At 45.4% G+C, this 72,089-nt stretch overlaps 1 protein-coding gene and 3 pseudogenes across 1 annotated transcript; 3 read left to right on the forward strand and 1 right to left on the reverse strand.

Moving 5' to 3' along the window:
- The first annotated feature begins 6,737 nt into the window (after positions 1 to 6,737).
- LOC123170854 (BTB/POZ and MATH domain-containing protein 2-like) lies at positions 6,738 to 8,095 on the forward strand. Its single transcript, XM_044588586.1, has one exon. It carries the CDS (start codon positions 6,738 to 6,740, stop codon positions 7,893 to 7,895), a length of 1,158 nt encoding a protein of 385 aa, XP_044444521.1. The 3' UTR covers positions 7,896 to 8,095.
- Positions 8,096 to 10,257: 2,162 nt separating this feature from the next.
- On the forward strand, positions 10,258 to 30,667 carry LOC123169523 (BTB/POZ and MATH domain-containing protein 2-like; annotated as a pseudogene).
- A 663-nt stretch (positions 30,668 to 31,330) lies between these two features.
- Positions 31,331 to 32,813, forward strand: LOC123170855 (BTB/POZ and MATH domain-containing protein 1-like; annotated as a pseudogene).
- A 36,871-nt stretch (positions 32,814 to 69,684) lies between these two features.
- The window catches only part of LOC123164501 (subtilisin-like protease 4), a 17,289-nt pseudogene continuing 14,884 nt past the window's right edge, over positions 69,685 to 72,089 (reverse strand).

Below are 72,089 nucleotides of genomic sequence, written 5' to 3' on the forward strand. Positions count from 1 at the left end.
GATATTTCACAATGAGAGTGATAGCTAGTTAGACATATCAGGGAACGCGAGATATCTCTAGGGAGAGAGAGTGTGTGTGAGCGACATGCAAGAGAATGGTGGAGAGATATGAGACCCTTGGAGACAGAGTGTGTGCTTGTGTGTGAGAAAGAGATATTTAAGAGGAAGAGTTGTAGCTTCTCATACCTAAGGAGCGCAAGACATACGGGGGAATAGTAGAGATAAATGAGACCCTAGGATACGAAGTTTGTGTTTGTGTGAGAGAATGAGATTTCACGGGGAGGTTCATAGTTAGAGACACATAGGAGGGATCGAGATATACTTAGAGAGAGAGAGAGTGAAGGTCGAGGGAGAGAGTACCGTTAGTGTGTTACAAAGATAAAAGATCATTGTCGACATACAAGTAGCACGAGACATACCCGAGAGATGATGAAGGCGTATAGGTCTAGAGAGATATATAAGCATGAGTGATAGCTATCTGAGACGAATATCTGGATTAAAGGGGATTCAAATATTTAAACTGGAGATCACGACATCGATAATATCATAACTAAAATTGGTCTATCAAACATGCATATTCATTTGAATTTGGGGACACGTGTAATGTTATATAGTTTATCAATATTGGTGATCCATATATTCTTTAATTAGAGATAATGCATGGTTTATATGCAAATAATGTCTAAACGGCATTACACTATATGTAGCGTGTGTAAACACATTATACATGTTTGAGAAGTAAAAAAACCCACATGAAACACACATTAATTGGAGACAGTTAGCGAGGAATGCATACATTGGATTTCAACATAAAGTGGTTTCAAATATTTGAAAATCCAAATTAAGATGGATCTAGCCTTATGAATCTGAGATCATGCCATTTGTAAACCATATTTATGTATAAAGGGTGTTGTGTTTTTTAAAGTATATATAAAAAATGAAGTATATAGATTTGTATTCGAGTACAAAATCGATCCTGCCCGAAAAAAATACAAACTGGATTCGAATTGAGTTGGCACGACAAACATGCACTCTTTCTCTGCAAAAATTTGAACAAAGCGGGGAAAGTCGCAGAAACCGCCCAAAACCAAAATCTGCGAGATGGAAATTACTGCCTATCCCTGACACGCAAAGCCTATCGGCTAGATTTCTATAGGTTTCGATAGGGGCAGGCTTGTAATTTCACTCAAACGTGACATAACCACCTCCGCCTCTCACCTCCCCGGATTCATACACGGTGGGCGCCAAAACACAGTTTCTCCTCGGCCAAAATCGCCTCTGACCTCCCTCCCCGATTCATACACGGTGGGCGCCAAAACAAACTCTCGTCCGCCGAAATCGCCGTCGTCAAATATTCGGTGTATGCGAGATTACCGTCCTATCCCCAACCGACTAATATTGCTGTGATGTAGGAAATTTTAAAACGGGGGCTAAGTTTGTAAATTTCCTCACATTTGAGACAAGCGCGCCCTGAAGACATGGTTCCCCCCTTCCTCTCTCCCTCCATTTCCCCATTCGTACTCCGTGGGCGCCAAAACACCCTCTCCACCGCAGTCTCCTCCGTCTGCCACCCCATCCACCGCCGTCCTCCTCCACCATGCCGGAGCTGATACCCCGACGCCGTCATCCATTACAAGAGATCGACCTCTCTCATCCACGGCTTCGGACCAGGATCCTTGATTCGCGTCCTCTCGCTTCATCCGCGCTGTTGTCCTCCATGCCGAGGCCGCTCGTACGACCGTCTCGTCCATCGCGTCAGGATATTTCCCTTGCCGCCACCGTCTGCCCTCCTAGATCTGCTTCCACGCCATCGACAGCCATCGCTACCGCAGCACCCTCAACGCCTCAACAGATTCTTACAAGGCGCCACACCAGAGGCGGTACTCTTTCTTATTTGCTCAAGTTATTTATCTCAGCAAGAATATAGATAGCCACTGCTTTACTGTGATTTCTTGTCCATCACTTAGAATTTTACTTGTTAATTGAAACCAAACATTGGTTGAGAAGTTGCTTTTTCCGGTTTGCACCTTCAGATCCGCCGTGGCACGTGCGCCACTATACTCGCAATGCTTATGGTTTTCCCCTTTTATATTACACATTAGCTTAAATGACAGTCGACTAGATTTCAAATTGGGGTCAGTCAATTTTTGGGAGTTCGCCCGAGGGAAGGAAGGGGCACGCCGGAGGCCTGCCCCATTATCTATCTTAGGGTTTCGGGTGGGGACAGTGGTTGTGGGGGGCTGTCATCGGGCTATGGTGGGGACTCGCCGGAGGCCAAACTCGACGCGGGTGGGGGTGGGGTTAGCTAGAGGGATGGCCGGGGCGGCGGAAGATCGGAGGTGGTGGGCAGTTCAGGGGAGGGCGGGGGCGGTGGTTCGGCCGGTGACCCGTGTGGTGGTCTTTAGGGGAAGAATAAGAGGCGAGGAAGAAGAAGGGTTTGGAGACGTAGGATCTTCATCCAACCGCATTAAATCGTCGACTGACCCAAATGACGAAAGTCAGGCGGCTTGCATGTAGACATTCCCATATATTCAGAACCATTATCGTAGGTGCTTCGAGACGTACGTGCAAGGAGTGCTCCTCAACCCATCAAGCTAAACAACATGCCACACATAATTCCAAACTTAGTTGCTCAAATACGAATCTAATATGATGCTGACATGCACTAAAACAAAGAATGTTTAATTCGTCAGTTAATGTTTCTACTTTACTTTCGAAAAGCACATGCGCAACATATCGAGGGACAGCAGGGAGTTGCGTTCTTTATGCGGTCTGGTTCATCATGTGTGGGGAACCAACATTTTATTATCCAATATCTGCTTGCTCTTCTTTAGCATGCTCCTCTTCTGTTCTTCCTTTGTAAGTACTCTCTCCGTACCTAAATATAAGTCTTTGTAGAGATTCCTCCATGGACTACATATGGAGCTAAACGAGTGAATCTACAGTCTAAAATGTATCTATATACATCCGTATGTGATCCATAGTGAAATCTCTGCAAAGATTTGTATTTAGGAATAGAGGGAGGATAATAGTTGTACAGTATGTTCTTTGTAGTGAAGAGGAGCAAGGACATTTGCAGTGTACATGTCCATTCGGTCGCTTGTCATGGACGCTTTCAGCTCTTCGTGTTGGTCGTCATGTCGATTGTCATGGACGCTTTCAACTCTTCATATTCGATCGTATGTGTCGCCTTTGCGAGTTAGACTGATAGTAATAGTACTGCGCCTTCAGTGTAGAGAGCTGGTATTCGAAGCCTTTCTAGCCATACCGGCAATACTAGCACATATATTACAGCAAGTTCCACTTTCCTGATTTTACTCCTGATGCTTAGGGTTTTCCCATTATATCTACACTACGATCTGCGTATGTGCTTTGTGTCCTACTAGCAGTTGTCCACCCTTTAAAGCAAAATAACACACCAATCATACGTCCTAAGGTTCTGCAAATACGAATGTGATATGATACTTACATTAGCTAATAGACACACATTTAATTGGTTAGCCAATGCTCCCACTTGAGTTTCCAAATGCATGTGGCCACATATAGAGAGACATCATAGAATTGCATTTCTTTGGGCGCTCTCATTCATCATGGATGGGCAACCAACATTGTATAGAAAGAAGGGGAATCTCAATAATATGCTTCCCCTTCTATTCTTTAACATGTTCCTCTTCTGTTCTTCTTTAGTAAGTACAGTATGTTCCTTGTCAGGAAGGGGAGCAGGGACATCTGCAGTCGACAGCTCTATTGGGCCGGTTCTGCCACATGATTTCGCACTTCGAGTTGGTCTGTCATAATATCCCGGAAAAGGTGGGAGTCGCGCGGTCTTTGATAGACTAGACTGATAGTAACAGCTGGGCGCCTTGAGATGAATAGAGCTGGCCTGTAGGTGATCGATAGGCTGCATATTAGTAGCGACAAAACCCTGTATTTTCTAGCCAATTCCGCTCTCCCGATTTATTTATGGTGGTTATGGTGTACCCTTATTATCTATACTATGATCTGCCTAGTGGCTCTGCGCTCTCGTTATCATGGTTTGGCAATAAACTATCTATACGATATATTATGAACCTATCATCTGCGAACTATCCTTACATCTGGAGCTCCCAACAGGGAGCCTATTTTTTGTGTAGTTGTGCCATATTATATAAATCTACTCGCCATATTATAGCACACCTGGGCTCTCTCATGAGAATCCAATGATAGAACACAAGGGTTTACAGGGAGCCCCTATTATATTACAATATCCTCTGCATTACAAAGATAATCTCACTACTATTTATGTTTTCATTCTTTTCAGATATTGTACGTAATCACAATGAATATAAGAATGCGCACGTCAGAAGAATATTGCAAAACAATTCAATGGGTAACAAACTTGGCATCAAGGTATTGAGGTCCATTGTGAATGCAATGAAACCCACATGCTCCCGACCTATAGATTCTTATTCAGAATATGATCCTAATGACTATTCTGAGCTCAAGGAGTTAAAGGCAGATGGCCTATCCTGTTCACCCAATAAGGTGCCTATTCTAATTTGGCAAGGTTTTATTGGTTGCACATACCTTGCATAAGGTGTCTTGCATTTCTTTTGGTTCGTTGCACCGCCATCTTCTTAGTTTACTCATGATATATGTGAAGATGCCATGCCTATCCATTATGAACACCTATTTCATTTCTCGCCATACCATGTTTTTTCCATTCAAATGATGTTCTTGTGTTTCAGACATCCAAAAGGAAGAGGGTGATTGCAGAACCTGAAGGAATACAAGCAAAGTCCTTCAAAAAGGTGGTGCTACCGGAGAAATCACATAGCACCCGACGTATATTGGTGATAGAACCAGCGCCGCAAAACCTAGGATATAGCAACTATGTCGATCGCTTCTTTGCTCTTGTGAGTATCTATTATCCTATCGATGTCCTTACATTCATACCTGGTGGGTTATGTGACATCATTGTGCCTTATAGCTTGCTTATCAACTGTTCGCTCCAAATTATCAGATCTATATTAATGCTTAAATTAATGTAGAATAAACCCAATGCTTATGAAGGAATTTAGTTCTGCATTGTTATGATCTTAAAATTGCGAGACAATAGTAGTATAAGCTTTTCCCTAGTAGAGTAGGCCCTGTTTGTTTGGGCTGCGGCTGAATGAAAAGCGGCCGGAGCTGGTAGAAACTGAGAAGCGGGCTGAAGCTGGTAGAAGCTGAGAAGCCAAAAAAGCCTGTTTGGTAACTTTTTTAGGATGGCTGCTCAGGCTATAGCTGGTGGTGAAAGTCTGTAATGCCCTTGGATGCTGAAGATGTTATTTAAACACTAATTTGACATGATTTATCCGATTGTGTTGTATGTTATCTCAAATAATATATTTGTTATCTAATTTATCCTGAAAACATTTTAAAATCTAATTGAGTATAATATATAACGTTCCTAATTATAATAAATTTGACTTTCATGAAAATTTATCCACTCTTCCAAGAGAGTTGGAGGCGAGCATGTCGTCCGTGAGGCCCTCGAGGACGGCCAGGTCATGCATGCCCTTGCCCTCCCTCCGCGTATGTGAACCAGTCGACCGCACCATGGTGCGCGCGCAAAGGTCTACAGAGGCGCCGGGCTAGCCCACGCGAGTGTGGGCGTCGATGACGAGGTTGAAGGAGACGGCGTTGGTGCGGGGCATTTCATCGAGCAGGCTGCGTGCAGTGCCGCCGAGGGGGCAGTAGGCGGCAAGGAGCGTGTTGCGGAGGGAGGGGGAGGCGAAGGCGTCACGAGCACTGGTCCATGCCAATGGGAAGGCACGTAGTCAAGGACGGGGAGCAGAGGAGAAGTGAGGACTCGCGGAGGTAAGCTCTTGCCGGCGGGGTTGCCGGGGATGCTGACGGCGGCGTCGCGAGATATGGTCAGTGACGGTGGGGAGGCGTGGAGTTGGGGGCGAGGGGGGAGAAATCAGGAAGGTGAGCTCCGGCCGGCGAGGTAGCCGGAGATGCCGTCGGTGACATGAGGGGGAGCCGCAGCTCCCAGTCTCCTGTGTGCGTTGGGGCAGCAGGGGGGATGAGGCTCAAAAGCCCCAAAAGCAAAAGCTCAAGCCCAAACAAACAGGGCCTAAGGGTGCTTGCCCCTATGGTCTCATTTCATTAGATTTGGTGACCCGTGAAAATATAGTTGGAAGGATTATTCAGGGCGGTTTCGGCATAGGTTCCATGGCACCCCCTCTGAAAATACCATACAATGTAAAACCATGGCACCCGCAATTTTAAGATCCTAGATCCGCCAACCATCAAATTGTCTGAATTTCATTAGAATGCTAGTAGAAATAATACTACTATTGTCCCCCCCCCCCCCCAGCCCAAATAGAAACCTAGGTTTTCAAGTTGAGAAATAAAACTACTGAAGAGATATGACGGTGTTTTCCCTGGTTATACTCTTATATTGTACTATAACAGTTTCAGGCGGGCTTAAGTGGTTCCCAATAGGTTTCGTCTTCATGTCATAGTTGGAATTGGAATCAGGAGCAGCAACGGGTTGTGTCCCAGGTACAAACTACCAATCTGGCCCGTCACCGTCTTATAATGCAGGAGGGGGTCCTGTGTCGATCTCGCTTCCAAGTACTCCAGTCGTAACGACGCTACCGCCCGTTGTTCCTCGAGGAGCCGTACGTAGCGATCGAGAATCTTATCTCCACGTACTATCGGCCGCCCCGACATCCACAGTTCCAGACCCCCTCCGATCGAAAATCATAATGCTGCGCTGTTGCTTCGGCGGGCAGCCAACAAGAGCAGCTCGTACTGCGTCAGGAAACTGCAATCTTTCTGGTGGTGCTATCGTAATTGACGACGAGGATTGGTCATACTCATACACACTCAAGATAGCCGGATACTCAAGAACCAAGGAGCTGCTCGAGACCGGCAAGTACGCAAGATCTACGCCTTTCACTGTTGGAGGCCATGTTTGGGCCGTACGTTATTACCCAAACGGTTACAAGGATGCTGCTGATTTCGCATCTATTTTCCTAGTTCTTGTTGATTCTACGGGCGCCAAGCATGTGAAGGCGAAATGCACGTTCAGTGTGCTCGACGAGGCCGGGTTGCCAGTGCCTTCTTTCACCCGTACCTACACCTCCGCATGTACCTTCACAGGAAAAGATTCCAGCTGGGGCTACCCCGAATTTATCAACAAGGCCGATCTGGAGGGATCGCCGCACCTCATAGACGATTGTTTCGCCATCAGATGCGATGTCACCGTCTTGAAGGAGAACTGTAGCGAGGAAATTAAAAAGTGTAGTAAACAGTTTGTGGTGGTTCCTCGGAGCAGCCTGCGCCGGCAACTTAGCGGCCTCCTAAACAGCATGGATGGTGCGGACGTCACCTTCCACTTCGGCAGGGACAAGTTCCCGGCCCATAGGTCCGTGCTCGCTGCTCGCTCCTCGGTCTTCAAGGCCGAGCTCTTGGGCTCCATGAAGGAGAATGCCGGCGATCCGCTTGTAGAGATCAAGGATATGGAGAGCGACGTGTTCAAGTCATTGCTGCATTTCATATACACGGACGACTCGCCGTCTGAGATGGCATGTGAAGACGCGGTGATGGCTGGCCATTTACTCGTTGCGGCTGACAGGTACGATGTCAAGAGGTTGAAACTGATATGCGAGGACAAGTTGTGCAAACACATTGACTCCAACACCGTGGCGACTAGCTTAGCTTTAGCTGAACAACATAGTTGCCCTGGACTAAAGGAAGCTTGCTTTGGGTTCCTTGCCTCTTCTTCCAATTTTGAGGCTATGGTGGCAAGTGATGGTTATGAGCATCTGAAGAGCAGTTGCCCGTCCGTTCTCAAGGAGCTGATTGCTAGATTCCTGCCCGCTGAGCTAAAAGCGGCCAAGGATATCATCATGAAATTTTAAGTACCACAGCGTGTGAATATGTAATCTAAATTTGGCAATTCAGTTTTTACTAGTCCTCGATAAATGGCCGAATCTTCTCATGTAGATAGCATGGAAAATTAATTGAAAAACCATGGAAAATTTTTATATGAATTTTCCATGGCAATCTGTTCATAAGTTGAGCTTTTACTTTTTTCATACATGACATTTTTTCTCATACAAATATGGCAAATTTTAATTAATTACCATGGCAATTTTTATATGAATCTGCCATGGCAATTTTCTTGTCATACTTTTGTGCTTCAACTGTTCACTCTACATATGAACATGGCAACTAAAATTCATATGTTCCATGTCGTTGTTTGTATTTTGTGCATTCTATTTTATTTTCATGGTAAATTTTGCCATGTCATATTTCTGAACATAATTTTTCCATGGCAACTTTTGAAAAAAAATTGCCATGGCAGATTTGCTATGCTTTATTAGAGATCAATTTTGCTGTAGACCTTGCCATTGTAAAAAATAATATCATGGCAAATTATGAAATAGTTTGGTCAAACTCGAATGACAATTTTATTTGAAATTTTCATTTGTTATATGTATCATGTTTTTTTAGTAAATGGATGTAATATAGTCATGTGGGCATTTTTTTCTTCTGTTAGTCCTTTTTATGCCTTCTTGGCCTTTTTAATGGTACATATGTTATAGTTGTTATATTTTTTTGTTACATTTTTTACTCCAAATATTTATAGTTTTAACAAAAAAAGGCCCATATTTGAGCACCACGTGCTCAAATATCGGCCTTTTTTTGTTATATTTTTATACTCGTGCTCAAATATGGGCATTTTTTGTTATATTTTTATAGTCGTGCTCAAATATGGGCCTTTTTTGTTATATTTTTATACTCCGAATAGGGTTCTGTCTTCATGGCATAGTTGGAATTGGAATCAGGAGCAGCAACGGACTGTGTGCCCGTCACCGACTGTCATATAGTCATGGAGGGGTTCCTAGGTCAATCTCTTTTCCAAGTACTCCGGTCATAACGACGCTACCGCCGTTGTTACTTGTTCCTCGAGGAGACGTACGAGCCGCCGCCCCGACATCCAGATTCCAGAATTCCAGACCCTCCGATCCAGCCGGCGGCGGCATTATGCTGCGCTGCTACTTCGGCGGGTCGCCAACAAGAGCAGATCATACTGCATCAGGGAACTGCAATCTTTCTGCTGCTGCTGGTGGTGCAATCGTAGTTGACACCGAGGATATGTCATACACGCTCAAGATAGCGGGATACTCGAGAACCAAGGCGCTGCTCGAGACCGGCAAGTGGGCAACATCTACTCCTTTTCGGGGAGTGAATTGCAAAGAACTACCACATTTCAAGTTTATATCCAGATTTGCTACCACATTCCTTGGGCGTTCCAAAAATCTATCAGTTTTCCTGCTAATTTTCTCAATAAACACTGATGACCAATTTGGGATGATTTAATTCAATTTCTGACAGCCCAAACCAACTGTAAACGCTGACATGGCACAAAATTGTTAACTATGTTTGTTCCTTGTTAGTTTAGACGGAGGGCCCATCCGTCAGCCATCCAATTTTCCAGCCGGCACACTAAGCCAGTAGCCCACCTACCTCTTAACCCTAACCCTTACCAGATCGCACAACCATCAGGGAGACTGCCACACGAGCGCTCAAGGGCGGCGCGCCGCCGCGAAGCCTCCTCCCGCCAGCCTCCGGCGATGCCACTGGAGAGAGCCGCCCCCGAGCCTCTACACCTCCTCGTGCTCCTTCGTAGCCTCCCTCGCGATGCCTTTAGCCGCCTTGAGATCATGCGTGCTCACGGACATGGTGCTTTGCCGTCTCGCCTCACTGCGCCGGTGGCCAGTGGCCCTCCTCCGACTATCTATCATGTTCCTTCCGGCCTCTTCTCTGCCTAGCTCCGCGTGGCCATGCTCATCCATACCCGCGCGCTCGCAGCGCTCACGGTAGCAGCCATATAGGCCGGCCGGAAAGGACGACACCATGTGCGGGGATCCTGAGCTGCTGGGCGTGCGGCGGCGAGGTCCTAGGTGGGAGGAAGTGCCTGACTGGGCGCAGCACGGCGCCATGTCTGATTTTACATTCAACGCGAACCGTCAACACAAACAGTGTCATGTAGACCCGACAGCGGGCCCAGGCTGTCAGGAATTGAATTAAATCGGTCATCAGTGTTTATTGAGAAAATTAGCAAGGAAACTAGTAGAATTTTGGGGCACCCAAGAAATGTGGTAGCAAATCCGGATATGAACTTGAAATGTGGTGGTTTTTGGCATTTCACACCCTTTTCGCGTTGGAGGCCATGTTTGGACCGTGCGTTATTGCCCAAACGATGATGCCGATTTCATGTCTATTTACCTAGTTCTTGATTCCGAGGGTGCCAATAAGGATGTCAATGTGAGATGCAAGTTCAGTGTGCTCGACAAGGCCGGGGTGCCAGTGCCTTCTCTCAGCCGTGCCTAGAAGTCCGTACAGACCTTCACGCCAAAAGATTCCACCTGGGGCTACAGCAAATTTATCAGCAAGGCGGATTTGGAGGGGTCGCCGCATGTCATAGACGATTGTTTCACCATCAGATGCGATGTCACCGTCTTGAAGGAGATCCGTTGCGAGGAAATTACAAAGCTTAAACGACGGTTTGTAGTGGTTCCTCCGAGCAACATGTGCCGGGACCTCGGCGGTCTCCTCGAGAGCATGGATGGAGCCACTAGTAGAAAACTGGGCTTTGGTACAGGGCAATATTCACATTAGTCCCGGTTCAGTCACGAACCGGGACTAATGTGAGCATTGGTCCCGGTTCAGTCACGAACCGGGACTAATGTGAGCATTGGTCCCGGTTCGTGCGGCCAGGGGCCTGCCGGGCCTCGTGGGGGCATTGGTCCCGGTTCGTCCGGCCCCTTTGGTCCCGGTTGGTGGGACAAACCGGGACCAATGGGCCTCGCTCCTGGCCCACCACCATTGGAACCCGGTGACATTCCTTAGCCCAAGGAACTCTGGCGTGTGGGTGGTCATTAGCTGCAGCGTTTGGTCTGGGAATCTACGCACAAACCCTGGCTTCTTGGACACCATGTCGAGTTCGGCATCGGTGAGCCTCACGGCGAAGCCGTTGAACACCTCGGTGTAGGAGTAGAGAAGGCGTGACTCGATAGAGTCACCTGCCAACGAGCTCGACAAGAAAGACTCGTGCCATTGGTGGTGTGTGTCTTCGCCTGCATTCGAGGGTGGTGGCTGGATGAGCACGATGTAATCACGATAAGAAGAGGATTTTGTGGCGTTTTGGTGTATGCTCGTGGTTGCTGGATTGATATAGCATAGTGCGAGTGTAGGAAAGAGAGTGGTGAGAAACAGAAGTTGTACTAAGAGATCTGTAAACGACGCCATTTCTTAAGCCGCAGACAGGTACACAAGGAAGATGATGGGAATGCTGGAATATGATCAATACCGCATAATCTTTATATGGCACAAATAATTAATGTGTCGTGCCTTACTTTTGCCATGTATTAGTCAATTCATAAATCCAGCGCATGCACAGTAGTACCAGATAAAATGGATGATCTTAAATACTCCATACACAGTAGTACCAGATAAAATGGAGGATAATTAATGATTCAAAATTAATAGCTGGAGTATATTTTATGTGTTATCATCTCATAATTGTGTAGTATCAACAGATACTTGAACAAAAATATTGAATTAATATCGAAGTGATGAAATCAAGTGAGGTTGAATAGGTTGTCTTCTTTTGCTGTCAAAAGCACAAAAATGCTAGGCCTAAGGGCTAAGGTCATGCTTATTTGGTCTTTTGCTTCTGCTTTTGCAGATTTTCCACTTTGACAAAAAAAGCCAGAAAAGCTTCTAAATAGGTGTTTTTCGCTTCGTCTTTTGGCTTATACTATCACCGTTAAGTGTAGCATCGCTGTCAAAAGTGAGTTCTATCAAAAAATTCTTGACAGAAATTAGCATCAGCTCCATTAAGAAAGGGATAGCAGGGACGTGGGTAATGTATCTACCCATTTTAATGGTGTGGGAATGTGTGGGCTGGGGGCGGGGAGGATGCACATGATAAATTTTTTATTGTTTTATTTTCTGGATGATGTCGAATACTTATATCAGCATTGGTAAAATTGGAAGATATAACTAATGATTCAAAATTAACAGCTCGGGGTTTGTCTCCGCACCTATGACGCGTTATCATCTCATTAAACCCATTAAGTCAGATGAAAAAGGTGGCCTCTCAGCTATGCCAAGTGGCAGCTACGTGTTGGCTGTTGTGGGAATTGTTTCTTTTTTAGAAAATCTTTTTTTATTTTGAGTTGGAGACTATTTTTTTCCTTTTGAGATGGATGTGATGTCCGTGTGTCATCTGTTGGTTGGTTGATGTGAGAAAGTTTTATTTATTTTGAGATGGAGATAAGGTTTCTTTCTCTTTCTCTTTGAAATGGAGAAAACACGCGTACATCTTCCTCTTACGCGGCGCGCAATGGCACGCCCCAACCGCTAGTAAAGTAGAAAATGACAATAGGAAGTCGTGAAAGCAGGTGAGGTTGAGCAGGTCATTTTTCTTTGTACTCGAAACAGAGTTCCATCTAACAATTTTCTTTGAACGAATATTAGCATGATTTGCATTTAGAAACAGGGAGAAAGTCGACAGAACGGGACATGGAAGGCCTGGCCTTGCCATTTCAAAGGACCGACCCACCGGTGCTCGTGGAATCGGACTGCTCCATGGCCCTGTCCATGATATACGCAAAGCGGGGAGGATATGACAAGACCGGACTTAGGGCATCTCCAATGTCGTCCCTAAAACAGACGCACTATTTCTTCACGGACTGATCCGGACCAGTCTGTGGACACGGATGCAGGAGCCAACTTCAGTAGTTCGTGCAAAAAAGGGAAAAATTTCCCTGCCAGACCGGCTATTTGAGCCTCCTCGCTGACTCTAGTGTCGCCTCCTCCTCACCATCTGACTCCTTCTCGACTGCCTCCATCTCTGCTGCCAAGCGCTTCAACATCTTGACATGGACGGCACGCACGATCATTGCCCATCGCCATCCAACTAGCATATCCTCATGATCAAGATCTTAGTATCCTTCGAAGTGGCCACGAGCTCAACCCTCCTCTCTTCGCTTGGTCTTCTTCCCTTCGAGATTAATCTTCTTCTCAGTCGCCGCCATGAAGATGTTAAACCTCTCGAACTTCTTTTCCTTTTTCACGTCGGAGAGCTTCACACATCCCTTTGATGACCCACGAGTATAGGGGATCTATCATAGCCTTTTCGATAAGTAAGAGTGTCGAGCCCAACGAGGAGCAGAAAGAATTGACAAGGACTCCCTCCGTTCCATAATATAAGATGTTATTACATCCAATATACTCATATATTTCATGTAATAACATCTTATATTATGAGACAGAGGGAGTAGTTTTCAGCAAGGTTTCACTATAAATATTGTAAAGATAATTAGGTAGATTGTTTGATAGCAAGATAAATAGTAACAAAAGTAATAAAGTTCAGCAATTGGCCTAATTCTTATGTATGCTAAGGACAAGCCGGTTGAGTTTCTTATAATAGCTAAAACACTCTTGAGGACACACCGGATTATCGTCAAGTTACTTTAACCATGATTCATTAAGTTACTATTCATTGATTTAATAAGTGTTGTGTGGGTGGACCGGAGTTAGGGCAATGTTCTTACTTGAACGAATACCTACTTATGATTATACCCTCCATGCAAGAATCCTCATATGCAAGTTTTGCATTGTGTCGAGGAAGTCGGTGTGTAGGAGCCAGCCAAAGATGCAGACCTTGGCAGGAAACCTGAATTCGCATATGTGATCTAGCGTTGGATCCAAGATTTGATCGTTTAGGGCTGCAAATGCCCCCTTGATGAAGAATTTTAAGCCACCAAGAAGGGCCCTTTACTGGTTTAGTCCTTCAGAGAAAGACCTTGCAACGGTAGCCTTATGCACTCAATTCACTAGTCGCAATGGAGGTTAGACGGCTACCAAGGCCAAGGGTATGGCTACTTGTAGGATCGAAAGTATGTCTAGTGGGGTGATTAGACAACTTGACCAAATAAAAATCTAGCATTTTCCCAATTTTAGTTGTGGGCAGATTTTAGCAATTAGCACAAGTCAAGCAATCAACCTACACACGCAATTCTAAGCATATAGCAGCGGAAAGTAAAACATTGCATATGAAGGTAATGGGAAGGGTTTGGAGTATGCAAACGCAATGGAGACACAGAGATTTTTGGCATGGTTCCGATGAGTGGTGCTATCGTACATCCACGTTGATGGAGACTTCAACCCATGAAGGGTAACGGCTGCGCGAGTCCATGAAGGGATCCACCCACGAAGAAGAAACCTTGTCTATCCCACCATGGCCATCGCCCATGAAGTAGTTGCCTCACTCGGGTAGATCTTCAGGAAGTAGGCGATCTCCTTGACCTTACAAACTTTCTTGGTTCAACTCCACATCACGACGGAGGCTCCCAAGCGACACCTAACCAATCTAGGAGACACTGTTGGGGAACGCAGTATTTCAAAAAATTTACCTACGATCACGCAAGATCTATCTAGGAGATGCATAGCAACGAGCGGGGAGAGTGTGTCCACGTACCCTCGTACACCGAAAGCGGAAACATTATGTTAATGCGGTTGATGTAGTCGAACGTCTTCACGATCCAACCGATCCAAGTACCGAACATACAGCACCTCCGTTTTCAGCACACGTTTAGCACGATGATGTCCCTCGATCTCTTGATCCAGTTGAGGACGAGGGAGAGTTCCATCAGCACGATGGCGTTGCGATGGTGATGATGAAGTTACCGGCGCAGGGCTTCGCCTAAGCAGTACGGCGATATGACCGAGGTGTTAACTAAGGAGGGGGGCGCCGCACACGGCTAGGACCGATTGATGTGTGTTCTAGGGGTGCCCTCCCCATGCATATAAAGGAGGGACAGAGAGGAAGGCAGCCTAGGGCGCGCCGAAGTAGGAGGAATCCTACTTGGGCCCCTAGTCCAGTTCGCCCCCCCCCCCACCATATTTGGACAAGGGGGTAAGGAAGGAGGGGGGAGGGGAAGGAAGTAGGAGTCCTACTTCATACTTTCATTTTCCTCCTCGCCTTTCCCTTTCTCCCCACGTGGCTGTCCCTATAGGGGGCGCACCAGCCCCTTGTGGGCTGGTGTGTTCCCTTACTTGGCCCATTAAGCCCATATCTTTGCCGGGGTTGCCCGGAACCCGTTCCGGTGACTCGGTATCACCCAGAACACTTCCGGTGTCCAAATACCATCGTCATATATATGAATCATTACCTCTCCACAATTTCAAGACTCCTCGTCATGTCCGTGGTCTCATCCGGGACACCGAACAAAGTTCGGTCATCCAATCACATAACTCATAATACAAATCGTTAAGCGTGCGAACCCCATGGGTTCGAGAACTATGTAGACATGACCGAGACACATCTCCAGTCAATAACCAATAGCGGAACCTGGATGCTCATATTGGCTCCTACATATTCTACAAAGGTCTTTATTGGTCAAACCGCATAACAACATACGTCATTCCCTTTGTCATTGGTATGTTACTTGCCCGAGATTCGATCGTCGGTATCATCATACCTAGTTCAATCCTGTTACCGACAAGTCTCTTTACTCGTTCTGTAATGCATCATTCCGCAACTAACTCATTAGTCACATTGCTTGCAAGGCTTATAGTGATGAGCATTACCGAGAGGGCCCAGAGATACCTCTCCGATACACGGAGTGACAAATCCTAATCTCGATCTATGCCAACTCAACAAACACCATCGGAGACACCTGTGGAGCATCTTTATAATCACCCAGTTACGTTGTGACGTTTGATAGCACACAAGGTGTTCCTCCGGTATTCGAGAGTTGCATAATCTCATAGTCAGAGGAACATGTATAAGTCATGATGAAAGCCATAGCAATAAAACTAAACGATCATTATGCTAAGCTAATGGATGGCTCTTGTCCATCACATCATTCCCTAATGATGTGATCCCATTGATCAAATGACAACACATATTTATAGCTAGGAAACTTAACCAGCTTTGATTAACGAGCTAGTCTAGTAGAGGCATACTAGGGACACTCTGTTTGTCTATGTATTCACACATGTACTAAGTTTCCGGTTAATACAATTCTAGCATGAATAATAAGCATTTATCATGATATAAGGAAATATGAATAACAACTTTATTATTGCCTCTAGGGCATATTTCTTTCAGTCTCCCACTTGCACTAGAGTCAATAATCCAGTTCACATCGTCATGTGATTTAATACCAATAGTTCACATCTTTATGTGATTAGTTCACATCGCCATGTGACTAATACCCAAAGGGTTTTACTAGAGTCAATAATCTAGTTCACATCGCTATGTGATTAACACCCAAAGAGTAGTAAGGTGTGATCATGTTTCTTGTGAGAGAAGCTTAGTCAATGGGTCTATCACATTCAGAGTCGTATGCATTTTGCAAAAAATTTATGTCTACAATGCTCTACATGGAGCTACTCTAGCTAATTGCTCCCACTTTCAATATGTATCCAGATTGAGACTCAGAGTCATCCGGATCGGTGTAAAAGCTTGCATCGACGCAACTCTTTACGACGAACTCTTTATCACCTCCATAACCGAGAAATATCTCCTTAGTCTTCTAAGGATAATTTTGACCATTGTCCAGTGATCCACTCCTGGATCAATATCGTACCCCCTTGCCAAATTCATGGCAAGGTACACAATACGTTTGGTACACAGCATGTCATACTTTATATAACCTACGGCTGACGCATAGGGAATGACTTTCATTCTCTTTCTATTTTCTGCTGTGGTCGTGTTTTGAGTCTTACTCAACATTACACCTTGCAATACACGCAAGAACTCCTTCTTCGACTGTTCCATTTTGAACTACTTCAAAATCTTGTCAAGGTATGTACTCATTGAAAAACCTTATCAAGCGTCTCGGTCTATCTCTATAGATCTTGATGCCCAATATGTAAGCATCTTCACCGAGGTCTTTCTTTGAAAAACTCCTTTCAAACACTCCTTTATGCTTTGCAGAAAATTCTACATCATTTTCGATCAACAATATGTCATTCACATATACTTATCAGAAAGGTTGTAGTGCTCCCACTCACTCTTTTGTAAATACAGGCTTCACCGCAAGTCTGTATAAAACTATATGCTTTCACTAGTGCAGAACCGGCCTTTATCACTAAATGTTTGGGTGTGTTTTGGTTTTAATTTTTATTTTTCCTTTAGTTTTGTGTTTCCAATTTAATTTAGTGATTTTTTTACATTATAATGAGTTGTTAAATCATTAGGTGAAAGTACCGCAGATTAGTTTCGACTGGATGCATGTGGATCCTAGCTAAGTGATCAAGTATATGCCATAACCATATTACTTGATCACTTAGTGAGCTAAGTAATATGGATATGGCATATACTTGATCACTTCGTGATCTAAATAATATGGATATGCCATATACTTGATCACTTAGCTAGGATCCATCGAGTTGAAACTAATATGCGGTTTTTTTCATAAATGATATAATAACTCATCATCATCATCACCATCATCATCATATTATAAGCGTTCATGACACCACAAAAGCAAATCACTCTTTGAGATTAAGTTCAGGACGAAGAACATGGACACGCATGAGAGGACAACAAGTACTAAGAGCATGATAACTAGCTAAATCACTCCTGCTGCTCTCTCTCAGGTAAAATAGCATAGAACATGTATAGCTCTCCTGATTCATCATATTGGAGCATGCAGATGAACCTGTCTCCTAATCGTGGGCTGCGCTTCTGATTGCTGCCCCCTAGTACTTCTCTGCGATCGTTAACAATTTTGCTCCAATCTTTCACTATTAAGCATTCATCGCTTTCAGAAATCCTGAATGCACTCATGTGCACTGTAGGATATCTTGGTCGTAAGCTAACAAATGACATGCAACCTTTAGTCTCGATCCACTCAGGCACAACTGTCATCGGGAGTCCCTGTTGAAGAACATCGTACAGTAATTAATATACTTAGCAATGAAAGTTTAGCTTGAAAAATAATGTATGCAAAAGATGCACTGAGGACTAATAGTAAAAATCTTACCATCTTTCCTAAATACATGTGACCGTAGTTCAATACGATCACTATTGGTCGCACGTTTTGAGTACTAAGTTTTTCAAATTCAGGAAAATGATTTCTCTTAACAGCATCAAGATCCTCAAGCCATGAAACATAATGACTTATCTCCTCGCAGTTTAGTTCAGCTCCGGGACAGTAATAGGTCCTGTCTACCAAGCGCCGGACATGTTTGCTTGAATGAAAATAAGCTGTCAATAGAAATTAGTTGTGAACTATTTTTGAATAAACAATATCAAAGACATAAATATGGTTGACAAACTCACATAATGGTAGAACTGGAGGCGTCTGCACATCGACCCAGATGTCTCTATTACCTTCAATATCATCTTCCGGATGAATATCAAAGGTGATAACCATATCAGGCTCAAATGCATAAGCCTTGCATAGTGCTTGCCAAGTTCTGCATTCAAAATAGGTGTACGTGTCTGCATTGTATAATTTGACGTTGAAAGTATAACCAGCATGCTCGGTCTTCAGGTAAACTCTCTTTACCTCCATAGTTTCCATAGCACTGAAACCTATCTTATCCAAGACAAAAATTATTGCATGGCAGGGGATGCGCTAGTAGAATAGTGAAAATTTAAAATTATAAGTTGAAGCAAATGAAGCATATATAAGTCATGCTTAATTACAAAAAAAGACTTGTCGTTGTGACTTGCTGTATCCACTTCGAAGGTCTCATCCAGCTTGATGCTGAAGCGCCTATCATCAACAAGGAAATTTCTGTCGCACAGGCCGCGCTGGTCTTCACAGAATTCGCACTTAATGAAATATTTTTCTTCGTCAGACGACATTTCCTATGTTCATATAGGTGAAACATTAAACACTTACTAGTTCTATTAATTCAACTAATTCAACTACTTCTATTAGTTCAACTAGTTCTATTAATTCAACTAAGCATTTAATAAAAATAAACGTGTTCTATTAATTTTCTTACTAAAATAAAGTAGCTAGTTCCATATAGTAATATTTTAATTAGATCATCAAATCTAAGATATCTAAATTTTCTTACTAAAAATAAACTAGTTCTATTCATTCAACTAAGAATTTACTAAAAATAAACTAGTTCTATTAATTTTCATACTAAAATATATAAAGTAGCTATATATATATATAGTAATATTTTAATTAGGTCATCAAATCTCATATACCTAAATTTTCTTACTAAAAATAAACTAGTTCTACTAATTCAAATAGTTCAACTAAGCATTTACTAAAAATAAACTAGTTATATTAATTCAACTAGTTTAAATAATCTCATATACCTAAATTTTCTTACTAAAAATAAACTTGTTTTATTAATTCTCATACTAAAAATAAACTAGTTATATTAATTCAACTAGTTCAAATCTCATATATATACCTAATTAATATCTAGCTAATTCATCTAAAATTGACATTAATATTTAACATCTTTTCCATATAATTCATCTAACATTAACATTCTAACATTCTTATCTACGTAATTTATCTAACATTAATCTAAACAACAGAAATCAAAAAATAACTAAAAACAATGTGTGTGTGTGTGTATGTGTGTGTGTACGAGCGGGGGGCGGCGGCATACGGGCGGCGACGCGAGACGGCGATGCGACGGGGACGACGCGACGACGAGCGGTAGGCCGGGGGCGACGGTGCGATCGAGACGGCGACGTGTTACGGGGTGGCGGCGACCGGCGGCGGGGGCGGCGGCGGTGACGGCGACGACGGGCGGTGAGGGCGACGGCGGTGACGGCGATGACGGGCGGTGAGGGCGATGACGGTGACGGCGACGACGCGCGGCGGGGGCGGCGAGGGCGGCGGCGATGTCGCGCGAAGTAGTTGGAGAAGAAGTGGTGGTCGATGAAACTGAATTTTTCGTAAATGCCATATATATAGGAGGGGCCTTTAGTACCGGTTGGAGCCACCAACCGGTACTAAAGGCCAAATTTCGCCAGGCCTTTAGATGAGCATTGCGGCTCTCCTTCATCGTCTCTGCACTCAGGGCTTATAAACCGCTCCTAGTGCCTCTCTCTTCGCGAAGTGGGACTAAAAAACAACTTACTAAGAAACTATAGTACCGGTTCATGGCAGGAACCTGTACTAAAGGTGCCAGTGGGGCCCCAGCCTGACCACAGCCTGACGCAGCCTCATTAGTACCGGTTCGTGACACGAACCGGTACTAAAGGTTTCTCACGAACCGGTACTGATGATCTCCGCCCGCCTAGCCGTTGGAACCGGCACTAATGGACACATTAGTGCCGGCTCAAAATCAAACCGGCACTAATGTGCTTCACATTTGACCATTTTTCTACTAGTGTTTGATCAACTCATCAAAGCGTATATTCCAAATCCGAGATGCTTGCACCAGTCCATAGATCGATCGCTGGAGCTTGCACACTTTGTTAGCACATTTAGGATTGACAAAACCTTCTTGTTGCATCATATACAACTCTTCTTTAAGAAATCCATTAAGGAATGCAGTTTTGACATCCATTTGCCAGATTTTATAAAATATGGCAATTGCTAACATGATTCGGACAGACTTAAGCATCGCTACGAGTGAGAAACTCTCATCGTAGTCAACACCTTGAACTTGTCGAAAACCTTTTGCGACAATTCGAGCTTTGTAGATAGTAACACTACTATCAGCGTCCTTCTTCCTCTTGAAGATCCATTTAATTAATCTCAATGGCTCGCCGAGCATCGGGCAAGTCAATCAAAGTCCATACTTTGTTCTCATACATGGATCCCATCTGAGATTTCATGGCCTTAAGCCATTTCGCGGAATCTGGGCTCATCATCGCCTCCTCATAGTTCGTAGGTTCGTCATGGTCTAGTAACATGTGTTCCAGAAGGGATTACCGTACCACTCTGGTGCGGACTATACTCTGGTTGACCTACGAGGTTCGGTAGTAACTTGATCTGAAGTTTCATGATCATCATCATTAGCTTCCTGACTAATTGGTGTAGGAATCACTGGAACTGACTTCTGTGATGAACTACTTTCCAATTCGGGAGAAGGTACAACTAACTCATCAAGTTCTACTTTCCTCCCACTCACTTCTTTCAAGAGAAACTCGTTCTCTACAAAGGATCCATTCAGCAACAAAGATCTTGCCTTCGGATCTGTGATAGAAGCTGTACCCAACAGTTTCTTTTTGGGTATCCTATGAAGACGCACTTCTCCGATTTGGGTTCGAGTTTATCAGGCTGAAGCTTTTTCACATAAGCATCGCAACCCCAAACTATAAGAAATGATAGCTTAGGTTTCTTGCAAAACCACAGTTCATATGGTGTCGTCTCAACGGATTTAGACGGTGCCCTATTTAACATGAATGCAGTTGTCTCTAATGCATAACCCCAAAACGATAGTGGTAAATCGGTAAGAGACACCATAGATCGCAACATATCTAATAAAGTACGGTTACGACGTTCGGACACACCATTACGCTGTGGTGTTCCAGGCGTCGTGAGTTGTGAAACTATTCCACATTGTTTTAAATGAAGGCCAAACTCGTAACTCAAATATTCGCCTCCGCGATCAGATCGTAGAAACATTATTTTCTTGTTACGATGATTCTCAACTTCACTCTGAAATTCTTTGAACTTTTCAAATGTTTCAGACTTGTGTTTCATTAAGTAGATATACCCATATCTGCTCAAATCATCTGTCAAGGTCAGAAAATAACGATACCCGCCGCGAGCCTCAACACTCATCGGACCGCATACATCGGTATGTATTATTTTCAATAAGTCCGCGGCTCGCTCCATTGTTCCGGAGAACGGAGTCTTGGTCATCTTGCCCATGAGGCATGGTTCGCAAGCATCAAGTGATTCATAATCAAGTGATTCCAAAAGCCCACCAGCATGGAGTTTCTTCATGCGCTTTACACCAATATGACCTAAACGGTAGTGCCACAAATAAGTTGCACTATCAGTATTAACCTTGCATCTTTTGGCTTCAATATTATGAATATGTGCATCACTACAATCGAGAGACAGATATAGTGTGCGTGGTAGGAAACAAGAGTGCGTGCGAGAAAGAAATGTTGATGGAGAAACTACAGATAGATAGAGAGATAGAGATGCTAGCAAGAGGGACATCGGCTCGTTTGTGTGTTGGAGATGACCGCCGAGTGGTTCAAAGGGTGAAGTTATGTGTGCGTGAGAGAAAGATAAAAAGAGGGCGCATGACTGCATGTAGAGAGAAACATATATAGTGTGCGTGATAGGAAGCAAGAGTGAGGGCGAGAAAGAAGGTTGATGGAGAAACAGATAAATAGAAAGATAAAGATGCTAGCTAGAGGGAGATCGGCTAGCTAGTGTGTGTGTTAGAGATAAGAGTCGAGTGGATCAAAAGGCTGAGTTATGTGTGTGGGTGTGAGAGAGATAGAGAGAGGGTGCATGTGAGTCACATACAAATAAATATTAGAGAGAAAAGAGATCCCAAGAGACAGAGTTTTGTGTTTGTGAGAGAGAAAGATATTTCACAATGAGAGTGATAGCTAGATAGACATATCAGGGAACGTGAGATATCTCTAGGGAGAGAGTGTGTGTGTGAGCGACATGCAAGAGAATGGTGGAGAGATATGAGACCCTGGGAGACAGAGTGTGTGCTTGTGTGTGAGAAAGAGATATTTAAGGGGAAGAGTTGTAGCTTCTCATACCTAAGGAGCGCAAGACATCTCTGTGTGAGAGGGGGTGTGCGAGTGGCACACAGGGGAATAGTAGAGATAAATGAGACCCTACGATACGAAGTTTGTGTTTGTGTGAGAGAATGAGATTTCACAGGGAGAATCATAGTTAGAGACACATAGCAGGGAGCGAGATATACTTAGAGAGAGAGAGAGTGAAGGTCGAGGGAGAGAGTACCGTTAGTGTGTTACAAAGATAAAAGATCATTGTCGACATACAAGTAGCACGAGACATACCAGAGAGACGATGAAGGCGTATAGGTCTAGAGAGATATATAAGCATGAGTGATAGCTATATGAGACGAATATCTGGATTAAAGGGGATTCAAATATTTAAACTGGAGATCACGACATCGATAATATCATAACTAAAATTGGTCTATCAAACATGCATATTCATTTGAATTTGGGGACACGTGTAATGTTATATAGTTTATCAATATTAGTGATCCATAGATTCTTTAATTAGAGATAATGCATGGTTTATATGCAAATAATGTCTAAACGGGATTACACTATATGTAGCATGTGTGAACACATTATACATGTTTGAGAACTAAAAAAACCCACATGAAACACACATTAATTGGAGACAGTTAGCGAGGAATGCATACATTGGATTTCGACATAAAGTGGTTTCAAATATTTGAAAATCCAAATTAAGATGGATCCAGCCTTATGAATTTGAGATCATGCCATTTGTAAACCATATTTATGTATAAAGGGTGTTGTGCTTTTGAAAGTATATATAAAAAATGATGTATATAGATTTGTATTCGAGTACAAAATCGATCCTGCCCGAAAAAAATACAAACTGGATTCGAATTGAGTTGGCACGACAAACGTGCTCTCTTTCTCTGCAAAAATTTGAACAAAGCGGGGAAAGTCGCAGAAACCGCCCGAAACCAAAATCTGCGAGATGGAAATTACTGCCTATCCCTGACACGTAAAGCCTATCGGCTAGATTTCTATAGGTTTCGATAGGGGCAGGCTTGTAATTTCACTCAAACGTGACATAACCACCTCCGCCTCTCACCTCCCCGGATTCATACACAGTGGGCGCCAAAACACAGTTTCTCCTCGGCCAAAATCGCCTCTGACCTCCCTCCCCGATTCATACACGGTGGGCGCCAAAACAAACTCTCGTCCGCCGAAATCTCCGTCGTCAAATATTCGGTGTATGCGAGATTACCGTCCTATCCCCAACTGACTAATATTGCTGTGATGTAGGAAATTTTAAACAGGGGCTAAGTTTGTAAATTTCCTCACATTTGAGACAAGCGCGCCCTGAAGACATGGTTCCCCCCTTCCTCTCTCCCTCCATTTCCCCATTCGTACTCCGTGGGCGCCAAAACACCCTCTCCACCGCAGTCTCCTCCGTCTGCCACCCCATCCACCGCCGTCCTCCTCCACCATGCCGGAGCTGATACCCCGACACCGTGATCCATTACAAGAGATCGACCTCTCTCATCCACGGCTTCGGACCAGGATCCTTGATTCGCGTCCTCTCGCTTCATCCGCGCTGTCGTCCTCCTTGCCGAGGCCGCTCGTATGACCGTCTTGTCCATCGCGTCAGGATATTTCCCTTGCCGCCACCGTCTGCCCTCCTAGATCTGCTTCCACGCCACCGACAGCCATCGCTACCGCAGCACCCTGAACGCCTCAACAGATTCATACAAGGCGCCACACCAGAGGCGGTACTCTTTCCTATTTGCTCAAGTTATTTATCTCAGCAAGAATATAGATAGCCACTGCTTTACTGTGATTTCTTGTCCATCACTTAGAATCTTACTTGTTAGTTGAAACCAAACATTGGTTGTGAAGTTGCTTTTTCCGGTTTGCACCTTCAGATCCTCCGTGGCACGTGCACCACTATACTCGCAATGCTTATGGTTTTCCCCTTTTATATTACACATTAGCTTAAATGACAGTCGACTGGATTTCAAATTGGGGTCAGTCCATTTTTGGGAGTTCGCCCGAGGGAAGGAAGGGGCTCGTCGGAGGCCTGCCCCATTATCTATCTTAGGGTTTCGGGTGGGGACAGTGGTTGTGGGGGGCTGTCGTCGGGCTATGGTGGGGACTCGCCGGAGGCAAAACTCGACGCGGGTGGGGGTGGGGTTAGCTAGAGGGATGGCCGTGGCGGCGAAAGATCGGAGGTGGTGGGCGATTCAGGGGAGGGCGGGGGCGGTGGTTCGGCCGGTGACCCGTGTGGTGGTCTTTAGGGGAAGAATAAGAGGCGAGGAAGAAGAAGGGTTTGGAGACGTAGGATCTTCATCCAACCGCATTAAATCGTCGACTGACCCAAACGACGAAAGTCAGGCGGCTTGCATGTAGACATTCCCATATATTCAGTACCATTATCGTAGGTGCTTCGAGACGTACGTGCAAGGAGTGCTCCTCAACCCATCAAGCTAAACAACATGCCACACATAATTCCAAACTTAGTTGCTCAAATACGAATCTGATATGATGCTGACATGCAGTAAAACAAAGAATGTTTAATTCGTCAGTTAATGTTCCTACCTTACTTTCGAAAAGCACATGCGCAACATATCGAGGGACAGCAGGGAGTTGCGTTCTTTATGCGCTCTGGTTCATCATGTGTGGGGAACCAACATTTTATTATCCAATATCTGCTTGCTCTTCTTTAGCATGCTCCTCTTCTGTTCTTCCTTTGTAAGTACTCTCTCCGTACCTAAATATAAGTCTTTGTAGAGATTCCTCCATGGACTACATATGGAGCAAAATGAGTGAATCTACAGTCTAAAATGTATCTATATACATCAGTATGTGATCCATAGTGAAATCTCTACAAAGATTTGTATTTAGGAATAGAGGGAGTATAATAGTTGTACAGTATGTTCTTTGTAGTGAAGAGGTGCAGGGACATTTGCAGTGTACAGGTCCATTCGGTCGCTTGTCATGGACGCTTTCAGCTCTTCGTGTTGGTCGTCATGTCGATTGTCATGGACGCTTTCAACTCTTCGTATTCGATCGTATGTGTCGCCTTTGAGAGTTAGACTGATAGTAACAGTACTGCGCCTTCAGTGTAGAGAGCTGGTATTCGAAGCCTTTCTAGCCGTACCGGCAATACTAGCACATATATTGCAGCAAGTTTCACTTTCCTGATTTTACTCCTGATGCTTAGGGTTTTCCCATTATATCTACACTTCGATCTGCGTATGTGCTTTTTGTCCTACTAGCAGCTGTCCACCCTTTAAAGCTAAATAACACACCAATCATACGTCCTAAGGTTCTGCAAATACGAATGTGATATGATACTTACATTAGCTAACAAACACACATTTAATTGGTTAGCTAATGCTCCCATTTGAGTTTCCAAATGCATGTGGCCACATATAGAGAGACATCATAGAATTGCATTTCTTTGGGCACTCTGATTCATCATGGATGGGCAACCAACATTGTATAGAAAGAAGGGGAATCTCAATAATATGCTTCCCCTTCTATTCTTTAACATGTTCCTCTTCTGTTCTTCTTTAGTAAGTACAGTATGTTCCTTGTCAGGAAGGGGAGCAGGGACATCTGCAGTCGACAGCTCTATTGGGCCGGTTCTGCCAAATGATTTCGCACTTCGAGTTGGTCTGTCATAATATCCCGGAAAAGGTGGGAGTCGCGCGGTCTTTGATAGAGTAGACTGATAGTAACAGTTGTGCGCCTTGAGATGAATAGAGCTGGCCTGTAGGTGATCGATAGGCTGCATATTAGTAGCGACAAAACCCTGTATTTTCTAGCCAATTCCGCTCTCCCGATTTATTTATGGTGGTTATGGTGTACCCTCATTATCTACACTATGATCTGCCTAGTGGCTCTGCGCTCTCGTTATCATGGTTTGGCAATAAACTATCTATACGGTATATTAATGAACCTATCATCTGCCAACTACCCTTACATCTGAAGCTCCCAACAGGGAGTCTATTTTTTGTGTAGTTGTGCCATATTATATTAATCTACTCACCATATTATAGCACACCTGGGCTCTCTCATGAGAATCCAACGATAGCACACAAGGGTTTACAGGGAGCCCCTATTATATTACAATATTCTCTGCATTACAAAGATAATCTCACTACTATTTATGTTTTCATTCTTTTCAGATATTGTACGTAATCACAATGAATATAAGAATGTGCACATCAGAAGAATGTTGCAGAACAGTTCAATGGGTAACAAACTTGGCATCAAGGGATTGAGGTCCATTGTGAATGCAATGAAACACACATGCTCCCGACCTATAGATTCGTATTCAGAATATGATCCTAATGACTATTCTGAGCTCAAGGAGTTAAAGGCAGATGGCCTATCCTGTTCACCCAATAAGGTGCCTGTTCTAATTTGGCAAGGTTTTATTGGTTGCGCATACCTTGCATAAGGTGTCTTGCATTTCTTTTGGTTCGTTGCACCCCCATCTTCTTAGTTTCCTCATGATATATGTGAAGATGCCATGCCTATCCATTATCAACGCCTATTTCATTTGTCGCCATACCATGTATTTTCCATTCAAATGATGTTCTTGTGTTTCAGACATCCAAAAGGAAGAGGGTGATTGCAGAACCTGAAGGAATACAAGCAAAGTCCTTCAAAAAGGTGGTGCTACCAGAGAAATCACATAGCACCCGACGTATATTAGTGATAGAACCAGCACCGCAAAACCTAGGATATAGCAACTATGTCGGTCGCTACTTTGCTCTTGTGAGTATCTATTATCCTATCGCTGTCCTTACATTGCTCTTGTGGGTTATGTGACATCATTGTGCCTTATAGCTTGTTTATCAACCGTTCGCTCCAAATTATCAGATCTATATTAATGCTTAAATTAATGTAGAATAAACCCAATGCTTATGAAGAAATTTAGTTCTGCATTGTTATGATCTTAAAATTGCGAGACAATAGTAGTATAAGCTTTTCCCTAGTAGTGTAGGCCCTATTTGTTTGGGCTGCGGCTGAATGAAAAGCGGCTGGAGCTGGTACAAACTGAGAAGCGGGCTGAAGCTGGTAGAAGCTGAGAAGCCAAAAAAGCCTATTTGGTAACTTTTTTAGGACGGCTGCTCAGGCTGTAGCTGGTGGTGGAAGTCTGTAATGCCCTTGGATGCTCAAGATGTTATTTCAACACTAATTTGACATGATTTATCCGATTGTGTTGTATATTATCTCAAATAATATATTTGTTATCTAATTTATCCTGAAAACATTTTAAAATCTAATTGAGTATAATATATAACATTCCTAATTATAATAAATTTGACTTTCATGAAAATTTATCCACTCTTCCAAGAGAGTTGGAGGCGAACATGCCGTCCGTGAGGCCCTCGAGGACGGCCAGGTCATGCATGCCCTTGCCCTCCCTCCGCGTATGTGAACCAGTCGACCGCGCCATGGTGCGCGCGCAAAGGTCTACAGAGGCGCAGGGCTAGCCCACGCGAGTATGGGCGTCGATGACGAGGTTGAAGGAGACGGCGTTGGTGCGGGGCATTTCATCGAGCAGGCTGCATGCAGTGCCGCCGAGGGGGCAGTAGGCGGCAAGGAGCGCGTTGCGGAGGGAGAGGGAAGCGAAGGCATCACGAGCACTGGTCCATGGCAACGGGAAGGCACGTAGTCAAGGACGGGGAGCAGAGGAGAGGTGAGGACTCACGGAGGTAAGCTCTTGCCGGCGGGGTTGCCGGGGATGCTGACGGCGGCGTCGCGAGATATGGTCAGTGACGGTGGGGAGGCGTGGAGTTGGGGGCGAGGGGGGAGGGGAAATCAGGAAGGTGAGCTCCGGCCGGCGAGGTAGCCGGAGATGCCGTCGGTGACATGAGGGGGAGCCGCAGCTCCCGGTCTCCTGTGTGCGTTGGGGCAGCAGGGGGGATGAGGCTCAAAAGCCCCAAAAGCAAAAGCTCAAGCCCAAACAAACAGGGCCTAAGGGTGCTTGCCCCTATGGTCTCATTTTATTAGATTTGGTGACCCGTTAAAATATAGTTGGAAGGATTATTCAGGGCGGTTTCGGCATAGGTTCCATGGCACCCCCTCTGAAAATACCATACAATGTAAAACCATGGCACCCGCAATTTTAAGATCCTAGATCCGCCAACCATCAAATTGTCTGAATTTCATTAGAATGCTAGTAGAAATAATACTACTATTGTCCCCCCCCCCCCCCCCCCCCCCCCCCCCAGCCCAAATAGAAACCTAGGTTTTCAAGTTGAGAAATAAAACTACTGAAGAGATATGACGGTGTTTTCCCTGGTTATACTCTTATATTGTACTATAACAGTTTCAGGCGGGCTTAAGTGGTTCCCAATAGGTTTCGTCTTCATGTCATAGTTGGAATTGGAATCAGGAGCAGCAACGGGTTGTGTCCCAGGTACAAACTACCAATCTGGCCCGTCACCGTCTTATAATGCAGGAGGGGGTCCTGTGTCGATCTCGCTTCCAAGTACTCCAGTCGTAACGACGCTACCGCCCGTTGTTCCTCGAGGAGCCGTACGTAGCGATCGAGAATCTTATCTCCACGTACTATCGGCCGCCCCGATATCCACAGTTCCAGACCCCCTCCGATCGAAAATCATAATGCTGCGCTGTTGCTTCGGCGGGCAGCCAACAAGAGCAGCTCGTACTGCGTCAGGAAACTGCAATCTTTCTGGTGGTGCTATCGTAATTGACGACGAGGATTGGTCATACTCATACACGCTCAAGATAGCCGGATACTCAAGAACCAAGGAGCTGCTCGAGACCGGCAAGTACGCAAGATCTACGCCTTTCACTGTTGGAGGCCATGTTTGGGCCGTACGTTATTACCCAAACGGTTACAAGGATGCTGCTGATTTCGCATCTATTTTCCTAGTTCTTGTTGATTCTACGGGCGCCAAGCATGTGAAGGCGAAATGCACGTTCAGTGTGCTCGACGAGGCCGGGTTGCCAGTGCCTTCTTTCACCCGTACCTACACCTCCGCATGTACCTTCACAGGAAAAGATTCCAGCTGGGGCTACCCCGAATTTATCAACAAGGCCGATCTGGAGGGATCGCCGCACCTCATAGACGATTGTTTCGCCATCAGATGCGATGTCACCGTCTTGAAGGAGAACTGTAGCGAGGAAATTAAAAAGTGTAGTAAACAGTTTGTGGTGGTTCCTCGGAGCAGCCTGCGCCGGCAACTTAGCGGCCTCCTAAACAGCATGGATGGTGCGGACGTCACCTTCCACGTCGGCAGGGACAAGTTCCCGGCCCATAGGTCCGTGCTCGCTGCTCGCTCCTCGGTCTTCAAGGCCGAGCTCTTGGGCTCCATGAAGGAGAATGCCGGCGATCCGCTTGTAGAGATCAAGGATATGGAGAGCGACGTGTTCAAGTCATTGCTGCATTTCATATACACGGACGACTCGCCGTCTGAGATGGCCTGTGAAGACGCGGTGATGGCTGGCCATTTACTCGTTGCGGCTGACAGGTACGATGTCAAGAGGTTGAAACTGATATGCGAGGACAAGTTGTGCAAACACATTGACTCCAACACCGTGGCGACTAGCTTAGCTTTAGCTGAACAACATAGTTGCCCTGGACTAAAGGAAGCTTGCTTTGGGTTCCTTGCCTCTTCTTCCAATTTTGAGGCTATGGTGGCAAGTGATGGTTATGAGCATCTGAAGAGCAGTTGCCCGTCCGTTCTCAAGGAGCTGATTGCTAGATTCCTGCCCGCTGAGCTAAAAGCGGCCAAGGATATCATCATGAAATTTTAAGTACCACAGCGTGTGAATATGTAATCTAAATTTGGCAATTCAATTTTTACTAGTCCTCGATAAATGGCCGAATCTTCTCATGTAGATAGCATGGAAAATTAATTGAAAAACCATGGAAAATTTTTATATGAATTTTCCATGGCAATCTGTTCATAAGTTGAGCTTTTACTTTTTTCATACATGACATTTTTTCTCATACAAATATGGCAAATTTTAATTAATTACCATGGCAATTTTTATATGAATCTGCCATGGCAATTTTCTTGTCATACTTTTGTCTTCAACTGTTCACTCTACATATGAACATGGCAACTAAAATTCATATGTTCCATGTCGTTGTTTGTATTTTGTGCATTCTATTTTATTTTCATGGTAAATTTTGCCATGTCATATTTCTGAACATAAATTTTTCCATGGCAACTTTTGAAAAAAAATTGCCATGGCAGATTTGCTATGCTTTATTAGAGATCAATTTTGCTGTAGACCTTGCCATTGTAAAAAATAATATCATGGCAAATTATGAAATAGTTTGGTCAATTTTTTTGAAATTTTCATTTGTTATATGTATCATGTTTTTTTAGTAAATGGATGTAATATAGTCATGTGGGCATTTTTTTCTTCTGTTAGTCCTTTTTATGCATTTTTGGCCTTTTTAATGGTACATATGTTATAGTTGTTATATTTTTTTGTTACATTTTTTTACTCCAAATATTTATAGTTTTAACAAAAAAAAACCCATATTTGAGCACCACGTGCTCAAATATGGGCCTTTTTTTGTTATATTTTTATACTCGTGCTCAAATATGGGCCTTTTTTGTTATATTTCTATACTCGTGCTCAAATATGGGCCTTTTTTGTTATATTTTTATACTCCGATTAGGGTTCTGTCTTCATGGCATAGTTGGAATTGGAATCAGGAGTAGCAACGGACTGTGTGCCCGTCACCGACCGTCATATAGTCATGGAGGGCTTCCTAGGTCAATCTCTTTTCCAAGTACTCCGGTCATAACGACGCTACCGCCGTTGTTACTTGTTCCTCGAGGAGACGTACGAGCCGCCGCCCCGACATCCAGATTCCAGAATTCCAGACCCTCAGATCCAGCCGGCGGCGGCATTATGCTGCGCTGCTACTTCGGCGGGTCGCCAACAAGAGCAGATCATACTGCATCAGGGAACTGCAATCTTTCTACTGCTGCTGCTGGTGGTGCAATCGTAGTTGACGCCGAGGATATGTCATACACGCTCAAGATAGCGGGATACTCGAGAACCAAGGCGCTGCTCGAGACCGGCAAGTGGGCAACATCTACTCCTTTTCGCATTGGAGGCCATGTTTGGACCGTGCGTTATTGCCCAAACGATGATGCCGATTTCATGTCTATTTACCTGGTTCTTGATTCTGAGGGTGCCAATAAGGATGTCAAGGTGAGATGCAAGTTCAGTGTGCTCGACAAGGCCGGGGTGCCAGTGCCTTCTCTAAGCCGTGCCTACAAGTCCGTACAGACCTTCACGCCAAAAGCTTCCACCTGGGGCTACAGCAAATTTATCAGCAAGGCGGATTTGGAGGGGTCGCCGCATGTCATAGACGATTGTTTCACCATCAGATGCGATGTCACCGTCTTGAAGGAGATCCGTTGCGAGGAAATTACAAAGCTTAAACGACAGTTTGTAGTGGTTCCTCCTAGCAACATGTGCCGGGACCTCGGCGGTCTCCTCGAGAGCATGGATGGAGCAGACGTCACCTTTCACGTCGGCGGCAGAAATTTTCAGCGCATAGGTCCGTGCTCGCTGCTTGGTCCTCCGTCTTCAAGGCGGAGCTATTCGGCTCCATGATGGAGAATGCTGGTGATCCGGTTGAGATCGGCGATATGGAGAGCGACGTGTTCAAGTCATTGCTGCATTTCATATACACTGACGACTCACCGCCTGAGATGACCCGTGACGTGGTGATGGCTGGCCATTTACTCGTTGCGGCTGACAGGTACGATGTTGAGAGGTTGAAACTGATATGCGAGGACAAGTTGTGCACTCACATTGACTCCGACAACATGGCGACTAGCTTAGCTTTAGCTGTACAACATAGTTGCCCTGGACTAAAGGAAGACTGCTTTGAGTTCCTTGCCCCTCCTTCCAATTTTGAGGCTATGGTGGCAAATGATGGTTATGAGCATCTGAAAAGCAGTTGCCCGTCCGTTCTCAAGGAGCTGATTGCTAGATTCTTACCCGCTGAGCTAAAAGCGGCCAAGGATATCATCATGAAATTCTTAGTACCCCACAGCGTGTGAATATGTAATCTAAATTCGGTAATTCAGTTTTTACTAGTCCTTGATGTATGGCTGAATGTTCGCATGTCCAAATCTATATCTTAGTTATGTAACTTTAGACGAGCTTCGGAAAAAGAAGTAGCTTAATGAGCAATAAAATGTTAAACAGTAGTTCTTCTGATGTTTTAGTTAGTCTCTATGGACTGCTAAAGATGGATGTCATGCCAATCTTGCATGTTGGAGCCTTGTTAATTTAGATTTAGAATACAGATAGTGGCAGTTCTGCATAGGCACTGAAAATACTAATGTTGTTGGACACCTTTGATCATGCCAACACTACTGGAATTTTCACGTACGCCGGGTGTCATGCTCTTCGCCGAGTGCTAAAACACGGACACTCGGCAAAGAAAACAACGCCGAGAGTCACTCTCGGCAAACCTATCTTCACGGCAAACTGCCTTCTTTGCTGTCACTGCCTCACGGCAAAGAGGCATCGCACGGCAAACCCTGCAGACGCCGAGTGCCGCTCACGACAAAGAGAAGCCACGTGGCATTGCCCGTCCGCAACAGACGGCTCCGTCAGTTACTGCGTACATTACCGAGAGCCGCCAAACGACACTCGACAAAGTATATGCCACATCCTATTTTCTTTTTTGTGTGTGTTCTTTCTAACTGACATGTGGTCCCACTGGTCACATTTATCAGTTAAAGTTTCAAATAATTTGCTAAATATTTTTGAAAAAAATGACGATATCTTTGCCGAGAGCTGCTCTCGGCAATTCTCCTGACCAGTAGGACAGCGTGGCCCACATGGCAGCAGACAGTTTACATATCTTTGCCGAGAGCTGGTCTCGGCAATGCTCGCCTTCTTTTCCGAGAGCGTCTCTCGGAAAAGGTGTGGGCACAACAGTAGTGTCTCCCAGACGACCAGTTTTCCAAGAGGTGCTCTCGGTAGTATGTTGTTTTCCGAGTGTTGCTCTCGGGAATCTTTCCCATCCATTCTGTTGTTAAGCTATTTCTTTTCTGATCCCTGCAGATGAAAACAACTACAATGCAATTTGGAGTAGTCCACACATATATAGGCTAATTTGATCATATATAGGCATAATTTGATCTAGTCCACATATATATGCATAATTAGGGATAGTCCACATATTGTCACACACTAGTCGAATGTAGTATCCTAGTAGACTTGTGCACGTCACAATAAAAGTACACTTGTTCATATATAGATCATCTTGAGGAGGAGAGGCCATCAGGTTAACATTCCGAAGGAGGAGGAGGGGCATCACTTGCACTGCTTCGAGATTGCATAATATAAGAACCTATAAGAGTAGAATCTTCTACTCTAGTTTAGATAATGTTCTACCTGTAGTAGATTCTCAAGCAGTTTCAACCTATCGTCCATGTCTGCCCGTTCCTTTTCTCTGGACTCCTGCTCAGCCTTCCGCCTTTGCTCCTCTTCAATAGCCCGCTTCTCCATTAAATCCTGTAACATGGTATTAGGCTCATATAGGTTGGAACGGTGCTATTTCGAGGCATGGGCATAAATGAAAGGTTAGGATGCTAACCTTGAGACATGCTATCTCACGTGATGCGGCGGTTGGCACTACTAGGAAAATGGCTATAGATGATATGGACACTAATGGCGCACCAGACATGTGGTGCGCCACTACTATATACTAATGACGCATCATGTGTTAGTGCGTCATTAGTGTCCAAATACTAATGGCGCACCACATCCACGGTGCGCCACTAGTAACAATTCTTTTTTTATTTTCTTTCAAAACTAGTAATGGCGCACCAGGGGATGGTGCGCCATTACTGTTTAACTAGTAATGGCGCACCACATCCACGGTGCGCCACTAGTAATTTTTTTTCAATTTTTTTTATTTTTTTTAAAACTAGTAATAGCGCACCAGGGGATAGTGCGCCATTACTAGTTAAACTAGTAATGGCGCACCACATCCACGGTGCGCCACTAGTAAATTTTTTTCCATTTTTTTATTTTCTTTTCAAAACTAGTAATGGCACACCGTTGGAGTGCTGCGCCATTACTAGTTGAACTAGTAATGGCGCACCACTCCCACGGTGCGCCATTACTAACTTGACCCAAAAATTCCACAGAATGCACCCCCTTGGACCGCCTTTTCAGTTTAAAATAAAATAAAAGAAAATGATGGAAATGTCAAAAAAATAAAAGAAAATAAGTTTCCCATGTGATATGTGGTCTAGTTGTTGGGAAAATTTACAAATATGAATTTCGACTTTATTTGCAAAATCTCTCTGGAATTTGTAAAATGCGCATAACTTTTGCATACAAACTCGGATTAAAAAGTTTTTTATATGAAAAATCATCTACTCGAAAAGTTACATCCGAATTTTCAAAATCCTCAAAAACCTAACAAACAAAAAGTTACGGGGCTTTCAAGATCTAGAGGCAAAAAAATTCAAAAAAATTCAAACTTACTAGTGGCGCACCGTTTGCTAGGTGCGCCACTAGTAACAGAAAAAAATTGGTGTTGAATTTTTTTGTTGGAATTTTGTTTTCAAAAAATGATACGTAATATGACCGGGAAGTTTGAAATATTTTCAAAATTTCATCATACTCATGAACATGAACAAAGTCCTAGACATCAACAAGGTTTAATAGGATTGATATGGTAGATATATATCAACAAGTGCCTGTTAAGTGAGGTGGTGCTGGGGTTGGATAGAACTGTGAAGTTAAGTGTGCTCGGGCTGGAGTATTGTGAGGATGGGTGACCTTCCGGGAAGTTTGACCACTTTTTGCGATTTGACTTGAGATTAAGCATATTGACCCGAGATTAAGCCATAGTGACCCGAGATTAAGAAAAAAATTAAAAAAAAATAAAAAAAATTCTGAAAAAATATTTGAAAAAAAAAATTTGTTACTAATGGCGCACTTCTATGTGTTGCGCCATTACTAAGTCAGATAGTAATGGCGCACGGCATGATGCACCATTAGTATACCAGATACTAATGGCGTGGTACTAGTGGCGCACCATTAGTGCGCCATTAGTAGGCAAAACTGGTGCGCCACTAGTAGGCCTTTTCCTAGTAGTGTGGGCGACTCCGTATGGACGGAGTTGAGCTGGTGCTCGACGCGCGTATCTCGTGCAGCTTGCGATGCGAGGAGGTGGCGATCACCCCGTTGCAAAGGAGGTGGCGGCCATGGCCCTTCCCCTCGCCAGCAATGATTAGAAGCTTAGGATCAAGGGGCTTGGACGTAGGTTCGGCTTCCTGCCCGTGCACCTCCTGGAAGACCTCTTTGAAGGTCCCCCACTTCTCCTCCGCCGACTCGTTGCAGAACTCAGCGCCATCCTTTCCCTTGTGGCCTTCTCTCCAGGCTTCCAGGATGTGGACCGGGCGACCAACCTTCGCCTCCTGCAAAATTAACCATCAAGTTTAGTGAACCAAGATGCACCGTGCGAAAAAGTGAACATCTTAATCCACATACCATGTTTTGTTTGAGAGCGGTTAGGTTCCGGCTCCCCTGGACATGAGCCGGGCCTGGCATTTTGGCTCGATCGTTTCCCTTCTCCACATGCTGCACCTGCCATGCTGGGTCACACCACATGTCAACCAGGGCCTCCCAACAATCGTCCTTCATCCAGGGTTCCTTCCCCTAGTCAGAAAAAATCAAATAATTGAGGAACAAGAGGGATGAATCAAAGTACTAGCAACCGATGTAGTCACTTACCACTGACAGGTACTCTTCTCGCGACAAGTTGGTCTGGCAAGCAGTCTTCCTTGTCATCTTCTCTCCCTTGTCATCGAGCGGCCGACACTACATCACGGCTTTGTACCGCAGCGTGTGCTTGGTGTGAGAGAGTACCTTTCGGGCAGATTTCACGATGCCTTTGATCGCCTTCTGCTGCTCAACATCCACGCAAGCAAATGTTAGCTACAAGAAAGCATATGGCATCTTCTCACCATCCACGCAAGCAAGGATTTGGATATGGAAAAATGCAATGGTCGGAGCGAAGATACTTACAAAAAAAGCATTGATGACCCGGGTGGCCATGGTGACATTGTGCTCGTTCTTGTTGTGTTGGTAATGCTCCCAGGTTAAACCTGGCGACGGCGGCTCGTCATCACCCGACTTGGACAATCCAGGGAAGTGCTTCCTCAAGAGGGAGTCGATGACGTGGTTCGGCGGGCGTGCCCCCTTAGGTTGTGTCGGGATAAATTTCTACTGACTGCATGATATAAAGGACAAGCATATGTGAGTGTCAAAGCTGTGGCATCCAAAATATGATGCAAATGAAATGCTTGCTTACCCTCTCCTATCGGGCAAATGACAGGACGGTCGCTGGCAGCAGTTGGTTCCGGGACCTTCCCCGGACCACGCCCGGATTTCTTCCTCTTGAAAGTGTTGCTCGAGGTAGACCCCGAGCCGTCTGAGGTCTCCATGTCGCCCGACACGGTAGCGAGCAGTCTGGTCCATCTAAGTCCACTCCGACATCGCCATCCGATGATGACTCGTCCTCGGTAGTGGCCTGATGGGAGGCGGATGACTCAGTCCTACCACTTGGGACTCTCCGGTACTTACTAGTGCCCCTATTAGAATCTGAAAAACAAAATATATATGGTGAATATTAACCATACCACTTCAATAGGCATCAGACTTTTTTATCAAAGAAGGGTTTTCCCCTTCCGATTTTCATTGAAGAAAACCAAGCCAACAGGTATTCACTTTGTTGATTAGTTCACATATCTATATTAGGGACGATGACTAGTTGGATGCTTGGTTTCATTTCAATATTTCAATATAAAAGTGGAGCCGGCCTATATGTCCAAACTAAAAAATTGTAAGTTATGTGAAAGAAGAATATAAGCACAACCAAAATGGTCAATAAAAAGTATTGAAGCATACTCCATGGTTTATTCAAGCTTCATTTTAACTGGATGTAATATATGCCAACAAGCATAATTCATATATGATTCCCACTCTTTAGATCTTATCAAATCTGACTTGGATATAGAGTTCGCAAGAGGCTCCTCTAAATCCTGACACAACAACAACATATATTTCATTGTTCTTGATGATAGGCGGAGATTAAAGTTCACTCAAGATATGTGGATTACGGCACCATGGACTTTCAAGTACTCTTAGAAGGACCCCATGATTTCGATAGATGGCTGAAAGGTACAATGCTTAATCGTTGCGGTCTATTCCAAACTTCGTTACACAAGCAAGCAATTTATCCATGGTTCGACTTTGAAACCAAATAATGTATGATTCCTTGCAGGTGCATTCATTCCTACTTATATAAAGGAGGCGAATTTAACTCATGAGGCAAGATTTTCGCACATCCAAAACTACAAACTTGCAAAACAAATGAATGTGGCCAATGGCATTGAAAATCTGTTTCAACATTGCAGATTGCATGTAACATTTATTCACCAACTAGTGATCATGGCATGACAATACAGACACCTATGCCTGCTCCACCGGAGGCATTGCCTGGGAAAGAGGAGGCCCCTGCCACCACGACTCTCAACGGTGGAGGAGGAGAAGAGGAAGAGACGAGAGAGGGAGGAGGGGCCGGTTTTCTACTAACCTGAGGGCATCTCCAGCTGCCGCGCTACCCTAGGAGCTCCGCTGCGGCGGCCGTCCTTGGGCCGCATCGAAGAACCGCCGCGCCGGCCGCCGGCCATGAAGCTTGGTGGCGGCGACAGTTGGGGGCGGTGGCCACAGTTGGGGGCGGTGGAGGAGGGGTGGCGGTGGCAGTTGTTGGCAGTGGCCGCAGTTGGGGGCGGTGGAGGAGGGGTGGCGGCGACAGTTGGGGGGCGGTGGAGGAGGGGTGCTGGCGGCAGTTGTTGGCGGTGGCCGCAGTTGGGGGCGGTGGAGGAGGTGTGGCAGCGGCAGTTGGTGGCGGTTGACGGCGGCAGTTTGTGGCGGCGGCGGCGGTGGCGATTTCGGCGTCGGCGGTGGCGCAGGGAACAGAGAGGAGAAGAATGAAGATAGAAAGAAAGGGGAACGCTTAAGATCTAGGTTTAGAAGCTTTACCAAGAGCAGCTCTCGGAAAAAGGGGAAGGAAAAAGATCTAGGTTAGATGCTTTGCCGAGAGGGTCTCTCGGAAAAAAGTGGCCATTACCGAGAGCCGATAGTCGACCCTCGATAACACTACTCTAATTTTTTGTTTTCCTTCTATTTGTGTTTTTGCTTGGCACTATCTTTTTTGTATCTGCTATTTCATATGTTCTTACGACCAAAGTTTGAAAATTCCATGACTATTGATGAATTTTTTTCAGAAAAGACTTTTGATGCACTCATAGATATATATAGATATGCTTTTTGGTTTAGATTTGTTCAAAACTCAACTTTAAAGAGTGTAAACTAAAAAACATGAGAAGAAGCAGTTGTTGACCGTGGCCTACCCCCTCTCTCGGTGCCGGTCAACTTCCTAGACCGGCACCAAGAGAGAACTTTAAATAGTGTAAAGTAAAAAACATGAGAAGAAGCAGTTGTTGACCGTGGTCTACCCCCTCTCTCGGTGCCGGTCAAAATCCTAGACCGGCACCGAGAGAGAACTTTAAAGAGTGTAAAGTAAAAACATGAGAAGAAGTAGTTGTTGACCGTGGCCTACCCCCTCTCTCGGTGCCGGTCAACTTCCTAGACCGGCACCGAGAGAGAACTTTAAAGAGTGTAAAGTAAAAAACATGAGAAGAAGCAGTTGTTGACCATGGCCTACCCCCTGTCTCGGTGCCGGTCAACTTCCTAGACCGGCACCGAGAGAGAACTTTAAAGAGTGTAAAGTAATAAACATGAGAAGAAGCAGTTGTTGACCGTGGCCTACCCCCTTTCTCGGTGCCGGTCAACTTCCTAGACCGCCTCGGCCACCGGATGGCCCATGCATATACATGTGATGGCCTCCTTTGAGAGCACAAGAAGTTTCGAGGCCAACAGAGCAACAGGACCCGCACTTCCTACACAAACCGAACACATACCCTCTCGATACCAGAACGGGCCTAGACATGGTATGTCATCTCGCGATGACATGCACTAACACGGAGAATCAGTTATTCACCATGGACTACACCCACTCGGTGCCGATCAACGCCCTAGACCGCCGGGACCACCGGATGGGTGCTCGATCTAGAGACCGCCCGAGGGGGGGCACCCATACATGCGTGTGGCCCATGCATATGCATGCAGGGGTGGTGTGCTATTTGAATAAGCAACGCACGTCCTTGACGTGGCACGTGCCTCACAAACCACACACACGGGGCGGGAACATCGTGGACCGGATGCGTTCGTCCGCGAGACAGAGTCTTCGGTGGGTGATCCCGTGAGAGAACAGGCCTAGACTTGGTCTGTCATCTCGCGATGACATGCACAAACACGAAGAAGCAGTTATTCATCGTGGCCTACACCCTCTCGGTGCCGAACAACGCCCTAGACCGCCGGGGCCACTGGATGGGTGCTCGATCTAGATACCGCCCGAGGAGGGAGGGCACCCCTACATGCGTGTGGCCCATGCATATGCATGCAGGGGTGGTGTGCTATTTGAATAAGCAACGCACCTCCTTGACATGGCACGTGCCTCGAAAACCACACAGACAGGCGGGAACGTCGAGGACTGGCTGCGTTCGTCCGCGAGACAGAGCCTTCGCTGGGTGATCCCATGACAGAACGGGCCTAGACTTGGTCTGTCATCTCGCGATGACATGCACTAATGCGAAGAAGCAGTTATTCCCCGTGGCCTACCCCCTCTAGGTGCCGAACAACGCCCTAGACCGTCGGGGCCACCGGAGGGGTGCCGGTCTCTAGAACCGGGCGAGGCCCATCTGAAAATGAAAACACAAGACGATAATTATGATGTGCTAAGGTTGATTGCCGATCATGGAAGAAAACAACAAAAAAAGTATAATACATATTATCGAGAATGCACAAGAAGGAAAAAGATCTAGGTTAGATGCTTTACCGAGAGTGGCTCTCGGAAAAAGTGGCCATTACCGAGAGCCGATAGGCGACCCTCGGTAACAACTGCTCTAATTTTTTGTTTTCTTTCTCTTTTAGTTTTTGTTTGGCATTCTCTTTTTTGTATCTGATATTTCATATGTTTTTTACGACGAAAGTTTGAAAATGTCATGAATTTTGATGAATTTTTTCGATAAAATACTTTTGATGCTCTCATATACATATATATATATATATATATATATATATATATATATGCTTTTTGGGTTAGATTTGTTCAAAACTCAACTTTAAAGAGTGTAAAGTAAAAAACATGAGAAGAAGAAGTTGTTGACCATGGCCTACCCCTCTCTCGGTGCCGGTCAACTTCCTAGACCGGCACTAAGAGAGAACTTTAAAGAGTGTAAAGTAATAAACATGAGAAGAAGCAGTTGTTGACCGTGGCCTACCCCCTCTCTCGGTGCCGGTCAACTTCCTAGACCGGCACCGAGAGAGAACTTTAAGGAGTGTAAAGTAACAAACATGAGAAGAAGCAGTTGTTGACCGTGGCCTACCCCTTTCTCGCTGCCGGTCAACTTCCTAGACCGCAGGGGCCACCGGATGGCCCATGCATATACATGTGATGGCCTCCTTTGAGAGCACAAGAAGTTTCGAGGCCAACGGAGCAACATGACCCGCACTTCCTGCACAAACCGGACACATTCCCTCTCGATACCCATAGACTATCTCGAAGAGCGGGCCTAGACTTGGTATGTCATCTCGCGATGACATGCACTAACACGGAGAATCAGTTATTCACCGTGGACTACACCCTCTCGGTGCCGATCAACGCCCTAAACCGCCGGGGCCATTGGTTGGGTGCTCAATCTAGAGACCGCCCAAGGGGGGGCACCCCTACATGCGTGTGGCCCATGCATATGCATGCAGGGGTGGTGTGCTATTTGAATCAGCAACGCACGTCCTTGACATGGCATGTACCTCACAAACCACACAGACGGGCTGGAACGTCGAGGACCGGCTGCGTTTGTCCACGAGACACAGTCTTTGGTGGGTGATCCCGTGAAAGAACGTGCCAAGACTTGGTCTGTCATCTCGCGATGACATGCACTAACACGAAGAAGCAGTTATTCACCATGGACTACACCCTCTCGGTGCCAAACAACGCCCTAGACCGCCGGGGCCACCGGATGGGTGCTCGATCTAGAGACCGCTCGAGGGGCGAGGGCACCCCTACATGCGTGTGGCCCATTGATACGTCCATTTTGCATCATGCTTTTATATTGATATTTATTGCATTATGGGCTGTTATTACACATTATGTCACAATACTTATGCCTTTTCTCTCTTATTTTACAAGGTTTACACGAAGAGGGAGAATGCCGGCAGCTGGAATTCTGGGCTGGAAAAGGAGCAAATATTAGGGACCTATTCTGCACAACTCCAAAAGTCCTGAAACTCCACGGAAGTTATTTTTGGAATTTATAAAAAATACTGAGCGAAGAAAGCACCGGAGGGGGGCCACCCACCATCCACGAGGGTAGGGGCGCGACCCCTTCCTCGTGGGCCCCCTGTCTGGCTTCCGGTGCCCATCTTTGGCTATATGGTGTCTTTCACCCTGGAAAAAATCATTAGCAAGCTTTCGGGAAGAAACTACGCCGCCACGAGGCGGAACCAATCTAGGGCTCTGGTGGAGCTGTTCTGCCGGGGAAACATCCCTCCGGGAGGGGGAAATCATCGCCATCGTCATCACCATCAATCCTCTCATCAAGAGGGGGTCAATCTCCATCAACATCTTCACCAGCACCATCTCCTCTCAAACCCTAGTTCATCTCTTGTATCCAATCTTTGTCCCAAAGCCTCAGATTGGTACCTGAGGGTTGCTAGTAATGTTGATTACTCCTTGTAGTTGATGCTAGTTGGTTTATTCGGTGGAAGATTATATGTTCAGATCCTTAATGCATATTAATACCCCTCTGATTATGAACATGAGTAGTTACGTTTGTTCCTGAGGACATGGGAGAAGTCTTGCTATTAGTAGTCATGTGAATTTGGTATTCGTTCGATATTTTGATGAGATGTATGTTGTCTCTCCTCTAGTGGTGTTATGTGAACGTCGACTACATGACACTTCACCATTTTTTGGGCCTAGAGGAAGGAATTGGGAAGTAATAAGTATATGATGGGTTGCTAGAGTGACAGAAGCTTAAACCCTAGTTTATGCATTGCTTCGTAAGGGGCTGATTTGGATCCATATGTTTCATGCTATGGTTAGGTTTACCTTAGTACTTCTTTTGTAGTTGCGGATACTTGCAATAGGAGTTAATCATAAGTGGGATGCTTGTCCAAGGAAGGGCAGCACCCAAGCACCGGTCCACCCACATACCAAATTATCAAAGTAACGAACGCGAATCATATGAGCGTGATGAAAACTAGCTTGACGATAATTCCCATGTGTCCTCGGGAGCGTTTTCCTTCATATAACAATTTGTCCAGGCTTGTCCTTTGCTACAAAAAGGATTGGGCCACCTTGCTGCACCTTATTTACTTTTATTTCTAGTTACCCGTTACGAATTATCTTATCACAAAACTATCTGTTACCGATAATTTCAGTGTTTGCAGAGAATACCTTACTGAAAACCGCTTGTCATTTCCTTCTGCTCCTCGTTGGGTTCGACACTCTTACTTATCGAAAGGACTAAGATAGATCCCCTACACTTGTGGGTTATCAAGACTCTTTTTTGGCAACGTTGCCGGGGAGTGAAGCGCCTTTGGTAAGTGCAAATTGGTAAGGAAAATTTTATATAGTGTGCTGAAATATACTGTCACTTGTCACTATGGAAAGTAATCCTTTGAGGGGCTTGTTCGGGGTATCTTCACCCCGTCCAGTAGAGCAAAGAGTTGCTCCTCAACCTACTGAACCTACTGAAAACGTTTACTTTGAAATTCCTTCGGGTATGATAGAGAAACTGCTAGCTAATCCCTTTATAGGAGATGGAACATTGCATCCCGATTTGCACCTAATCTATGTGGATGAAGTTTGTGGATTATTTAAGCTTGCAGGTATGCCCGAGGATGTTATCAAGAAGAAGGTCTTCCCTTTATCTTTGAAGGTAGAGGCATTGACATGGTATAGGCTATGTGATGATATGGCATCATGGAACTACAAACGATTGAAATTGGAATTTCATCAGAAGTTTTATCCTATGCATCTTGTTCATCGTGATCGTAATTAATTTTTGGCCTCGCGAAGGAGAAAGCATCGCTCAAGCTTGGGGAGGCTTAAGTCAATGTTATATTCATGCCCCAATCATGAGCTCTCAAGAGAAATAATTATTCAAAACTTTTATGCTCGGCTTTCTGACAACAATCGCTCCATACTCGATACTTCTTGTACTGGTTCTTTTATGATGAAGACTATTGAATTCAAATGGGATTTATTGGAAAGAATTAAACGCAACTCTGAAGATTGGGATCTTGACGAAGGTAAGGAGCTAGGTATGACACCTAAGTTTGATCGTGTTAAATCTTTTATGGATACCGATGTTTTCCGTGAATTTAGCACTAAATATGGACTTGACTCTGAGATAGTAGCTTCTTTCTGTGAATCATTTGCTACTCATGTTGATCTCCCTAAGGAGAAGTGGTTTAAATACCATCCTCCCATTGAAGTAAAAGTAGTTGAACCTATCAAAGTTGAAGAAAAGACTATCACTTACAATGATCCTATTGTTCCTACTGCTTACATTGAGAAACCACCTTTCCCTGTTAGAATAAAGGATCATACTAAAGCTTCAACTGTGGTCAAAAAAAGTAATATTAGGACACCCAAACATCCTGAGCAAATTAAAGTTGAACCTAATATTGCTATGGTTAAAGATCTCTTGGTTGATAATATTGAGGGGCATGTTATTTACTTCTGTGATGAAGCTGCTAGAATTGCTAGACCTGATACTAAAAATAAACATAGACCTGTTGTTGGCATGCCTGTTATTTCTGTTAAAATAGGAGATCATTGTTATCATGGCTTGTGTGATATGGGTGCTAGTGCAAGTGCAATACCTCATTCCTTATACAAAGAAATTATGCATGATATTGCACATGCTGAGATAGAAGAAATTGATGTTACAATTAAGCTTGCCAATAGAGATACTATTTCACCAGTTGGGATTGTTAGAGATGTTGAAGTCTTGTGTGGGAAAGTTAAATATCCTGCTGATTTTCTTGTTCTTGGTTCCCCACAAGATGATTTTTGTCCCATTATATTTGGTAGACCCTTCTTGAATACTGTTAATGCTAGGATAGATTGCGAAAAGGATATTGTTACAATTGGTTTAGGGGATATGTCTCATGAGTTTAATTTTGCTAAATTTCGTAGACAACCCCATGACAAAGAATTGCCTATTAAAGATGAAATTATTGGTCTTGCTTCTATTGCCATGCCTCCTAATGATCCTTTAGAACAATATTTGCTAGACCATGAAAATGATATGTTTATGAATGAAAGAAGGGAAATAGATGAAGAATTCTTGAAGCAAGGTCCTATTTTGAAGCACAACTTAACTGTTGAAATCCTAGGGGATCCTCCTCCACCCAAGGGTGATCCCGTGTTTGAGCTTAAACCACTACCTGATACTCTCAAATATGCTTATCTTGATGAAAAGAAGATATATCCTGTTATTATTAGTGCTAACCTTTCAGAGCATGAAGAAAAGAAATTATTGAAAACTCTGAAGAAGCATCGTGCTGCTATTGGGTATACTCTTGATGATCCTAAGGGCATAAGTCCCACTCTATGCCAACACAAAATAAAATTGGAGAAAGACACTAAACCGGTTGTTGATCACCAACGACGGTTAAATCCTAAGATGAAAGAAGTGGTAAGGAAAGAAATATTAAAGCTTCTTGAGGCAGGTATAATTTATCCCGTTGCTGATAGTGAGTGGGTAAGTCCTGTCCATTGTGTCCCTAAGAAGGGAGGTATTACTGTTGTTCCTAATGATAAAGATGAATTGATCCCACAAAGAATTGTTACAGGTTATAGAATGGTAATTGATTTCCGCAAGTTAAATAAAGCTACTAAAAAGGATCATTACCCTTTACCTTTTATTGATCAAATGCTAGAAAGATTATCCAAACATACACATTTTTGCTTTCTAGATGGTTATTTCAGTTTCTCTCAAATACCCGTGTCAAAAGAGGATCAAGAAAAGACCACTTTTACTTGCCCTTTCGGTACTTTTGCTTATAGATGTATGCCTTTTGGTTTATGTAATGCACCTGCTACCTTTCAAAGATGCATGATGGCTATATTCTCTGACTTTTGTGAAAAGATTGTTGAGGTTTTCATGGATGATTTCTCCGTTTATGGGTCTTCTTTTGATGATTGCTTGAGCAACTTGATCATGTTTTGCAGAGATGTGAAGAAACTAATCTTGTCTTGAATTGGGAGAAGTGCCACTTTATGGTTAATGAAGGTATTGTCTTGGGGCATCAAATTTCTGAAAGAGGTATTGAAGTTGATAAAGCTAAAGTTGATGCTATTGAGAAGATGCCATGCCCCAAGGAGGTTCATTAAGGACTTCTCAAAAATCTCTAGGCCTCTGACTAATCTCTTACAAAAAGATATACCTTTTGTCTTTGATGATGATTGTGTAGAAGCATTTGAAATACTTAAGAAAGCTTTGATTTCTGCACCTATTGTTCAGCCACCTGATTGGAATTTACCTTTTGAAATTATGTGTGATGCTAGTGATTATGTTGTAGGTGATGTTCTAGGGCAAATAGTTGATAAGAAATTAAATGTTATTCAATATGCTAGTAAAACTTTAGACAGTGCCCACAGAAATTATGCTACTACTGAAAAAGAATTTTTAGCAGTTGTATTTGCATGTGATAAGTTCAGACCTTATATTGTTGATTCCAAAGTAACTGTTCACACTGATCATTCTGCTATTAAATATCTTATGGAAAAGAAGGATGCTAAACCTAGACTTATTAGATGGGTTCTCTTGCTACAAGAATTTGATTTGCACATTAGAAAGGGAGCTGAGAACCCCGTTGCAGACAACTTGTCTAGGTTAGGGAATGTTCTTGATGACCCACTACCTATTGATGATAGCTTTCCTGATGAACAACTAGCTGTCATAAATGATTCTCGTACAGCTCCATGGTATGCTGATTATGCTAATTACATTGTTGCTAAATTTATACCACCTAGTTTCACATACCAGCAAAAGAAAAAGTTTTTCTATGATTGAAGACATTACTTCTGGGATGACCCACACCTTTATAAAGGAGTAGATGGTGTTATTAGACATTGTGTACCTGAGCATGAACAGGAACAGATCCTACGCGAGTGTCACTCCGAGGCTTATGGAGGACGCCACGCTGGAGATAGAACTGCACATAAGGTATTGCAATCCGGTTTTTATTGGCCTACCCTCTTCAAAGATGCCCGTAAGTTTGTCTTATCTTGTGACGAATGTCCAAGAATTGGTAATATTAGCAGACGTCAAGAAATGCCTATGAATTATTCACTTGTTATTGAACCATTTGATGTTTGGGGCTTTGATTATATGGGACCGTTTCCTTCCTCTAATGGGTATACACATATTTTAGTTGCTGTTGATTACGTTACTAAGTGGGTAGAAGCTATTCCAACTAGTAGTGCTGATCATAACACTTCTATTAAGATGCTCAAAGAAGTTATTTTTCTCAGGTTTGGAGTCCCTAGATATTTAATGACTGATGGTGGTTCACATTTTATTCAGGGTGCTTTTCGTAAAATGCTTTCTAAGTATGACGTTAATCATATAATTGCATCTCCATAGCACCCATAGTCTAGTGGTCAAGTAGAACTGTGTAACAGAGAGCTTAAATTGATTTTGCAAAAGACTGTTAATAGACTAGAAAGAATTGGTCCAAGAAACTTGATGATGCATTATGGGCTTATAGAACTGCATATAAAAATCCTATGGGTATGTCTCCATATAAAATTGTTTATGGAAAAGCATGTCACTTACCTCTCGAACTTGAACATAAGGCATATTGGGCTATTAAAGAGCTCAATTATGATTTCAAACTTGCCGGTGAGAAGAGGTTATTTGACATTAGCTCACTTGATGAATGGAGAACCCAGGCTTATGAGAATGCCAAACTGTTTAAAGAAAAATTTAAAAGATGGCATGACAAAAGGATACAAAAGCGTGAGTTTAATGTAGGTGATTATGTTTTGCTATTCGACTCTCATTTAAGATTTTTTGCAGGAAAACTTCTCTCTAAATGGGAAGGCCCTTACATTATCGAGGAGGTCTATCATTCCGGTGCCATAAAAATCAACAACTTCAAAGGCACAAATCCGAAGGTGGTGAACGGTCAAAGAATTAAAAATTATATCTCAAGTAATCCCATAAATGTTGAAACAAATGTTATTGAAACCGTAACCCCGGAGGAGTACATAAGGGACACTTTCTGGAACGTTTCAGACTCCGAAAAGGAATAGGTGTGTCGTACGGTTAGTAAACCGACTCCAAAATAGTTCTAATAGCATTTTTCTCCGTTTTGGAATATTTAAGAAAATAGGAAAATAAGAAGTAATCCGGGAAGGACACAAGGCGTCCACGAGGGTGGAGGGCGCGCCCTACCCCCTGGGTGCGCCCCCCTGCCTCATGGGCACCCCGTGTGCTCTCCGGACTCCGTTTTCTAGCACGTTACTTCTTTTGGTCGGTAAAAATTCATTATATAATCTCCCGAAGGTTTGGACCACCGTATCACACAAATACCTCTGTTTTTGTTTAGAGCTGTTTTCTGCCAGAGTTGTCAAGGCCAGGCATCATGTCGTCCCCCACCTCCAACAATGGTGACAACGATGCTTGGCTAATGAAGATAGAGCTGAAGAGAGAAGAGCACTAGGAGATCAACAAGGATGATGGGATCAAGAAGGCCATGGAGAACCATTTTCCGGCAGCAGAAGATGATGACATCCTCCAACCTCATCAAAATCTTCTTACCCCAACTGAGATTGAAGCTTTCAAGATGATTGAGTTAGCTCGCATACAAAATAAGTATCTCACACGTGAAAATTTTTTGTTGAAGGAGCATATCACCGCACTCAAGGGCATTATCCGCAAACTGGAGGAGCTCCTACGCTCGATGTGTGACTATCCATCATCACCACCATCTTCTTCACCAGCAAAGGAGAACTGAGTATTGGGTATGGGCACTCCCCTTAGCAACTGCCAAGCTTGGGGGAGGCGCCCCGGTATCGTATCACCATCACACTCCTATCTTTACCATTTTTCTTAATTCGATCCTTTTGGTTATATCTTGATCTAGTAGAATAAAGTTTTAGTATGATCTAGTTTTGAGTTTTGCTTTATGATCTCTCTATGTAATCGAGTCCGTGAGCTATATAATAAAGATTAGCGTTGAGTCAAGGGCTTTGGTTATCTTGCTATGATCTTGAGGGAATAAAAGAAAAGGAAAGAATAAAAAGAAATAAAGAGATCATATGGATCTTATGGAGAGTAATGACTTCACATATAAAGAGTATGATGAATAAAAGTTGTTGAGAGTTGACAAACGTAGTTTTGGTCATCGTTGCAATTAATAGGAAGTAATAAAGAAAGAGAGGTTCTCACATATAAATATACTATCTTGGACATCTTTTATGATTGTGAGCACTCATTAAAATATGACATGCTAAAGAGTTGATGTTGGACAAGGAAGACAACATAATGGGTTATGTTTTCTTATATCTGAAATAAAGTATATTGTCATGGATCATCCAACATGTTGAGCTTGCCTTTCCCTCTCATGCTAGCCAAATTCTTTGCACTAAGTAGAGATACTACTTGTGCTTCCAAATATCCTTAAACCCAGTTTTGCCATGAGAGTCCACCATATCTACCTATGGATTGAGTAAGATCCTTCAAGTAAGTTGTCATTATGCAAGCATAAAAATCTCTAAATATGTATGATTTATTAGTGTGGGAGAAAATAAGCTTTATACGATCTTGTGATGTAGAAGCAATAAAAGTGACGGACTGCATAATAAAGGTCTATATCACAAGTGGCAATATAAAGTGACGTTCTTTCGCATTAAGATGTTGTGCATCCAACCCCCAAAAGCACATGACAACCTCTGCTTCCCTCTGCGAAGGGCCTATCACTACTGGAATTAGCTTATTTGCCGTCTGCCAGTTCTTTGCCGTCTGCTGGCTGACGGCAAAGAAGGTCTTTGCCGTCCGCTTCAGGAAAACAGACGGCAACGAACTGGCTGATGGCAAAGAAGGTCTTTGCCATCATCCAATTCTTTGCCGTCCGCTAGCGGATGGCAAAGAATCTTTGCCGTCAGCTGGCAGACGACAAAGAGAGAGGTGGCCCCCGCTATCTTTTATTCTTGTCTTATACCTTATACAAGAGTCATGGTGATCTTCACCTTTCCTTTTTATATTTTATCCTTTGGCAAGCACACTGTGTTGGAAAGATCCTGATATATATATATCCAATTGGATGTAAGTTAGCATGAACTATTATTGTTGACATTACCCTTGAGGTAAAAGGTTGGGAGGCAACATATAAGCCCCTATCTTTCTTTGTGTCTGATTAAAAGTCCATACCCATAAGTATTGCGTGAGTGTTAGCAATTGTGAAAGACTAAATGAAGTTGAGTATGTGGACTTGCTGAAAAGCTCTTATATCGACTCTTTCCGATGTTACGATAAATTGCAATTGCTTCAATGACCGAGATTATAGTTTGTTAAGTTTCAATGAAATTTCTGATTCATACTTGACATTGTGAATAGATTGTTACTTGAGCATAAGAGATCATATGACGATATATATTTATGTTGCTGTTACAACAATGATCATGATGCTCTCATGTCCGTATTTTATTTTATCGACACCTCTATCTCTAAACATGTGGACATATTTATCGTTATCGGCTTTCGCTTGAGGACAAGCGAGGTCTAAGCTTGGGGGAGTTGATACGTCCATTTTGCATCATGCTTTTATATCGATATTTATTGCATTATGGGTTGTTATTACACATTATGTCACAATACTTATGCCTTTTCTCTCTTGTTTTACAAGGTTTACACGAAGAGGGAGAATGCCGGCAGCTGGAATTTTGGGCTGGAAAAGGAGCAAATATTAGAGACCTATTCTGCACAACTCCAAAAGTCCTGAAACTCCACAGAAGTTATTTTTGGAATTTATAGAAAATACTGAGCGAAGAAAGCACCAGAGGGGGGCCACCCACCATCCACGAGGGTGGGGGGCGCGCCCTACCCCCCTAGGCGCGCCCCCTGCCTCGTGGGCCCCCTGTCAGGCTTCCGGTGCCCATCTTTGGCGATATGGTGCCTTTCACCCTGGAAAAAATCATAAGCAAGCTTTCGGGAAGAAACTCCGCTGCCACGAGGCAGAACCTTGGCGGAACCAATCTAGGGCTCCGGCGAAGCTGTTCTGCCGGGGAAACATCCCTCCGGGAGGGGGAAATCGTCGACGTCGTCATCACCATCGATCCTCTCATCGGGAGGGGGTCAATCTCCATCAACATCTTCACCAGCACCATCTCCTCTCAAACCCTAGTTCATCTCTTGTATCCAATCTTTGTCCCAAAGCCTCAGATTGGTACCTGAGGGTTGCTAGTAGTGTTGATTACTCCTTGTAGTTGATGCTAGTTGGTTTATTCGGTGGAAGATTATATGTTCAGATCCTTAATGCATATTAATACCCCTCTGATTATGAACATGAATATGATTTGTGACTTGTTACGTTTGTTCCTGAGGACATGGTTGAAGTCTTGCTATTAGTAGTCATGTGAATTTGGTATTCGGTCGATATTTTGATGAGATGTATGTTGTCTCTCCTCTAGTGGTGTTATGTGAACATCGACTACATGACACTTCACCATTGTTTGGGCCTAGAGGAAGGCATTGGGAAGTAATAAGTAGATGATGGGTTGCTAGAGTGACAGAAGCTTAAACCCTAGTTTATGCGTTGCTTCGTAAGGGGCTGATTTGGATCCATATGTTTCATGCTATGGTTAGGTTTACCTTAATACTTCTTTTGTAGTTACAGATGCTTGCAATAGGAGTTAATCATAAGTGGGATGCTTGTCCAAGGAAGGGCAGCACCCAAGCACCGGTCCACCCACATACCAAATTATCAAAGTAACGAACGCGAATCGTATGAGCGTGATGAAAACTAGCTTGACGATAATTCCCATGTGTCCTCGGGAGCGTTTTCCTTCACATAAGAATTTGTCCAGGCTTGTCCTTTGCTACAAAAAGGATTGGGCCACGTTGCTGCACCTTATTTACTTTTATTGCTAGTTACCCATTACGAATTATCTTATCACAAAACCATCTGTTACCGATAATTTCAGTGCTTGCAGAGAATACCTTACTGAAAACCGCTTGTCATTTCCTTCTGCTCCTCGTTGGGTTCGAGACTCTTACTTATCGAAAGGACTACGATAGATCCCCTACACTTGTGGGTCATCACCCATGCATATGCATGCAGGGGTGGTGTGCTATTTGAATAAGCAACGTGCCTCACAAACCACACTGACGGGCGGGAACATCGAGTACCGGGTGCGTTCGTCCGCGAGACAGAGTCTTCAGTGGGTGATCCCATGACAGAACGGGGCCAGACTTGGTATGTTATCTCGTGATGACATGCACTAACACGAATAAGCAGTTATTCCCCGTGGCCTACCCCCTCTAGGTGCCGAACAACGCCCTAGACCATCGGGGCCACCGGAGGGGTGCCGGTCTCTAGATCCGGGCGAGGCCCATCTGAAAAAGAAAACACAAGACGATAATTATGATGTGCTAAGGTTGTTTGCCAAGCATGGAAGAAAACAACAACAAAAAGTATAATACATATTATCGAGAATGCACAAGAAGGAAAAAGATCTAGGTTAGATGCTTTACCGAGAGTGGCTCTCGGAAAAAGTGACCATTACCGAGAGCCAATAGTCAACCCTCGGTAACAAATGCTCTAATTTTTTGTTTTCCTCCTCTTTGAGTTTTGGTTTGGCACTATCTTTTTTGTATCTGATATTTCATATGTTTTTACGACCAAATTTTGAAAATTCCATGACTTTTGATGAATTTTTTCGATAAAATAATTTTCATGCACTCATATATATGAGAAGAAGCAGTTGTTGACCACGGCCTACCCCCTCTCTCGGTGCCGGTCAACTTCCTAGACCGGCACCGAGAGAGAACTTTAAAGAGTGTAAACTAAAAACCATGAGAAGAAGCAGTTGTTGACCGTGGCCTACCCTCTCTCTCGGTGCCGGTCAACTTCCTAGACCGGCACCGAGAGAGAACTTTAAAGAGTGTAAAGTAATAAACATGAGAAGAAGCAGTTGTTGACCATGGCCTTCCCCCTCTCTTGGTGCCGGTCAACTTACTAGACCGCAGGGGCCACCGGATGGCCCATGCATATACATGCGATGGCCTCCTTTGAGAGCACGAAATGTTTCGAGGCCACCGAAGCAACAGGACCCGCACTTCTTGCACAAACCGGATACATTCCCTCTCGATACCCATAGACTGTCTTGAAGAACGGGCCTAGACTTGGTATGTCATCTCGTGATGACATGCACTAACACGGAGAATCAGTTATTCACCATGGACTACACCCTCTCGGTGCCGATCAACGCCCTAGACCGCTGGGGCCACCGGATGGGTGCTAATCTAGAGAGCGCCCGAGGGGGGGCACCCCTACATGCGTGTAGCCCATGCATATGCATGCAGGGGTGGTGTGCTATTTGAATAAGCAACGCATGTCCTTGACGTGGCACGTGCCTCACAAACCACACACACAGGGCGGGAACGTCGAGGACCTGCTGCGTTCGTCCGCGAGACAGAGTCTTCGGTGGGTGATCCCGTGGTAGAACGGGCCTAAACTTGGTCTGTCATCTCGCGATGACATGCACTAACACGAAGAAGAAGTTATTCACCGTGGCCTACACCTCTCGGTTGCGAACAATGCCCTAGACCGCCGTGGCCACTGGATGGGTGCTCGATCTAGAGACCGCCCGAGGGGGGAGGGCACCCCTACATGCGTGTGGCCAATGCATATGCATGCTGGGGTGGTGTGCTATTTGAATAAGCAACGCACCTCCTTGACGTGGCACGTGCCTCACAAACCACACAGACAGGCGGGAACATCGAGGACCGGCTGCGTTCGTCCGCGAGACAGAGTCTTCGGTGGGTGATCCCGTGACAGAACGGGCTTAGACTTGGTCTGTCATCCCGCGATGACATGCACTAACACGAAGAAGCAGTTATTCACCGTGGACTACACCCTCTCGGTGCCGATCAACACCCTAGACCGCCGGGGCCACTGGATGGGTGCTCGATCTAGAGACCGCCCGAGGGGGGGGGAGGGAACCCCTACATGCGTGTGGCCCATGCATATGCATGCACGGGTGGTGTGCTATTTGAATAAGCAACGCACCTCCTCGACATGGCACGTGCCTCACAAACCACACAGACGGGTGGGAACGTCGAGGACCGGCTGCGTTCGTCTGCGAGACAGAGTCTTCCGTGGGTGATCCCGTGACAGAACGGGCCTAGACTTGGTCTGCCATCTCGCGATGACATGCACTAACACAAAGAAGCAGTTATTCCCCGTGGCCTACCCCCTCTAGGTGCCGAACAATTCCTTAGACCGTCGGGGCCACCGGAGGGGTGCCGGTCTCTAGAACCGGGCGAGGCCCATCTGAAAAAGAAAACACAAGACGGTAATTATGATGTGCTAAGGTTGTTTGCCAAGCATGGAAGAAAACAACAACAAAAGTATAATACATTTTATCGAGAATGCACAAGAAGGAAAAAGATATAGGTTAGATGCTTTACCGAGAGGTCCTCTCGGAAAAAGGGGCCATTACCGAGAGCCTATAATCGACCCTCGGTAATAACTGCTCTACCGAGAGGCCCTCTCGGTATAACTGCAACAACCAAGTTCCTCCATCTCCCAGCGCATGCCTCTTTGCCGAGTTCGACCCTCGATAAAGTTTTGTTCCCAGTTCTGTTCATACTGTTTTTTGCTCGAGTCGGTGCAGCAAAAACATTTATACAATACTCAAACTGGCATTTCAAGTCACACGGGTTAACAACAAACTCACATAAGCATTAATCCATAAATAGTTCACACAAGCTTCATTTCAAATCAGAAAGTAGCTCTTTAGTACAAGTGCCTACTTACTAATTAAACAACAGAGTGGTCTACATGCATGCACCATATGATAAAAAGCAACACCACAATTATGACAAACTGAAAGAGAATTATGAAGTTCTTCAATCCACTGAACCAGCTAAGTCGTGTCTGGCTTGCACCATTGCGTAATTCAGTTTTTCTCTTTCGCTTAAGCAAATACTGATTGTAATGATACTCTGCCGTCTTTCTGTTGTTGAATGAGTCGTGGGAGATGCCTTCATAACAAAGTATTTGTTCATTGCATTCCGACCATGAATCATAGACTCCTGGACACCGTCCTCTGTACCCCACATACCACTTCATCTACAAAAGAACAAGAAATAATGCACATCATACATAATCCACATAAGCATTCATCACTCATACAATCAAAAGCATCGCAAGTGGCCATCCAAGTCCATATCAGCAGGTACATAACTATACCACTAAATCAACGTCAAACTATCTAGGTGACTACTCCGAGGTGTAGTCGGTGAAACCAGTGATCGTCGAGTCATAGCACGTGGGGGCATTCCCCACAGTGGAGGACCAAGCGTCGTCGGGAATGATGGTCGGTGGACTCAATGGCTCCTTACGTGGTGGAGCCTTGCCCTCCTTAGCTGGGGGATTCTTCTTTGCCAGATCCACAAAAAACTTCATTAGGATCAGCTGTGGGTTCTTCTCAAGAAGTGCCTCCAAGCGGTCCTCGGCGCTCTTCTCCGCGACCGTGGAGTCGACCCTAATGGAAGCTTCGCCGTTGGAGGAAGCCATAGCCAAAAAATCGATCGATGCTAACACCTTTCATCACACAATAGAAAATAACATAAGAATCAAACATCAAAGATATAACATGAAGAGCTCACGCAGATCGACCGCCATCATCAAAAGTCGATTTTCTTCCTCCAAGAACAACTCTCATCAACACTCTCTCACGTATATACGGTGGACACTCTCGCTGGTGGTGGTATATATGGTGGACACTCTCTCACGGGTATTTCAACTTTCGGTGATGGTTGAGCTGGGTGAGCCCCTCGTGCGTTATCAAGATATAACATGAGGAGCTCACATAGATCAACCGTCATCGCTCAAAAGTTGATTTTTCTTCCTCCGAGAACAACTCTCATCGACACTCTCTCACGTATATACGGTGGACACTCTTGTTGGTGGTGGTATATACGGTGGACACTCTCTCACGGGTATTTCAACTTTCGGTGATGGTCGAGCTGGGTGAGCCCCTCGTGCGTTATCAAGATATAACATGAGGAGCTCACACAGATCAACCGTCATCGCTCAAAAGTTGTTTTTTCTTCCTCCAAGAACAACTCTCATCAACACTCTCTCACGTATCTCATCGGTCACAGGCATATGATCGTCACTCGCTCAAGGTAAAAATTGCTACTCCGTCCCATAATATAAGATGTTTTTTGACAAACAACAAAATCTAATAGATGCAAACAACAACAAAATCCATACACACATCCATACATAGCATCCATGCATACAACATTATCAACAATTATCTACATTTTTTCTTTTGATAAAGAAAAAATGTATCTACATGGCATCCATCCATCTTTCAATCCATCCATCCATCTATCAATCCATCCATCTATCTATGCATCCATCTACCAATCCATCCATCTATCTATGCATCCATCTATCTATCCATCTATCTATGCATCCATTTATCAAGTTATCTATGCACACATGGAGACGAGGAGGGGGGGCTCACCGGAGGGAGGAGCTCGGTGTGGTGGGGGTGGTGGAGGGGGCGCCGGCCGGTGGAGGGGCGCTGGTCGGTGGGGAGCAGAGGAGAGGAGAGGAGTGGAGGGGCGCCGGTCGGTGGGGAGCAAAGGAGAGAAGAAACAACAGGGGGGATATGCTTAAGTAGTCGACGTCACCTTTACCGAGTGCTTGTCGGTGCGGCTCCCGGAAAAGAAATCAACTCTAGATCTAAGTTACACTTTTACCGAGAGTAACTCTCGGAAAATATGTCCCCCTAAATCTAGGTTAGATCCTTTACCGAGAGGAGCTCTCAGAAAAAGTGGCCATTACCGAGAGCCGATAATGGACCCTCGGTACCAACTGCTCTAATTTTTTGTTTTCCTTCTCTTTTAGTTTTTGTTTGGCACTCTCTTTTTTGTATCTCACATTTCATATGTTTTTACGACCAAAGTTTGAAAATGCCATGACTTTTGATGAATTTTTTCGATAAAAGACTTTTGATGCACTCATATATATATATATATATATATATATATATATATATATATATATATATATATATATATATATGCTTTTTGGGTTAGATTTGTTCAAAACACAACTTTAAAGGGTGTAAAGTAAAAAAACATGAGAAGAAGCAGTTGTTGACGATGGCCTACCCCCTCTCTCGGTGCCGGTCAACTTCCTAGACCGGCACCGAGAGAGAACTTTAAAGAGTGTAAAGTAATAAACATGAGAAGAAGCAGTTGTTGACCGTGGCCTACCCCTCTCTCGGTGCCAGTCAACTTCCTAGACCGGCACCGAGAGAGAACTTTAAAGAGTGTAAAGTAATAAACATGAGAAGAAGCAGTTGTTGACCGTGGCCTACCCCCTCTCTGGGTGCTGGCTAACTTCCTAGACCGGCACCGAGAGAGAACATTAAAGAGTGTAAAGTAATAAACATGAGAAGAAGGAGTTGTTGACCATGGCCTACCCCCTCTCTCGGTGCTGGCCAACTTCCTAGACCGGCACCGAGAGAGAACTTTAAAGAGTGTAAAGTAATAAACATGAGAAGAAGCAGTTGTTGACCGTGGCCTACCCCCTCTCTCGGTGCCGGTCAACTTCCTAGACCCTAGGGGCCACCGGATGGCCCATGCATATACATGCGATGGCCTCCTTTGAGAGCACGACATGTTTTGAAGGCCAACGGAGCAACAGGACCCGCACTTCCTGCACAAACCGAACACATTCCCTCTCGATACCCATAGACTATCTCGAAGAACGGTCTTAGACTTGGTATGTCATCTCGCGATGACATGCACTAACATGTAGAATCAGTTATTCACCATGGACTACACCCTCTCGGTGCCGATCAACGCCCTAGACCGCCGGGGCCACCGGATGGGTGCTCGATCTAGAGACCGCCCGAGGGGGGCACCCCTACATGCATGTGGCCCATGCATATGCATGCAAGGGTGGTGTGCTATTTGAATCAGCAACGCACGTCCTTGACGTGGCACGTGCCTCACAAACTACATACATGGGGCGGGAACGTCGAGGACCAACTGCGTTCGTCCGCGAGACAGAGTCTTCGGTGGGTGACCCCGTGACAGAACGGCCCTAGACTTGGTCTGTCATCTCGCGATGACATGCACTAACACGAAGAAGCAGTAATTTTCCGTGGCCTACCCCCTCTAGGTGCCGAACAACGCTCTAGACCGTCGGGGCCACTGGAGGGGTGCCGGTTTCTAGAACCGGGCGAGGCCCATCTGTTAAAGAAAACACAAGACGGTAATTATGATGGGCTGAGGTTGTTTGCCAAGCATGGAAGAAAACAACAACAAAAAGTATAATACATATTATCGAGAATGCACAAGAAGGAAAAAGATCTAGGTTAGATGCTTTACCGAGAGTGGCTCTCAGAAAAAGTGGCCATTACCGAGAGCTGATAATCGACCCTCGGTAACAACTGCTCTAATTTTTGGTTTTCCTTCTCTTTTAGTTTTTGTTTGGCACTCTCTTTTTTGTATCTCATATTTCATATGTTTTTACAACCAAAGTTTGAAAATGCCATGACTTTTGATGAATTTTTTTGATAAAAGACTTTTGATGCACTCATAGATATATATATATATGCATTTTGCGTTAGATTTGTTCAAAACTCAACTTTAAAGAGTGTAAAGTAAAAAACATGAGAAGAAGCAGTTGTGGACCGTGGCCTACCACCTCTCTCGGTGCCGGTCAACTTCCTAGACCGGCACAGAGAGAGAACTTTAAAGAGTGTAAAGTAATAAACATGAGAAGAAGCAGTTGTTGACCGTGGCCTACCTCCTCCCTCGGTGCCGGTAAACTTCCTAGACCGCAAGGGCCACCGGATGGCCCATGCATATTCATGCGATGGCCTCCTTTGAGAGCACGAGAAGTTTCGAGGCCAACGGAGCAACAGGACCCGCACTTCCTGCACAAACCGGACACATTCCCTCTCGATACCCATAGACGATCTCGAAGAACGGGCCTAGACTTGGTATGTCATCTCGCGATGACATGCACTAACACGGAGAGTCGGTTATTCACCGTGGACTACATCCTCTCGGTGCCGATCAACGCCCTAGACCGCCGGGGCCACTGGATGGGTGCTCGATCTAGAGACCGCCCGAGGGGGGGCCACCCCTACATGCGTGTGGCCATGCATATGCATGCAGGGGTGGTGTGCTATTTGGATAATCAACACATGTCCTTGACGTGGCACGTGCCTCACAAACCACACACACGGGGCGGGAACATCGAGGACGGGCTGCGTTCATCCGCGAGACAGAGTCTTCGGTGGGTGATCCCGTGACAGAACGGGCCTAGACTTGGTCTGTCATCTCGCGATGACATGCACTAACACGAAGAAGCGGTTATTCCCCGTGGCCTACCCCCTCTAGGTGCCAAACAACGCCCTTGACCGCTGAGGCCACCGGAGGGGTGCTCGATCTAGAGACTGCCCGAGGGGGGAGGGCACCCCTACATGCGTGTGGCCCATGCATATGCATGCAGGGGTGGTGTGCTATTTGAATAAGCAACGCACCTCTTGACGTGGCACGTGCCTCACAAACCACATAGACGGGCGGGAACGTCGAGGACCGGCTGCGTTCGTCCATGAGAGAGAGTCTTCGGTGGGTGATCCCGTGACAGACGGGCCTAATCTTGGTCTGTCATCTCACGATGACATGCACTAACACGAATAAGTAGTTATTCCCCATGGCCTACCCCCTCTAGGTGCCGAACAACGCCCTAGACCGTCGGGGCTACCGGAGGGGTGCCGGTCTCTAGAACCGGGCGAGGCCCATCTGAAAAAGAAATCTGCTAAGGTTGTTTGCCAAGCATGGAACAAAACAACAAAAAAGTATAATACACATTATCGAGAATGCACAAGAAGGAAAAAGATCTAGATTAGATGATTTACCGAGATGGTCTCTTGGAAAAAGTGGCCATTACCGATGGCTGGTGGCCGACCCTCAGTAACCACTGTTGGTGCGGCTCTCGGAAAAGCCCCCGAGATCTAGGTTAAGACTTTTACTGAGTGTCGCTAAAAGTTGGCTCTCGGAAATGTTTCTCGCGGGGACTTATGCAAAATTGCCCCCTCGCGCGCACTCACTCCTCTCTTCTCTCTGTTTCTCTCGCGCCTGCTCTGTTCCCCCTCTGTCCGCCGCGGCCCCATCCGGCGAGCTCTGCCGCCGCCGCCGCCATCGGGAGTGCCTCCCCCAATCCCTCCACCTCCACCGAGCCCCCCCCCCCCACGACCACCTCCACCAAGCTCATCCATCGCCACCATCTCGGCCAAGCTTCACCGAGCATCACCAGCGCGGCATCCCCTCCACCGAGCTCTACCACGTCCGGCATCCACCTCCCCCGCCGCCCCCTGCCCCGTTGGTGAGCCCCTACTCAATCTCGTTTTTTTGAACAAAAGGTGTATATATATGCATAGTGAATAATGTGTGTGAGTGTGTGCTTTGTATGTGTGTGTGTGTCAGTGAGTGATGTTGGTGTATGTGTGGGTGGATGTGCTGTTGATGTGTGTGTGTGTGTGAGTGAGTGATGTTGGTGTGTGTGTGGGTGGATGTGCTGTTGATGTGTGTGTGTGTGTGAGTGAGTGATGTTGGTGTGTGTGGGGTGAGTGCTATTGGTGTGTAGGTGTGGGTGTTGTGGGTGTTGTTGAGATATGATTGACATATGATTGACACTACTCATTCTTTCATGCAGGACATGCATCTATTTTGACAATAGAGAGAGTGAATTCCATTGCACGCTTCAAGGGTAATCTCTTCCCGTTCATGTTTAGGTTTTCAATATTTGTAGATCACCTAAATAGTCGTGTAACCTAGGTGTCTCCCATTTGGAAGGGTTGTATCTATAAATATGCAAGTCTTTGCATATTTATAACCTCAACTCTTTTGAATTGTCCACGTTTTCCATGGAGAACCCGAGGATGTGTAGGCAGGTCGTTTTCATGATGTACTTCGATCCGAGACAGAATTTCGACAGTGTCTCCTTGTTGTTCTCTAGATACACATCCTCTTGGCTTATTGCTCAGATGAGTATTTGGAGAACAGCGGGGAGGTGCTGCCGAAATTTTGTCTCGGGTTGGAGTACGGCATGGAAGCGGACCCAGCCTACACATTCTCGGGTGGGATTAGGACCTATCTTTACCAATTACATAGCTTAGTGCATGTCGTAAAACTTGATGGAACCACTTGTTACATTAAAAAAATTATGTGTGTGTTTCACTTTATATCAGAGGATGGAAGAACGTGAGTGGATGTACACCGGACATCCCAGCATGGAGGGTATGACCCCTGAGTGGAGGTCAAAGACCAATGATTTCCTGGAATTAGTATTTGCTGGAGAAACTCCAGTTCATGGAATTTGGTGCTCATGCACGGAGTGTGATAACCAGACTGAAAGAGATAAGATTACTATGAGTAAACACTTAGGAAAATATGGGTTTACGCCAGGCTATTACCGGTGGATCTTTCACGGTGAGACAGAACAGTCTAGGGCGGAGGTGGTGCGACAACGCACCGGCGAATATGATACTCGGACTGAAAACCTGTTAGATGATTTCCGCCGTGCGGATCCGCGGGAGGACCCAAACTTCGAGGAGCCGCTGGAAAGCCCTGAAGAGTATCATGCAGCTTTGTTTGCGGCACAGAAACCCCTTCACGCCCATACAGAGGTTACTCAACTAGATGGCATTGCATGCCTAATGGCCCTGAAGGCAAAGCATAACATGAGCATAATTTGCTTTAATGAGTTATTGTCAGTTATTGCTAGCCTGTTGCCTAAAGATAATATATTGCCTAAGAACATGTACGAGTCGAACAAAATCCTTGGTTCACTTAAGATGCCGTATGAGCATATACATGCTTGTCCAAACGGATGCGTGTTATTTAGAAATGAACATAAAGATACGAATTATTGTGTCAAGTGCAAATCCTCTAGGTATATTGAGGTAATAGATGATGATGGTAGCAAGAGGCAGCTCACAATTGTCGTCAATATCCTTCGATATCTTTCATTCACAGAAAGGATCCAGAGGCTTTATATGACCGAGGAAACTGCCCAATATATGAGATGGGCCACCGAAGGGAAGATGTACAATACAAAAAAGATGCAACATCCACGGGATGGTGAAGCATGGAAGAAATTTGTTGAAATTCATAAGAAAATAGATGACTGGAAGAGTGTAGCTATTGGGATAACAACCGACGGGTTCAATCCATATGGTTTGATGGTTGCCATATATAGTTGTTGGCCAGTATATTTTATCCCCCTGAATCTACCCCCTGGCGTTTGCATGCAACGACATCACATGTTCCTGACGTTGATAATTCCAGGCCCTAACTATCCCGGGAAGCATATGAGTGTGTACATGGAGCCATTGGTGGACGACTTACTTGTTGATTGGAACAATGGGGTCCAGACATATGATGCCGTTTCAAAGAAGCACTTCAATATGAATATCTGGTACCACACATCGCTACATTACCTACCGGCACGTGCGATATTTTGTGGTTGGTGTGTAAAGGGGAAGTGGCCTTGCCCAGTGTGTCGACAGCGTGTGACTTTCATTTGGCTGGCTAAGGGTCACAAGTATGTATGCTTTGACCAACATCGGCGGTTGCTTCGTCTTGATCACCCATATAGACAAGACACTGTGCACTTCCAAAATGGTGTATTGTTGATGACCCGCCACCACCTATTATGACCGGTGCCCAGCTTAAGGATGAGTTAGATGCTCTCGAGGAAAAGCTCGATGGGAAAGTTTTTGTGGGATATGGAAAGACACACCAGTGGACTCACATTCTAAGCTTATGGAGGCTCCCTTACTTTAAAGATCTTCTACTTCCACACAACATTGATGTAATGCGCACTGAAAAGAATATTGCGGAGGCCTTACTCGGCACACTCCTTGACACCGAGAAGTCAAAGGATAACATTCAGGCTAGGATCGATCAAGCCACATTCAGGCTAGGATCGATCAAGCCCAGCTATGCAACAGGCCAAAATTAAATTTGGTGCCTCGTGCAAAAGGTAATTCTTGGAAGAAGCCACAAGCCCCTTTCACCCCTTCAATGCCCCAAAGGAAGGAAATTCTCCAATGGATTGTGAAAAACTTGTACTTCCCTGATGGATATGCAGCTAATATCATGAGGGGAGTGAATATGGCTACAGAGCGAATAGGAGGCCTCAAGAGTCATGACTACCATGTATGGCTTGAGCGGATAATGCCTGTGATGATTCGAGGGTATGTCAAAGAGGATATTTGGCGAGTGCTGGCGGAGTTGAGCTACTTCTTCCGTCAGCTTTGTGCCAAAGAACAAGATTATGAAGTGGTTGCAAAGTTGGAGGAACAAGCACCTGAGTTGCTATGCAAGTTAGGGATGATATTTCCGCCAGGTTTCTGTAATCCGATGCAACATATGATCTTACATCTCGCGTATGAGGCTAGAATGGGAGGACTTGTGCAGTTTCGATGGCAGTATGCACCTGAATGGGACTTCAAGCATCTCTGTGGCAAATGTAAGAATAAAGCCCGCATTGAAGCCTCCATAGCCGAGGCATACCTGAACGAGGATGTGGCCACGAGAACGACAAAGTATTATCATGACAGTATTCAGACTAGGTTAAATCCAGCTCCTCGTTACAATGAAGAACCCACCAGTAATGTTTCCGACCTTAGCCTCTTCGAAGGCCAAGGTGGCAAAGCAAGTGGACCGAAGCCCAAGAACTTTTCACCTACTGAGTGGTCGACTATTATGATCTATGTCTTGACCAACATGGAAGAAGTGCAGCCGTACATAAAGTAAGTGTAGAACACCTTTATTGATAACTACTCACTAGTCTTGAGTTCTAACTTGAATTCTTCCCATTGCTAGGGAATTCCAAAACGAATTCTAGAAGCTACCACGGCCCCCTAGCGACGAAGAATCAGCAAACCTTCTTGAAGATACCAATGCTGATGGCGGTTTCATTTCTTGGTTCTCAAGAAAAGTAACTTTTCTAACTTTATGTTACTTCAAGTTGATCTTACTTGCCGGTAATGCTTCCACTAATGAACCAGACAATCTCCTATTAATCTTGTAGGCATATTAGGAGGTTGATATGGACGCCAAAGTGAGAGAAGTAGCCAAAGGTTTTGAATATGAGGCCAAGTCATTTAAGGCTTACGACATGAATGGGTATTGCTTCCACACTGATAAACACATGCGTGAGAGGCCCAACCGAAGGTCAATAAATAGTGTGTTCTATTATCTAGGGACAAATGGACGTCACTACTATGGAATCATCGAAGAAATTTATGAGCTGCAGTGTTGTGGTTTACAAGGAGTGAAGCCCATCGTATTCAGATGCAGCTGGCTCAATCCTGAGAAAGTGAGACGAACCCCTAGTATTGGCTTGGTCGAAGTTGAACGAGCATCAAAATATGCAGGAAATGATGTCTATATTATGGCTCAACAGGCTACACAAGTGTTTTTTCTCCCATACGCGTGCACATCTAGGAATATATCGATCTCTTGAAGTGGGATGTCGTATACAAGGTACCCCCGCGTATCAAGGTACCTACCCCAAACAAGGACGATTACCATATAAACCCTAACACATACGAGGGAGAGTTCTTTCAAGAAGCAGACACTCACGAAGACGAAGATGATACAGAGGAAGATGATGGCGTGCATCACGAAGATAATGCTATGGAACATGAGGCCATGGATGACATGGAAGTAGATAATGCAGAGGACGAATACGAGGATGTGTCTGACCCTTGAGATTTGGCATTACTTATGCGATGGCACATGGGGCTAGATGAGGATGAGGGCCCCCCTGAAGACTTCGAGGATGAATGTTGAACAGGGGTGATAGCGATGATGAAACCCCTGATCCAAATGTTGCACCTAATATTGACCCTTATTTCTAACAACTCCATGTAAGCGTGTGAGAACTCTATGTATGTGTGTCACAACTCTATGTATTCATGTGTGTAACAACTCTATGTATTCGTGTGTGCAACAACTCTATGTATTCGTGTGTGCAACAACTCTATGTATTTGTGTGTGTAACAACTATATGTATTATTGTGACAATTCCATTTATTCTTCATATGTGATATATTTATTTTATTTACATCAAGTTGTGTCATCTGTACTAACTAGTTTGTTCTTCATCGTATCAGGTGATTGAAACATGACAGGTAGCAACAAGAATCCAAAGGAAAGTTTGGAAAAAGTGACAGCTCTGTACAATGATCAACTTGCTCGACCGGTGAAAGCGGTGGCCGCTCCTTCATCGGTTGCCACAACCGCCAAGAAGGCCAAAGGATTGGCGGGTCTAGACACCCGTCCAAAAAAACGTGTGAAACAAGGTCGAGTACCACGCGGGGGAGGAGTAGGAGGCGGACGAGGTGGAGGCGGACGAGGAGGGGGAGTAGGTGAGGCAGGAGGAGGAGGCGGGCGAGGAGTACGTAAAGCAGCCCGGAGTAGAGCACCTCTTTCTTCTCCTGGACCCTCCGATGCAGTGCTTCGCCGTGCTCAGGAGGAGGAAACAGAGGATGGGGATGAGGCGAGTGAGGAGGAGGACGAGGAGGATTTTGCGGAGGAGGTGGTGGAGGACGACGCCGCCGAGAGGAGGCTGGTTGTTCATCAGGTTTCTGAGGGTGGGGATGGACCCTCACGGGTGACAGAGCACCACGAGGTGAGCGGCTCGCAACCGAGCGGTTCGACTATTAGCACTACTTCCAGAGGGAAAATGTGGATGCGTGGTCCTTCAAAGCTTCCAAGACGTCCATATGTGCATAGAGGCATGTTGATTAAACCAATGGGAGAGAAGTAAGTGGTTATCTCGACTCATCCCATATAAATTGTACCTTTTGTCATTTCCTCACATATAATATGACTTCACTCTTCGTAATGCAGAAGCTTAGTAAAAGGTGGTGAGAGGCGTCTGCCACGGTCGCCGAGTGGCATCATTGGGGCTCTTTGTAGGTTAAATTATCCTGGACTGGTCACTTTGCCGAACGGTATCATTGAGCTAGCTTGGTCATGGGATCGCTACAAACTCGCACCGGATTTCCTGGATATGCGTCAGAGGGTTTATGATAACAGAGCCTTGCGAGTGGTCAACGATTTCTGGGTAAGTCCTTTCAAACACCTAAATGTCAATACCAAAAGGTTTAAATTTGCCATATTCATGATTTTACCCTTCTCACATGTATGCATGTTTGTAGGATTTCTATACATGCGTTGAGGGTCAGAAGGATCGTGCAAATGTGGTAGTTGAGAATATTGCCAAGAAACTAGTCCACGACATGCACTATGAGGAGCGTGTCCGGTTAGTGGTCAAGTATCACGCGGACTATCTCAACCAGAAGATTTCCAAACGGGAGGCTCGAGGGAAACATCTTTCACGGGACAATTACTTCAAGGCAAGTGACGCTGGATGCTTGCTATTCCCTACATTACCGCAAAATTAGAATCCTTACTATGATGTATTTGTTTAATTTACAGGTGATTCCTCAGTGGTGCGCTGACGAACGTCCGTGCTGGGAGAAGATCGTCGAACGGTGGACAGATCCAGGGTGGCAGGATGAACACCAAGCAATATCTGAATGGCATAAGTTGATGGGTTGTCCAGGACACCGTCAAGGCAACCTCACCATCCCAGGTGTCGTCTCAAAACATGTAGGCAACCACATCCTTTTCTTTTCATCATGTTCTCTTTCATTTGTGAGCATTCCCTTGATTGTTTGGATCGCTTTCTTTTGCAGAAAGAAGACACTGGCAAGGATATCACTTACTTCGAGGCATGGACCATCAAACGTACCAGAGACGACAAGGACAAGGACCCTCTCCACCCGGAGAGGGACTGGATCAGCTCTAAAAGCCGGTCAGATGGAGAGAACTACACCAAAAATTGAAGGAGACGTAGGGGCAAGGCGCTGATCCTCACGTGCTACCGTTTGACCCTCTTGTGGCCATTGCCGCGGCAGGCGGTAGACCGAATGGCCGGATGGCGGTTCACCTTGATTCTGTCATAACCTCCTCCCTTCCGAGAGTCAACACACTCCATGCTATGAGTACTGGCTCTACTCCTACCGTAGAGCGTCACGTACCACATTCCGTGAGCATTATTGATGATATTCAGGTCAGTGCTTCTTCATTGATCCTTCATGGTCTTGCATATTTGCATCTCAACATGAAAGACATTTGCATTGCCATATTGTAGACTCGACTGATTGACACCGAGAAAGAACGAGATGAAAACCGGGCCAAGCTAAAGGCACAAGATGATCTAGTGAAGTCTTTACAACATATGGTGGCCAATCTTTATTCCATGCAAGGCAAACCAGTGCCAGAGATGCCACCGACGCCAGAGTGGAACATTGTGAGTTTCGTTCAAACTATTTCCATCACCATTTTCTGCATTACCATATGCATTCATCTCACTATTGGGTCAATCCATCACAGCTCAACCCATCACAAGGCTCGAACAATGTTCCGGTAGTTCCACCTCAATTTGGTGGAGTTGGGGCAGCAAACGGAATGACGCCTTCTAATGTTGATGTTATCACTCCGATCTCCAAAATCGCGTGAACTTCATGTTATGTTATGTTTGAAACTGTTCGTGTATGTGCTTGAGAACTCTTGCATCTTGAGACTTGTAAACTTGTGGTAGTCGAGTGTCTTGACTACTATTTCACCTTCTATGCACTATTGCTTTTATGTGGAATGTTTTTCGGAATCATTGCTTTTTTTGTCCAATGATGCCTATATGTGACATGTTCTATGTGTGATGAACTATATGTTGTTGTTGTATATATTTCGCTGCAGGAAAGAAACAAAAATGAAAACGGCTGCTGGACACACCATTACCGAGGCTGCCTCTTGGTAAAGACTGTGCAACTGGACCAGCATGCACCCTTTACCGAGAGGAACCTTGGTAAAAGTGTACCAACCAGTAGAACCTGACACTTTTACCGAGAGTCCTCTCGGTAAAGGATAATAACCTATAGTGCTCCTGACAACTTTACCGGGAGGCCTCTCGGTAATGGTAAAAGGATTGCCGACGGTGGCCCTCGGCAAAGTATGGGCACGGCTTTTAGGACAAGTGACTTGGCCCTCCCCTATTGGCTCAGTTTGCCGAGAGGAGCACTCGGCACAGATGGAGTTTGCCCACGGTGGCTCTCGGCAAAGTTGGCCCTCGGCCTGTTCTTGTGGTCCCACATGTCAGGAGATGACACGTGTCAGCCTCCTATTGGTTACCTTTGCCGAGAGCAACACTCGGCAAATTTGGCCCTCGGCCTGTTCTCGTGGTACCACATGTCAGGAGATGACACGTGTCAGCCTCCTATTGGTTCCCTTTGCCGAGAGCAACTCTCGGCAAAGATGGCACTCGGCCTGTTCTCATGGTCCCACATGTCGGGGGGATGACACGTGTCAGCCTCCTACTGGTTCTCTTTGCCGAGAGCCACTCTCGGCAAAGTTGGCCCTCGGCCTGTTCTCGTGGTCCCACATGTCAGGAGATGACACGTGTCAGCCTCCTATTCTGTCTGTTTGCCGAGAGCCCCTCTCGGCAAAGTTGGCCCTCGGCCTGTTCTCCAGGGCCCACATGTCGGGAGCTGACACGCGTCGACCTGCTAATGGCTCTTTTTGCCGAGAGCTGCTCTCGGCAAAGTTAGCCCTCGGCCAGTTCTCCTGGTCCCACATGTCAGGAGCTGACACGTGTCGACCTGCTACTGGCTCTCTTTGCCGAGTGGTGCTCTCGGCAAAGTTGGCCAACGTGGCAACCGCCGTCCCCGTCTGTTATCCGTTAACTACTTTATTTTGCCGAGTTGTACTGTTTAGCTCTCGGTAAAGACTTTGCCGAGTGCCTGTGTTCTGGCTCTCAGCAAATTCCTGTTTGCCGGAGAGGTGTACGCCGGGTGGCTTTTGCCGAGGGGGACACTCGGCAAAGGCTTTGCCGGCGGTTTTCGGCCCTTTGCCGAGTGTCCGTGGTACCCGGCGTACAAAAGAATTCCAGTAGTGCAAGGCAAATATGTTTTTATTTGTGTATAAAGCTTTGAAGTTTACCATGCTACAATTTGCTATTGCCAAAATAATGTCACACTGTAGCCATTAGCACTTTCAGAAAGGATGGTGTGGGCATTCAAACATAATACTCTCAGCTAACAAAACATAAAGCTGAAACCAATGCCTCACAGGCGCGTTGAGTAGCGGAACAAGGGAATGGAATTGTAACTGACCCGCAATTTTGCAGTAAAAAAGTAAAAATAAATAAAACAGAAAAAACAAACTCTACACCATCACGTATTGGTATATATGAGACGATTTACATTCCTGTTACATTATTACTGTTTATGTTGACGCAACAGTAAACCGAAAATGAATTGAACAAGGACAAAGAAAACAGCTATCGATCTCATGGCATGGACATCGTTCATGGTGATGATGCCGGAGCAGTATCACCTCCTGTGGCGACAACGACGACGGAGCTACGCACGACATGCTTCTCCGATACCCAGCTCAAGGTTCCCTCCACGTAGAGCTCTTTGCCCAGGTCATGGCCGCTCACGGACACACTGAAGGTCTTCTTCTCTCCGGTTTTGGAGAACGACATCGTCTCCAGGACGACACGCACCGTCAGAGACCTCGGTACGTCCACTTTCGCCTTGAATGTTGAATTTGCTGGCCCGACGTATGTCATAGTCCGGTTCACGGTGAACTGCGTCGATGTTAGTGGCACGCTTATCGTCGGGTAATTCAGCTGCATGTCCTGGACCTTGGGCAGTTTCGCACAGGTTAAACTCGAGTTGCGCACTATGGTTGCTAGGCCGCTGTCACCAAGGAGCCAGCAGATGTAGCCAGCGTAGTCAATGAGGTCATCCACCAAGCCAGGGTCGGCAGCTCTCGCCGGGTTTACATGGCCGGCACCTATGTCGTACATGCTGGCCTTTCTATGCTGCTCGTCCAAGATTGAGCCGCCGGTACCGTTAATGATGTCCGACGTTGTGAGGATGGCAGACTTGATGGTGGCCGGTGACCAGTCAGGATGGATGCCTTTGATGAGCGCCGCGACACCACTGACATGTGGCGTCGCCATGGATGTGCCTGATATGATGTTGAAAGGACCCTGTCCATGGCCCATTTTTGATGGCCAAGCAGCAAGGATGTCGAGGCCCGGTGCCAGTATGTCCGGCTTTAGGATGTTGGGGGGCGAGTGAGCTTGGTCCCCGGGAAGAGAACGAGGCCACGACGGGGGCAGGGCGGACGCCATACTATGTACCGTTGTACGCAAGAGACGCCACAGAGCTATTGTCCGTCGGCGCGATGTAAGTTATGAGGGCCTCGCCATCGGCTGCAGTCACCTGTACAACACTGGAGTTGTAATCTGTAACAATGGTGGTGTAGCTGCTGATTTCATCGTTGAACAACACCACGCCTGCCGCGCCAGCGCCCACTATGTTGCCGATTTTGGATTGTTGAGCCCTTGACTTATTGTCCTTGCAAACGAGGATCTTACCAGTGATGCTACTATCATAGTGGTAATTGCAGTACTGCTATTCCTCGGAGTAGAGGAGAGAGTGCAACTTTGAGCTTGGATTCGCTATCTGGGTAAGTGCTTCTCCGTCAATGCTCTTGCCATTGCCGAGATGGATGTTGGCGCCAAAGCTCCGGTCCACGGAGCTAGCAGCGACCGTGAGCAACCAGGGTGCTTCGTTGGTGACAGGGCGCTGAAACGGACCACTGTTGCCAGCGGCGCACACCACGAGGATGCCCTTGGACACGGCACTGAACGCGTCAATAGATATAGGGTCTTGATCAAAGTTGGCGCTTGTGCTGCTGCCAAGGGAGAGCGAGAGTACGTCCACCCCATCCTTGATGGCCTCTTCTAGGCCGGCCAGTATGGCAGATGACTTGCAGTCACGAGCAACACATACCTTATACATGGCAATGTGGGCGCTCGGGGCAATTCCGGCCGCGGTGCCTGTGCCCACACCATTGTATGATGCACCGGTTACGAAGTTTCCGGCGGCTGTGGATGAGGTGCGTGTTCCATGCCCATCTTCGTCGTCAGAGTCATCACCCGCAATCAGTGACTTGGCACCGATAAGCTTGTTGTTGCACTGGCCCGCGTCGCATGAGCCCTTCCACCTTGCGGGGGGTGGTGGAACACCATGGTCGTTGAAGGAAGCGTGCGCGGCATAGATGCCTCTGTCGAGCAACCCGATGATGACTCCCTTCCTGTAGTCAGCCTGGCTCCAGAACCCGGTGCCATTCCTTAGCCCAAGGAACTCTGGTGTGTGGGTGGTCATTAGCTGCAGCGTTTGGTCTGGGAATGCACGCACAAATCCTGGCTTCTTGGACACCATGTCGAGTTCGACATCAGTGAGCCTCACGGCAAAGCCATTGAACACCTCCGTGTAGGAGTAGAGAAGGCGTGACTTGATAGAGTCACCTACCAACGAGCTCGACAAGAAAGACTCATGCCACTGATGATGTGCGTCACTACCAGAAAAACTTCGTTTGCCGACGGCCAAATCTATGCCGACGGCACCCGTCGGCATAAATGCCGCTATGCCGACGGCCAAGGGCAGGCCGTAGGCGTAGAAAAGCCGTCGACATAAATACATATATGCCGACGGGGCCGTCGGCATATACGAGGCCGTCGGGACCGCTCGAGGTACGCCTACGGGGCCCGTCGGCATAGGAGCGGCCGTCGGCATAGCCCTTGCCGTCAGCGCTGACCGTTTGACGACGTTGAGCCTACGCCGACGGGTGGTAACGGCGGCCATCGGCATACCCGTGCCAGCCCTATGCCGACGGCGATAGACCTGGCCCATACCCCTCTGCCACGTCATCGATCCGTGTGCTATGCCACGTCATCGATCCGTGGGACTGCACCTCCGTGTGTGCACATATATGCCGAC

The sequence above is a fragment of the Triticum aestivum genome, chromosome 7D, assembly GCF_018294505.1.
Source record: "Triticum aestivum cultivar Chinese Spring chromosome 7D, IWGSC CS RefSeq v2.1, whole genome shotgun sequence".
NCBI classification, from domain to species: Eukaryota; Viridiplantae; Streptophyta; class Magnoliopsida; order Poales; family Poaceae; genus Triticum; species Triticum aestivum.

Excerpts from the sequence above, each read along its gene's own strand:
- LOC123170854 (XM_044588586.1), top strand. The coding sequence starts at position 6,738 with ATGCTGCGCTGTTGCTTCGGCGGGCAGCCAACAAGAGCAGCTCGTACT.